This window comes from Adiantum capillus-veneris, chromosome 6 (assembly GCF_014529385.1).
Source record: "Adiantum capillus-veneris isolate H3 chromosome 6, ASM1452938v2, whole genome shotgun sequence".
Taxonomy (NCBI): Eukaryota; Viridiplantae; Streptophyta; class Polypodiopsida; order Polypodiales; family Pteridaceae; genus Adiantum; species Adiantum capillus-veneris.
The window spans coordinates 135835757-135907845 of record NC_140936.1 but is presented as its reverse complement, the minus strand read 5'-3'; the positions used below and the strand labels follow the sequence as shown (position 1 = coordinate 135907845).

Genomic DNA, 72089 nt, shown 5'->3' with positions numbered 1-72089 from the left:
CATCGTATTGAAAAGCAAAAAATACTTGCAAGGTATGTACCTCGTACCTACTTGCTTGAATACTGATGTCTTTGACCATATAGGTTTGTCTAGATCAACGAAAACTCTGGAAAACTTTGCCTAGGAACCATGTCCTAACAAAAATACAAATTGAGAACATGAAAATAGAGAAACCCCTGTCGACTTCTCAAACTGCAACAAGTGGTTGGCCATGCCGAGCAGCTATGGACCCTTTGATGAGCATGTTCTATCAAGGTATTTTGTACTCAAGCCGTTCTTGAGTCTAATCTTCAAACCAATCATCAGCCCTTTGCTAACAATGTAATCAATCAAATTTTGGTGCTAACGGTAACTTTCACAAGGCGTGCTTGTGCTTTAAGTGCCTAAAGTGCACATACATCTATTGCATGCAATAGCTATCAAACACATCCTCAACAAAGAAAAAATCAATTGCGTACATGGTACCTCATGAAGTGATCATGCCGATTTTGCCTTTTCGTCATAATAATCGAACAAATTTCAATCAAAACAAAAACCGTTAAATTCTGCTTTAGGAGCAACATGCCTTGCCTTGTCGATCCCAAACCTCAATTGATCACTGAATGTCAGCAAGTTTTTGGTTCTCGGCTCATAGACGATTTCCAAGAGAGAGATTTGTGATCGATTTGCAATTTGTCTTCCCTACTTTGGGTCAAAGTCTGTAACATTTAATGGCCTAGAAACTTATGTGTAGCGAAAATTAACATGAACATAGTAGGCATTTCATTAGAATAGATTCCTAATGAGAATTACAAGAGTGCTTGGGTGGAGAGAGCAACAAAAAGCATAACACCTAGTTAGATAGCATCAACAATACTTTCAAAAGAGAGAGAAATTAAGCTATTGACAACAGTTGAGGACCGGATTTGCATGGAGCCGGTCCCCCCTCCAAAAGGCTTTGTATTATGGTTTCTCCCATCAAGAGAGACATTGTACAATACAATTCTTTGTGTTCCTTCAAGACTAGCTAGTGCAATGAAGATGAAAGCTTCATGCACTAAGCAAAACACTTAACAAACACAACTTGAATTATCCCCATTCTCAGACCCAAGACCTCACACACCTTCGAAGATGGTGAGAGCTAGCAGGGTATGAGAGTAGATTGAGAGGAAGAAGGAGTATCTTACGAGAAAGATATACATCTCCTCACATAATCACTCATATTAGCATAGCTTAGCTTAGTAATTAGCTTGGTAGAGGAGATGAGCATGCATTGAAGCTTGGCTCTTGGTTGGATTTGCATCCACATGCCAAGAGAGTGTTGATGTAGGCTTCTATCTCACAAGCTTGGAGTAGGTGATGAGTTCTCCATTAAAGCTTGGGAAGAGATAGTCTTCTCTTTCTTCACACATGAGATTGTGTGAGTGTGTGTGTGTGATAATGCCTTGCAAAAATCAGCCCCCTCTCTCTCTTGGGCGAGCCCCCTTGCTAATTGCTCTTGCTCTAGCCTCATTGGCCCTCCCCAAGTCAAGCCAATCACAATTAAGCAGCATAAGTGATAGCCTTTTGGCATGTGTCCCCCTTTCCCCTTTTGTGAGAGCTTTAGGTAATTAAATAATTAAACTAAACTCTCATTGGACCCCTTTGCCTCATGGCCAATAGGAATCAGGCAAGCCATTGGGCTCCTGAATGCTCATTGGACCCGTTGGGAGACTGCCCAATAGTCTTCTAGGAGACTTAATTCTCATTGGTTTCTTTTATTAAATGTTTTTAAATTAATCAAACTAGATTTACTCTAGCTTAATTCTCATTGGTCCACTTCAAGGGTCATCCAATAGGAATTGGGCACACCTTGTGGGCATCTGGGCTAGGGAGCTGACATGTGTCCCTAATTCCCTTTGTGTAAAGGGGCTTGTGTGTGTGTGTGTGTGTGTGTGGCTTTCTCTCTCATCCGCTAGAAGAAGGGCTCACCCCCTCCCATGTAGGGATATGCATTGACTTTGGAGAGCACACAAAGTATCCCCCTAAGCTTTAACCCTTTGGACACAACCTTTGAATTTTGGAACCTTAGCATTTTGGAAGTCTTAATAGGCTGAACCTTAGGGTCTTTTTAGCCCATTGTTGCACATGGCTCTTTTGCAGATGGCCCCCCCCTTTGGATCCCTATTTTCCCTCCTTTGGATCCCTACTGTGGCCGGTCTGCTAGCTTAACCAATATTCTAGCTTTTTCTCCCCTGGCACTTCCCCACATTAAATGATCAGTTTAATATGAGAAAATCATTTAGGAGAATTAGATATTGATTATTATGACATTACCTCTCTCTTGAAATCATAGTCGTCCTCGGGACTATGGTGTAGAGAAGATAAAGCATATTTATGAGTCCTTTTCTTAGTGGGTAGAGGATCCCTATGTTACCCTACGACATCATTCCAGAAAGGATGACTAGTCCATTTGACGCTTGAGAGCCTGAGGCTGCCGCAAGCATGTCTGCACATTAGTCCTATCAGTCTTCCATAGTAGAGTGACAAGCTCTACTTGGTGTTTGGGAGACGTTGTGAGCGGGATGAAAACACACACAGCGCCTCTATAACGACCCGACACACACTCTTGGAAGGATATACATACACTCTATGGGGCACCACTCGGCTTACACAACACACCTGGCTGAGACAGGGAACACACCTCTGGAGTGAGAGGAGAGAGACTATCCACTTGCCCACTCCACACACACACACACACACACACACACCCAAAAAACTCGGCTCAAAAGAGGATAATTTCTGATAATTAGATACAAATGAGCTTGGGCCAACACCAATGGGGCAAACAGCTCACACAATATGGGTAAAATATGCCAGATACAATCACAAATTGGAGCAGAAACTTCGCTCATAGGAGAAACTTACACAGCAAAAACAACAAAAAAAGAGTAAGGAATTTGGCAAAATGGACAGCGCCATCGCGTCCGGAACGGCCCAAAACCCCAGTCTACAATGTCAAAGTGCTCAAATCCGACCTCAGATGAGCAGTTTACGGCCAAAACAGGCTCCAAAAACCCAAAAAACACACCTACGGCTGTTCCTCCTCTCTTCTCCACGTTTTTTCTGGTCTTCTCTCTCTTTTTTCAGTTCCCACACTTAGCTTTATTAGTTGGGCACCCTTGGCCTTTTAGATGACCTCAAACGGACCCCGAACTGGCCAAAAACTGACCTCGCAGTGCATAGTTGTCACCTTTTTGCATCATTCGCACACCTGGCACTCAGCTTTTTTCCAATAATGCATCTCGCCACCACGTGAAGTGGCCCCAAAAAGTGGTCCTAATGATGACCTTTCTGCATAACTCTCACCAGAAAACACCCACGTTGTGTCCGTCCTCATCCGCGTGCAAATATTGACCTCGTTCGCCCTCCTGACGCCACTTGATGCCATCTGACGCACCTGCTGACCTCACGTCGTCGGCCCGCGGATAGCTTCCTCGAGAAGTTTTACGCGCTATAAACTCCTCATTATTGTAGAAAAAACATACTGGTACTGGTGATAGTGAAAATCAATGCACTATGTACACATTGTCCTACCTGTACACATGTGGGCCCCACATAACCACCTGGCTAAGGAAAATGGGCAATCCTTTATTTGATGCAGCATGCATGTATATGTACATATGCGCAATCCCTTGCTCCAAAAAACTCCTGACATAATTTGCCCATCCCCTAGCCTGCTAGATCATTCATGATCAGCAGCAGCAAAGAGAGATATGAGACTCGCCGCATCACAGGTCTCCTCATCCCTCACCAACACTGCTTGATCCACAGACAGCTCATCTTGCTCCACCATCATCAATCTAGCATGATACAATTTAAGACGCAACCCATTTACCCTTGACTTATGTAGAACACCATCCAGGTTAGCCAGCTGATATGTGCCATTTGGAAAACACTCCACTACCTTGAAAGGGCCTTCCCACTTAATTTGAAACTTCTTTTGGAAGGTGTTGTCCAGCTTACTATTGTAGCGCAAAACCAAGTCATGTTTCTTGATACCCTTACTTTTAACCTTTTCATTTATCTTTGCCAAAGCCTTATCCTGCATCTGCCCATAATGCTCCAATGCGCTCATCCTATCCAAGTGGACCTCTTGTAACTGCAAGAGCCTCTCTTTGAATGCATCACTAGGCAGCCCAAGCAACTTCTCTAACATCTTGACCGCAGGCAACTCTACCTCCACAGGCAATAGTGCTTCCTTTCCATACACCAAATGAAATGGAGTAAACCCTGTACCTGTCTTCACCGAAGTACGGTAAGCCCATAATGCACTAGGCAATTCCAAATCCCAATTCTTTCCTTGGTGCTCTGTCATTTTAGAAAGAATTTGTACCAACTCACCATTGAATCTTTCATTTAAGCCATTACACTGTGGGTAATAAGGAGTGGTATGCTGGTGCTTAATCTTCATCTTTGTGCATAAGAAGTCTAGCAGTTTAGCCCTAAATCCTGGCCCCTTATCTAAAAGTAGCTCTAATGGAACCCCAAACTTGCAACATATTTCATCATACACAAATTTTGCCACATCCTTTGCAGTGATCTGTTTTACTGCTATAGCCTCTGCCCATCTAGAAAGATAGTCCACTGCCGTCAAAATATAGCTTTTGCCCCTGCTTGTGATAGGTAACGGGCCTATTGCATCAATCCCCCACTTTTCAAACACATCAAACGCCATAATGGTTTTTCGTAGCTCTGGCTTCAGCACTCTCTTCCCAAATGCTTGACACCTATTGCAAGACCTACACCAATGGTGAACATCCTTGTGCAAACTAGGCCATACATACCCCTCTTGCAAAATCTTATGCAAGGTGATCTTTAGAGCAAAATGGCCACCACATGCACCTTCATGATTCTCTTCCAACACTCTGTAAAGCTCCTCCCGCCAAGGTACACGTCTCAACACGAGATCAGCCCCTTTCATGTATAAGACATCACCAATCAATTTGTACTTGTATGCTCTATGCACAAAGCCATACTTCTTAGACTTCTGAATCTCCTTTGGAATGATTCCTGTTAGCAAAAACTCCTCTTCTTGAGCCAAACTTTCCCGGCCATGATAAAGAGGTAAATTGGTCCTCAACACGAATAGCTCCCCAATCATGCCTTGAGCTGCTTCATGTGCCTCTCCATTTAGAGCACGCTCAATGTGTTTGATGCTCCATGCTTCAAACTTTTTTAACAAGCCTTTAATTCTGAAGCACATTTCCTTCAATGAGGTGTTCTTGCTCTTCCACACACCCAACACTTGCTTCACCACTAACAAGGCATCACCTTTTATGCTCAACCTCCGAACCCCATGCTTCAAACAAATGTGTAATCCGGCTTCCAGAGTAGCATATTCAGCCTCATTGTTACTATGAGCATCCAATTTGAACCCTCTCTTGCATACTAGCTTCCCCTCTGGATCATAAAGTGCTATACCCCCTGAAGCTGCATCGTGGCTCTTTCTGTATGAACCATCAAAGAACAACACATGTGCATTGCTGATCTGTGGCACTTCTTCAACTACCTTTCTCACCACCTCTTCCTTAACAATAAGGGGATTCTCCTTGTAGGTCAACAAATCAGCTAGGGTAGCCCTTGTACTATCTTCCACTAGAAAAGAGAACTCAAACTCTTGCAGCTCAATTACCAATTTCTTCACCACATTTGACATGTTAGTACCATTAATTAACTGTGGCAAAAAGGCATAACTCGTCAAGAAAACAAAAGACCGTGGTAGCAAGTAATGACGAAATCGTCGACAAGCAAATATTACATTGGCCATCACTAGCTCTACTTCCGATAACTTTCTCTCCGCTACCAACTTCACTCGGCTTGCACAATACACTGGCCTCATATATTGGCTGCCCTTCCCCTTTTGCAATAGCATAGCTCCAATGGCATCATCCCCTACTGATGGATTTACATAAAAAACTTTCTCCCAATCAGGAGCCTGCATGGCTGACAACCCCCCTAACACCTCTTTCACCTCTTGAAACACTTCTTCACACTTGTCATCCCATTGCAATGGATCATTCTTTGCCACTTGCTGTAATGGATAAAGAAGCTGCGAAGACAATGGAATAAACCGTGCTATGTACTTCACTTTGTGTATAAAGGTTGCCAATTGCTTCGTACTCATAGGTGATGGAAGAAGAATAATAGACTTCACCTTATCTGGATCAGCCTCAATGCCATTTTCTGACACCATATGGCCCAATAACTTCACCCTTGGCTGTGCTAGATGACATTTCTTTGGATTTAGTTGTCCTCCACATTCATCATATCGAGCCAATACCATCTGCAGCTTCTCATGGTGTTCAGCCCTACTACTATAGACACAGAAGTCATCCATAAAAGCTTTAACACAACTACCAATGAATGGTTCCAACACCCAATTTGCTCTCTCTTGATAGAAGGAAGGTCCATTTGACAACCCAAATGGCAATACTGTGTAGCAATAGCAGCCCCATGGCGTAATAAAAGTGGTCTTTGTGCGGTCTTTAAGAGAAATCTTCAATTGAAAATAGCCTGAAAAACCATCACACACACTGTACCTCTCATAACCTGCCACTGAATCCAAGATCTGATCGATGAATGGAAGAGGATATGGGTTCTTCTTAGTGGATGCGTTTAAGGGTTTAAAATCCACACAAGTTCTCCACTTCCCATCCTTCTTTGGACTGACTACAACTGAACTCACCCATTTTGTGGTCTCCACTGGAACTATGAACCCTGCCTTCAATAACTTGTCCACCTCTACCCGCAAGGCTTCCATTTTATCTTGACCCATCCTTCTTAGCCTTTGCCGCACTGGCTTAGCACCTTCTTTCAGCTCTATATGCATCTCTTTGCCCTTGAACCCTCTGATCTCTTCATATGAAGTAATGAACAAATCAGGAAAACTAGCCAGTATGTGCAAATATATATCCTTCTCCATAGCTGAGAGGTCTCCACTGATCATTTGTGTCATCAATTCTGCTTCTTTGACAACTCAACCTTGGTTTGCATCAGCCCTTCAATCACTTCATAAGGCCCTTCACTTTCATCTTCAACCTCATTCGCAAATGCAACTAAACCAATCTCCTGGATTTCTTTGTCCATCAAAAGAAATGCAACATCAGCATCCTCATCACTGCTAGTAGTGCTATCACTGTCCTCATCTGTCACCGTGGAAGAGTCTTCATCACTAGACTCATCCTCATCTTCATAAAGCTCCTCTAATCGTTTCCTTGTGTCCATATTATAAAGCTTCTTGGTACCTGTCTTTCCATAGAGGCTAATCGTACCATGTCGCCAATCTTGAACAGCTCCCACTGCACATAACCATGGTCTGCCCAGTATAATAGGATATGCTCCCAACCCTGCTGGCATCACATGAAAATCAACCACTGCCTTTGCTTCATATGCCTCCACTTCTAAGCTCTTTACAACACCCAAGCATTTTACTTTTTGATGGTTTGCCAATCTGATCCGAAAACCTGACACCCCAGCCACTGTGAGACCCATCTTCTCAACACATGAGTGTGTTATGACGCATATTTGGGCTCCGCCATCCACATAACCTTGTCCCAAATTTTTCCTTTTATGCCACACATCTACTATTGGACAAATGTCTGGTAGCTCGTCCATTGCGAACACCTTCACTGAACCTCTCTCTGGCTCTTTCTCCATTGGGTTAACCATCCTCTTCCACTGTCGCTTTAGCTTAGGCACCATCTCTATAAGCTGCCCAAAAGTAACATCTGCCTTCCTGCTCGTCAGATCCTCCCTCAAGTCATAGCTTAATTGCCCATCCCCTAGTGGAAAATCTGAAACATGAAACTTTCGACGAGCTCTCCTTTTCCTCTTGGCCTTGACATCCTCGCCTTCATGGCTCTTTCCTTTCTTCTTACTAGGACCTGGGGCACTTCTTCCTTCCTTTTCCTCTGTGGTCCTCTTCCCAATAGGCATCACTAATGTATCCTCTAGCTTTGATGCCTTCTCCAAGGTGACTACACTTAGCACTTTTGTCTTTCCTTTTTCCTCCGGGGTCAGTCCACTGGTTCCTTCATCTCCCTTAATTTCGATGCCATAATCATTTGACCTAGTTAGCACCTGTCTTGGCAATGGATACATGTCTCCCCCCATCCTTGGTGGCTTATCACATTGCGGGCTGATGTGACCCAACTCTCCATAATTATAACATGTGGGCGTCTGCCTCCAAAACCTACCATTGCTTTGTCCAACACCCTTCCTAGGCCTTTCTTCACCTCCTGGCTGATTTGCAAACCGCCCTCGACCTCGATTATTTCCCACTTGACCTAGCATGTTTAGGCTGAGATTCTTCATCAAATCAACCACTTGCCTCATGTCTTGCCTTAGGCCATCATCTTGCACTGCTGTAGTGACCACTGCTGACATAACCTGAGTAGTAACAGGAACCACTGGTTCATGATGAACCCCTGACATACGACCTTGTAAAGAGTCCATAGGCTGAAATTCAGACCTCATGGGCAAAGACTCCACCCCTAACTGGCTCATTTTCCTCAGCTTCCACTCTTTGTTCCTTGCTACCTCTAGTGCATCTTCATATGTCCTAGGCTTCTTTAGCTCCACTCTCCAACGTATATTCTCCCAAAGACCAGCTAAGAACCTGTCCTTCTTCATCATGTCAGGCGGGGGTACCTGTGGTGCTAAAGCCTTGCACATTCGCTCCCATGCCAATGAAAACTTACGTATGTACGCATCTACTGGCTCACCTTCCTTTTGCACCAAAGCCTGTACTTCTTGCCACACCTTGTCAGGATCTTCTATCTTCACAAACTCCACTTCCAACCCATGTCGTAGATTGTCCCAACTCAACCTTACAGGTGGATCAGCCACACGCAACTCCTCTTCAAATGCTTTAGACCAAACTCGTGCATCACTCTTCAAACAAATTTGGAGAAGGCGTAACATCTGCGCAGGGTCATGAATCTGGTTGCTAATGCAGGCAACCTCCATCTTTTCCAAAAATTCTTCCACATCTTCATCACTTCTTCCATGAAACTCCGGATAAGAGAAAGCCATGGCTACCCAAGTTACAATGCTTTGAGAACCCCTTTGAACACACGTGCAAGAACCCAAAACTTTTGACTACCCAATCCCCAGAAACTTCAATGGAGCTCAACTTTAGATAAGGACAAACACATGCACATCAAATGAGTTTTCATAGTTGATCATCGGAATTACAACAGGCAAAGGACATTCCAAGATCTCTCGTAATCTTCTTGGCCCAAACATAAAGACTATGCGCTGCTGGAAAAAGATCTTCCTGGACACATGAACATTAATCTGAATTCTTTGAGTTAAATGAAAAGGAGTGAACTGAGGGCCATTTTGATCATCCATTAAAGCCAACCATGAAGCTCCCAAGAAGGCACACCTGACTCAACCTCTGATTTTGCCAAAATTTCAGCAGCATAACAGCATAAATGGCTCAAAATACCAAAAAACCAGCCATCATAACTTGGGAAAATTTCGACAGAGTTTCCCCAGAAGTAGAGCAGTAGGAATCCAAAATATAGACTGTCTATGTATGCATAAACTGTCCACAATAGAACCCGAGCATCAAGTAGGACTCACTAGTACATAGCCTATGGCGAGGTCACAAAAAGGGTGCTCCAGCTACCTGTATCACCGAAAGGATCTCCACATTTGAGAATCCCCCAGCTCAATAAAAACCTCACGCTATCGACCCTCACACGAAGGCTAATGCAAATCGCATATAGTCAAGTCTCAGAAATGACTATCTTCCAGACCAAGTCTCAGAGATGGCTGGGACTGCCAAATACAACCAAGTATGGCTCCACAAATGCGTACAATGGCAGTTTCCACAAGTAACGTACAATCTAGCAGACAATGCGCTCAAATAGGCGCCAAGTGATGCATTCCCACAACAACTGCAAGTGACATCACTGCTAGTATATCACTGTACTCCAGCTACCTATACCTGTGTGAATCACCTGTACTTGTACCTGTCCCGGTACTCGAAGAAGATCCTCCGTGGGGGCGCCAAAAGAATGTGAGCGGGATGAAAACACACACAGCGCCTCTATAACGACCCGACACACACTCTTGGAAGGATATACATACACTCTATGGGGCACCACTCGGCTTACACAACACACCTGGCTGAGACAGGGAACACACCTCTGGAGTGAGAGGAGAGAGACTATCCACTTGCCCACTCCACACACACACACACACACACCCAAAAAACTCGGCTCAAAAGAGGATAATTTCTGATAATTAGATACAAATGAGCTTGGGCCAACACCAATGGGGCAAACAGCTCACACAATATGGGTAAAATATGCCAAATACAATCACAAATTGGAGCAGAAACTTCGCTCATAGGAGAAACTTACACAGCAAAAACAGCAGAAAAAGAGTAAGGAATTTGGCAAAATGGACAGCGCCATCGCGTCCGGAACGGCCCAAAATCCCAGTCTACAATGTCAAAGTGCTCAAATCCGACTTCGGATGAGCAGTTTACGGCCAAAACAGGCTCCAAAAACCCAAAAAACACACCTGCGGTTGTTCCTCCTCTCTTCTCCACGTTTTTTCTGGTCTTCTCTCTCTTTTTTCAGTTCCCACACTTAGCTTTATTAGTTGGGCACCCTTGGCCTTTTAGATGACCTCAAACGGACCCCGAACTGGCCAAAAACTGACCTCGCAGTGCATAGTTGTCACCTTTTTGCATCATTCGCACACCTGGCACTCAGCTTTTTTCCAATAATGCATCTCGCCACCACGTGAAGTGGCCCCAAAAAGTGGTCCTAATGATGACCTTTCTGCATAACTCTCACCAGAAAACACCCACGTTGTGTCCGTCCTCATCCGCGTGCAAATATTGACCTCGTTCGCCCTCCTGATGCCACTTGATGCCATCTGACGCACCTGCTGACCTCACGTCGTCGGCCCGCGGATAGCTTCCTCGAGAAGTTTTACGCGCTATAAACTCCTCATTATTGTAGAAAAAACATACTGGTACTGGTGATAGTGAAAATCGATGCACTATGTACACACTGTCCTACCTGTACACATGTGGGCCCCACATAACCACCTGGCTAAGGAAAATGGGCAATCCTTTATTTGATGCAGCATGCATGTATATGTACATATGCACAATCCCTTGCTCCCAAAAACTCCTGACAACGTCGTCTCCGCAAACTTGATCTAAGCATGCATACTACTTCTTTTTTGTGCACAAATAAAGAAAAAGAGGGTCTTATAAGACAAAAACTTTGTTCATTTCTAACATTTTGTACATTTGCTTACTCTTAAGAAGCATTGTAAGCATTGACAAGGTTTAGGTTATTCTTTAATTGTATGCCTTGCATCCATCTAGCATCTTCAAAAGGATAATTCTTAAACTTAATAAGATATCGTCGGATAGTCTTACCGCCTCTTAGTACCTTGTCTTCATGTCGGAGAATGGATTCGGGCTGCAGCACCTCCTCTTGGTCCTCGATCTCCGGTGGGTCTTCAATAGTTGGTTCTTGAGGTGGCTCTCCTTTGTAAGGCTTTAATAGGCTCACATGGAAAGCATTGTGTATGAGCCAATGATTGGGCAACTTGAGTTGATAGGCCATCTCATTGATTGGCCTAAGAATCTGGAAGGGACCATAGTACCTTTTTGCTAGTTTAGCATAGTACTTTTGGTGGCCCGTAGGAGTCTTGCCCGTCGTGTGCCTTAATCGAGCCTTGGGAAACTTTAATAAGACCCAATTGTTTTCTTTAAAGGCTTGGGCTCTTCTGTGCTTGTCAGCAGCAGCCTTTTGCCTTTGCTGTGAGATAGAGATAGCATCCTTAATCTTTTGAAAAGATTCTTGTAGGTCTCGGCTATACTCATCTGCAGCGAAGATCTTCCCATGTACCTTAAGTAGCAAGGGACTTTTTTATCTTCCCTCAATTACCTCAAAAGGTGCTTTTCCCGTGGAAGTATGTACAGTGTTATTGTAAGCATACTCCACTAAGGGTAAGTACTTCTCCCATTGGGATCTTTGATCTACTTCCGTTACATAGGCTTTTAGTAGATCGAGAATTGTTAGGTTAGCTATTTCACTTTGGCCATCCGTTTGTGGATGATAGGCCGAAGAGAAGTTTAGACTTGTCCCTAAATTCTCAAAGAGACCCTTCCAGAAATTACTGGTCATTCTAGGATCTGTATCCGACACTATGGACATTGGCAAGCCATGGTACTTGAAAATTTGTGAAATGAAGAGAGTTGCCATTTGATGGGCTTTGATAGTCTTTTTGACAGGTATAAATGAGCTTGTTTACTGAATCTGTCTACTATCGTCCATATTCCTGTATTCCCATGGATAGACTTAGGCAATCCAAAGATAAAATCCATGGATATGCTCTCCCATGGTGAATTAGGGATTGGCAAGGGTTGAAGCAATCCAAGTTGCTTCCCTCTATCAAATTTTGTCTTTTGGCAGACCACACATTTGGAAACATACTCTAGTATGTTCACTTTCATGGTAGGCCAATAGAAATATGTTTCAATTCCCTTTAAGGTAGATTGAATCCTCTATGCCCCGCATACGATGGAGCATGAGATTCATATATTACTTTCTCACGTAGTGAGTTAGTAACACATAGTCTATTGCCATAGAGAAAACCATCTTGTAAAGTAAATGGTTCTTCTTTCTTCCCTAATGCAAGGGCTGAAATCACATCTCTATAGTCGGGATCAATAGCGTACTCATCTATCATTGAAGATAGATCATTGTGAGTTGCTATGGAAACCGCATTCACTCTCGGCCGTCTTGAGAGTGCATCAGCTACTTGATTATGCTTGCCAGCAATGTGAGCAATATGAAAATGAAATTGCGAAAGGAAATTTGCCCACCTCATTTGTTTGTCGGAGAGCTTGGTCTGCGTCATGAAGTACTTAAGACTTTGGTGATCCGTTCACAGAATGAAAGGAGTCCCCAATAAATAGTGCTTCCATGAGTCTAAGGCATGTAGAACTGCAAGGAGTTTCTTTTCGTATATGCCTAGAGCTTGCTCAACAGGGTCGAGCCTTCGACTCTCATAGCCTATGGCGTGCCCTTCTTGGAGCAAAACAGCTCCAAGGCAATCACCACAAGCATCACATTGGACCTCAAATGGTTTTGAGAGATCCGGTAGTGTAAGCACACGTTGAGAGATAAGCTTTTCGAAAGCAGTGTTCTCCTTAGCAGACCATGTATACCTAACGATTTTCTTTGTTAGGTCATGTAATGGTCCCGCAATTTGTGAGAACTTTTCTATGAAGCGTCTATAGTATGCACACATACCTATAAAGCTTCTTAGTTCATGAAGATTCCTTGCTTTAGGCCATTCTTTTATTACCTCTAACTTAAATGGATCCATTTGGATGCCATCTTGAGAGATAATATGACTTAAATATTGAATCTCTTGTAAGAAAAATTCACTTTTCTTTCGATTAACATAAAGTTTATTCTCTCTTAAAACTTGAAATATTACCTGGAGGTGTTGTTTGTGTTCCTCCAATGAATTAGAGTAGATGATAATATCATCAAAGAACACTCCAGTGAAGGTTCGATGAGGCCTGAACAGCTTCTCCATCAAGCGGTTGAATGTGGCTAGTGCATTGGTCAAGCCAAAAGGCATGACAATGTATTCGTAAAGACCAAATGTGATGCGAAAGGCGGTCTTTACAATGTCTTGATCAACTATCCTTATTTGATGATAGCCACTTTTTAGGTCAATCCTACTGAAGTAGGTCGATCCTTGTAGCTTGTCAAATAGGTCTTCTACCCGTGGAACGGGAAACCTATTCTTGATAGTGATCCTATTTAGTGCTCTATAGTCGACACACATACGATATGTGCCGTCTTTCTTTTGCACTAATAGCACATGTGAGCAAAATGGAGATGAGCTAGGCGTAACCATGCCCTTCTCAACTAACTCATGCACTTGCCGCATAATCTCCTCTTGTTGAGCTTGAGAAACTCTATAAGGAGGTTTGTTAGGCGGTGAACTTCCTGGAAGAAGTTCAATTGCATGGTCATCATTACCTCGTTTAGGAGGTAGCTCACAAGGGATGTCGTCAATAAAAACATCTTTAAACCCCTTGAGAAAATTGGATAACTCTAATTCCTTTTGGTTGCTTTTATTTTCTTTTGTTAAAGCATTAGGTTCATTTTGAGAATCTTTAACAAAAATCATGTACACGGAAATAGAGCTCTTTATTGACTTGTTGAAAGCTGGTGTATGTACAATGGGAATAGTGTTACCCATTTCCTTAGCATCTATATACATGTCTTTTTCCCTGAACTTAAAGGAGATTCTCCTTTCAGGAAATTTAACATCGGCAGCAAGGCGGTCAAACCATGGTGCCCCTAGGATTACATCCTCATGCTTCAGAGGAGAGATAAAGAAGTCCTCTTTGTCCACATAGCCTTGGACATGAAGCCTCAATTTCCCGATTAAGGGAGTGACTGAAGCTTCTTGCCCCTTGAAGGCACTGTTTGCGAGTAGGACATCTCCCATCTCGTAGGATTGTATGCCTAGCTTGGTGGCTAACTCTATAGATATAAAATTGTGAGTAGAGCCAGGGTCAAAGAGAATAAAAGCATCATGTTCTCTTACCTTTCTCCAAGCATGGCATAGAGGAGATCCTTTGTGAGTTTGGTGAGTCTCCTCCTCTTGAATTTCAACCAAGGAAGCTCTAGAGGATCTTGGCGGTTGTTCTTTTGGGGACAAGCGCGGTACGCATGCCCTTGTTCGCCGCACTTGAAACACCAGTTATCTTTGCGATAACGCTCAAGCTCTTCAGGAGAGAGTTTGTTATTACCTTTATAAACTCCCTTCTCTTTAGCTTTGTTGGAGTTGCCCTTAGGAGACTTTTGGACATTTAGGCTCGTTGGAACCCTTGTTTTTCGGGGGCTTATTATTTCTTTTAACCCCCGTTTGAAAATTGATTCGAGAGGCCACCATAGTATGGTGTATTACCGCCAATATGGTACGTGGCCTTTGGGAGTTGACATACTCCGCCATTTCTTCGGTTAAGCCCGCACAAAACTGTTGCTTTTGCTCTCCAAAATCCAACTTTTTGAAGACAGTGGCTTTGAGTTGTAAGTCCCAAAACTTGTCTACATATTTGTGGATGGATTCATTGGGAGAGAGCTTTAAGCTTCGCCATTCGGTGAGTACTTTGTCTTTGGCATCGGTGGCCAAAAACTGCTTCATAATGGAAGCTCTTAAAGCTTTCCATGTTCGTGGAGCTTCACCGTTGGATCGTAGGCTAGACCACCATTGTCTGGCGGACTTTTGAAAGTGCATAGCTACATGGTGTAGCTTAGAGGACTCCGTGAAGCCCTCATCTCCAAACGCCGCATCGAATTGCTGGATAAAGGCCAAGACTTTGTCCGTAGCACCAAAGGTGCCATCATAGGTAAGGAAAGAGATACTCTTCCCTCCCTCTTTGAATTTCTTCAGCTTGGACGACCTCTTCCATGCGGCATAGGATTTCCTATGGCCTCTTCTTTTTTATGGTTCAAAGGTTGCACCATCACTTTCTTCAGAAGGTGAAGAATTTGAAGAAGGTGGAGAAGAGGGTGACCTCTTTCTCGCCTTTTTCTTGTCTTGATCTTTGTCGTCTTCACCATCACTTTCATAAGAGGAAGAGGATGAAGAAGATGGAGAAGAGGGTGTCCTCTTTCTCGCCTTTTTCTTCTCTTGCTTTTTATCATCCCTCTTTGAATTGTGGTGAGGAGAAGAATACGATGGTCTTCTCCGCTTTGGTGGTGATGGAGAGCGTTTAGCCCGCCGTCTTCGTGGAGCCATCTCCGTCGAGGTGGCGGGAGACTCGCTTCTTTCTCGTTCCTTCGGTGGAGGCTCTTGAGTTCTCCTTTGGGAAGGAGATGCATCATCAAGAAGTAAATTCTTGAGCCCTTCATAAGGATTCTCTTCTTCTTCCCGAATCGGAGAGAGACCTCTTTTGGGAGTCTCACAAGGAGGCTTCCTAGGTGTTCTCTCGTCATGGTGATGAGCTTGGATAATCCCGTGAGCACGGAGCTGCCGTTGCACTTCACTTTGGAGAGATGGATTGCCTTGTTGAAGCCTAGAAATAAGATAGTTAACAAGCATCGAAGCATCATTAGTAGCTTGCTCATGAGAAAAATCAAAGTTATCAACATTAATTTCACTCTCTTTACTATTGTCAGCCATTCTAACAACTTTTAAATGTAAACTTTTTAGGTGTACTTTGGCACTTCAAGCCCTAGTTGCTACTCCTCTTTACCCCTTTAGAAAAAGCACTCAAGCTACTGTACCCGCGGCTCGAATACCATTAATTGCAAGGAATAGAAGAGAGGGTCTTTCAACACCAAAACAGCACCGGCTCCTGTCAAGCTTCTAATAGCTCAATAGTGGTTAAGCCGTAGGCAAGCCCCGTAGGACTCCACTATTAAGACCATAGCTCTCGACGGTGATGCCCCGTTAACTACACAAAGGCAGGCGCACTGCAAAGCTGAAAAATCCCTATTCTACTTACTCACAGGCAATTAATAATACCAACCATTTATAGCTAGCTTGAGGACCTCCCTTCTTGAGCAAGAAAAGAGAAACCTTGTGCTCTGATACCAATGTAACATTTAATGGCCTAGAAACTTATGTGTAGCGAAAATTAACATGAACATAGTGGGCATTTTATTAGAATAGATTCCTAATGAGAATTACAAGAGTGCTTGGGTGGAGAGAGCAACAAAAAGCATAACACCTAGTTAGATAGCATCAACAATACTTTCAAAAGAGAGAGAAATTAAGCTATTGACAACATTTGAGGACCGGATTTGCATGGAGCCGGTCCCCCCTCCAAAAGGCTTTGTATTATGGTTTCTCCCATCAAGAGAGACATTGTACAATACAATTCTTTGTGTTCCTTCAAGACTAGCTAGTGCAATGAAGATGAAAGCTTCATGCACTAAGCAAAACACTTAACAAACACAACTTGAATTATCCCCGTTCTCAGACCCAAGACCTCACACACCTTCGAAGATGGTGAGAGCTAGAAGGGTATGAGAGTAGATTGAGAGGAAGAAGGAGTATCTTACGAGAAAGATGTACATCTCCTCACATAATCACTCATATTAGCATAGCTTAGCTTAGTAATTAGCTTGGTAGAGGAGATGAGCATGCATTGAAGCTTGGCTCTTGGTTGGATTTGCATCCACATGCCAAGAGAGCGTTGATGTAGGCTTCTATCTCACAAGCTTGGAGTAGGTGATGAGTTCTCCATAGCTTGGGAAGAGATAGTCTTCTCTTTCTTCACACATGAGATTGTGTGAGTGTGTGTGTGATAATACCTTGCAAAAATCAGCCCCCTCTCTCTCTTGGGCGAGCCCCCTTGCTAATTGCTCTTGCTCCAGCCTCATTGGCCCTCCCCAAGTCAAGCCAATCACAATTAAGCAGCATAAGTGATAGCCTTTTGGCATGTGTACCCCTTTCCCCTTTTGTGAGAGCTTTAGGTAATTAAATAATTAAACTAAACTCTCATTGGACCCCTTTGCCTCCTAGCCAATAGGAATCAGGCAAGCCATTGGGCTCCTGAATGCTCATTGGACCCATTGGGAGACTGCCCAATAGTCTTCTAGGAGACTTAATTGTCATTGGTTTCTTTTATTAAATGTTTTTAAATTAATCAAACTAGATTTACTCTAGCTTAATTCTCATTGGTCCACTTCAAGGGTCATCCAATAGGAATTGGGCACACCTTGTGGGCATGTGGGCTAGGGAGCTGACATGTGTCCCTAATTCCCTTTGTGTAAAGGGGCTTGTGTGTGTGTGTGTGTGTGGATTTCTCTCTCATCCGCTAGAAGAAGGGCTCGCCCCCTCCCATGTAGGGATATGCATTGACTTTGGAGAGCACACAAAGTATCCAATTCCCCCTAAGCTTTAACCCTTTGGACACAACCTTTGAATTTTGGAACCTTAGCATTTTGGAAGTCTTAATGGGCTGAACCTTAGGGTCTTTTTAGCCCATTGTTGCACATGGCTCTTTTGCAGATGCCCCCCCCCTTTGGATCCCTATTTTCCCTCCTTTGGATCCCTACTGTGGCCGGTCTGCTAGCTTAACCAATATTCTAGCTTTTTCTCCCTTGGCACTTCTCCACATTAAATGATCAGTTTAATATGAGAAAATCATTTAGGAGAATTAGATATTGATTATTATGACAAAGTCGGTACAAGACTCTCGGACCCAAGTTTGAATCTAAATTTCTATATTGTACTGCTCGCATGCCTTGCATGCCAGTGCACGTGACCTTGCTTGAACCCGCTTGAAAAAATCTCCAACTATTGTCATTGCCGTCTTCTTCCTTTCTGCGCGGCCATTGCATGCTGCCCTATCGAGTTTTCATAGCCCTCCCATGGCCCTTTGCTTTGGCCGATCTTGGCCCTCTTGGTGCCCATCCCGGGTGGGAACGACGCTTGGCCAATGTAAGGAGCCACTTAGGGCTTCTAATGTGAAATCATTAGAACAAGGCTATGGCAAGCAGCAGATGACATTGAAGATCTATGCAGGGGAGGCTATGGCGCTCGAAGCTGATGCCGAGGGGAGATGCACATGAAACAAAAAATTCTCTCCAAGGCAGTGTGCACCTACCAAGCCCACTTGTATGCGGTTTTGTTGTGGTTCTATCGTTCCTTGCAAGAGGCCGATCACAGAGATGTTCTCCATTCCACCATCAAGCCCCACCCAAGGGTGGATTCTCGCCAGCACAACAGCGTGGGGGGGGGGGGAGAGAGAGAGAGAGAGAGAGAGAGAGAGAGAGAGAGAGAGAGAGAGAGAGAGAGAGAGAGAGAGATGAAATAAAGAGAGTCCATCCTCACTTGCTTTCCCCCTCCTCCATAGCTGCCCCCTCTCCCCTGAGCTCTAATACCAATCTAAGACCAGAGGGACTGTACCATGCAACTCTCCACCCAACCATGCCATATATAGGCTCTTAAACGTTTAAATATAGAACCCCTTGACCGCATGTCCGTCATGGCCCTTGGCCTGACATTGTGGATATACATTTTGTGAGACAACTCCAGTATTCTATGCTTTCTATCCCTCTCGATACACATACCAAGAAAGCGACTTGTCTCTCTCAAATATTCCATAGCAAACTGCGTGCTAAGTGACTTCTTCAAGATGGCAATCTCGTCTTTAGACTTCCAAACAATGAGCATATCATCAACATAAAGTATTTGAATGATAAGTGAGCCATCATTCAACTTCCTGGTATACAAACAATGATCTTTCTGGCTCCTTACACAACCTTGGGACCGCATGTACTTGTCAAACTTCATGTACCATTGCCTTGAGCCTTGCTTTAATACATACAATGCCTTATGCAATCTACACACCACTTCTGCCCTTATAGACTTTTCAGGTTTGACTTCAAAAGCCTTACACTCCTCATCAAAATCCCCATGAAGGAAAGACATCTTCACGTCCATTAGGACAAGTTCCATGTCCTCGGTGGCTACCAATCCAAGCACAAGATGAAATGTAGTCATATTGACTACTGAAGAGAAAATCTCATCGAAGTTCATGCCTTTTTTTTGCTTGAAACCCTTAGCAACCAATCTAGCCTTATACTTAAGCTCAAGATTATATGTCATGTACTTCCTCTTAAACACCCATTTGCAAGGCAAGGCTTGAGTGCTCTCTGGAAACTCTGTCAATTTCCAAGTTTCATTAACCATAACCAAATTATACTCAAATTGCATTGCCTGGTCCCACTTCACACTATCTTCCATCTCAATAGCCTCTTGGTAGCAGGTAGGCGTTGCACAATCAATGACCAACAAGTAGTCTAACCCTGGCTGAAAACGCTCAGAGGCACATATGTAGATATCCTCACTGACTGCCAGATTTTACTCTCTCAGGACTCAGGAGCATCACTAGCTCTCTCTGGAGCACTATTGGTGGTAGATACATCGCTAGTAGACTGAGTTGTTTGCATAACTTGACTTGGGGCTACATTCTCAAATCTAACTTTGCGATACTCAACCTCTTCCACACGTTGTCTATGCATCTTTGATTCATTAAAAATCACTTGTGAGCTACAAATAACTCTCCAAGATTTTGGGTGCCAAAGACAATAACCCATCTCTCCATCTGTAGCATAGCCAATGAAGATGCATTTGCATGGCTTAGGTCTAGTTTTTTTCTTAGCTCTTTAGACATTTGTGAGAATGCTTCATATCCAAACACATGTAATCTGTCAAATTGGGCTTCTTGCCTATCCACATCTCCTGCGAATCTTGAAGTTCAATGGTGTACTAGGTGACCTATTGATTATATGCATCGTTGCCAAAACAACCTCTCCCCAAAACTCTTGAGGTAAATTTGCCATAGATAGCATGGAAGTGACCCTCTCCTGAATAGTTTATTCATGCACTTAGCAACTCCATTCTGAGCAGGTGTGTACGACATAGTAAACTCCTCCTAATGCCTCGTTTACTACAGAAGTCTTTAAACTCAGTTGAGACGTACTCTCCCCCGTTGTTAGTGAGCAAAGCCTTCTACTTCTTGCCTGATTGGTTCTCAGCCATAGCTAGGACACTAAAGACTCATCTTTCCACTTTAAGAGGTATACCTACACCTTTCAAGTAGAGTAAACTATTAAGGTCAAGAAATATAATGCCCCCCCTAGCGATTTATGCGTCATAGGCCCGCATAGATCACTACGAACCAAATCTAAAGGATTCCCTAACTTTCTATCCAATGGCATGAGGTAAGCCTAGTCTAAATCCCGTAAATACAGTGCTCACACAAACTAAAATGAGAATATTTCTTTATGTGAGATCCCCTTTCTCTTCTTTGTCGAGAGTGTGTGTATTGAAGGCCCTCAATGCTGAAGTTGAGATAAAGCTATCACTCTCTCTCTCTCTCTCTCTCTCTCTCTCTCTCTCTCTCTCTCAACTCGAATGTACAACCTATCCTAAGAAAATGGAATCTGTGTTTTTGATTTTTGACACACCTGCACTCCGAACCAACTGATGAGTTCCTCTACAAAGTCCTAAAGCTCAAAGCAGTCTCCGTTTTAATAAAAAAGTTTTTGGATCAGAGTTCTGTAGCTGAAGCTATGAGCAAAACAGTAACGTGCTGTCATTCTGTCCTAAACTAAGTAGCCTACCTCTCTCTCTCTCTCTCTCTCTCTCTCTCTCTCTCTCTCTCTCTCTCATCTCACAAAAAGCTCAATCTCTCATCCCTTGTGGCTTGTGGAGTTCAACCCCTAGCCACCTTGATGCGTAAGCTCTATGTGCCGAGCTCACAATGCTTCCATAGCCATGGAAGCTCCAAGCATCGATCCGTTTCCGATGTGAAGCTCACCCGAGAAAGAGAAACGTCGAGAGAGAAGTAGCACTACAACCTTCGGCTATGATACCACTTGAAGAGTATGCGGTGCATGCGAATTGTGAGGGAGAAGAAGAGCAGACATAGAGTGTTGGTGGGAACGATTCACTATTTTTTATTGTTATATATGATCAAAGAATAGATAAAGTTAGCATGGTCAATGTGATGGGTGTCCAGCCAATTGGCCTAAACCCTAACAAGGCTAACTTATCTTTCTATTTGCACACTAATACACTCTCTGTTTTGTACCTTGAGGTTCTTCATCTTCTCCAAGTTGTGTTTACATCCCTATAACCCTAATTTCAAAAATTGGTATTTGAGCAGGTCACGTAATGTCGCTAGCACCCCTTTGCTCACGTTCTTAGACTTTTGTTAGCTTCGCGAGTGTTAGTAGGTCTTTTGGTCTTTGTTTCCACTACAGACAATACTACACATGCAATTTTGTCCTTTTGTGCATAACTTGAGAGAGAGAGAGAGAGAGAGAGAGAGAGAGAGAGAGAGAGAGAGGGGGGGACAAATAACCTTCTGCATAGGGAACTGCAGACATGGAGTGCTATAGCTCCTTAGGCACGAAGTTTGTGTGTGTGTGTGTGTGTGTGTGAGAGAGAGAGAGAGAGAGAGAGAGAGAGAGGAGGGCGATACGAGTGAAATTTGGGATCGGTAAATTTTTTGGGGGGACTTTGGCTTTAAAAAAATAGAAAGTTTTCTTACTCTATTAAATTGAAAGAGAACTCTTCGTTGAGCTGCGAGCAGCCTCTTTGATTCTTCAGGAAATAAATTGATCCATAGTTTAAGCTATTTGCTGATAATCAGAAGCTTAGCAGTCGAGATAAGGACTAACAATTGAGAGGTACAAGCTACCGAGAGTTATGTCGAGTACCGATGAAAAGCGTGTGAACAAGCTCCACGTTATCGAGAGGGGGAGGGGGTACAGATGCAGAAGCTCCCGCCTGGGGACCGTAGGGCTGTTGTGGGACGGAGTGCTGTTGTTGCTGCTCACAACCATAGAAGAAGAGGAGGAAGAGTTGGGCTTTTGAAATTTCGCCCCTGCTCCGAGCTCTCTGGCATCTCCTCGTGTAAGTGCGTGCGTGCCCGCCTTCACGGCGTCGGTGGGTCTCCTTTAAGCTCTCTTATCTACACTGCCAGGGGCCCCCTCTCCCCGCTCCCTTCTACGTGTGCTCCCTCTGCGTGTTCGTGAGCGGTGGTGTCAAGGGTTTTCCAGCTTTTTGTGTCGCCATCCTCTACAGATTGTGTCGGCGAGCTAACATTTGCCCGCCCACCGTCATCCAATTTCTCTTTCGCCCTCTTTGTGCTGAAGCGCGCGTTCGACTCACCTCTTCCGTCGACTGGAATGTAGCATCCTTCCAAAGCTCAAAGCGAACATTCTTTAGCTGGACCCTTCAGAGTAATATGCCCTCTCTCTCTCGCTCACACACACGTTTTCACATAATGTTGAATCACTCGAAACACATCGAAATTCAGCTCCACTCTTGTGTACATTCGACAGAATTGACCTGGGTTGCACTTCTGATATCTTTCTTTGTACCTCAGGATGATTCCAGGGGATTCCTCTGTATCCCTTCAACCCTCATCCTCTAACATGCCAACCGCTATGCCAGCTGAAGGCAGTCAGTTTGCATCAGTTCAAGGAACACCTGAGGGGGAACATGAGCGACTTGCTCCTCCATCATCACTGCAGCAGCAGCAACAACAACAAGCCATTTGTTCACCATTACCACCACCACAACAGCTGAATGGAGTGTACCCCCCTGCCCTTGCTTCTCACGAAGGTGTTGTAGCAGATCGTGACCTCTTTTACGATACGCTGAACAAGTTTCACGCGTCTCTTGGCACACGGCTTTCGTGAGTAACTTCTTCGTCCCCCTGTTTTAGTATGTCTGCATGTGCACTGAAGTGTCAAAATGCTTCAGCTAGCAAGTGTATGAGCTGAGGGTCATGTTTTTGCATTTAAGTCTCAACAGAAGTTTTCTGTCATTATTTTGAATCTCACAGAATCCCCACAATTGGTGGCAAAGAACTCGATTTGCATCTACTTTATGTGGAGGTCTCTTCTCGAGGTGGATTAGAGCAGGTTGGTTTTTGTTTTTAGATTTTCCCAGTGTTGCTTAGGTTGGCTGTGCATTCTTAGCAAATGATGTACCAAGTTTTGTAAGTTTTTTATGCCTTTTAGCTCCATAAGGATGATTCCATTTTGTTTTGTCTTCTATTGGCATGAAACTTGCAGACTTTCTTATTAGTTTCAATACGTGGTAATGGTATACAGGTGATCAGGGAACGGAAGTGGAAAGAGGTTACGGTAGTTTTCCATTTTCCTCCTACGACAACCAGCGCATCATTTGTTCTGCGAAAGTATTATGTTAGCTTGTTACATCATTATGAGCAGGTTTATTTCTTTGGAACACAGGGTCCACTAGTTGCTCCTCTGAGTATGTTCTTACTATTCCATTTGGGACGCTTTCTTATCTTTATGAGTTATGCATATAGAGCCTGTATTTATTAGCAATTACTGCCTTTCTTGTTGATTAGCAAGCTTTTCTGTAATGCTGGACAGTCTCAGCGTCTATTCCAAGCCAAAGCCCTGGGCAACAGTCAGTAGACAATGGATCCATGATTAATGGTGAGGCGGAGAATGGAGAGCTAGTTATCAAGAAAAGGAAGAGGAGGATAGAAGATTCTCCTCAGTTGAATGAAGGTATTTGTTACTGTACTGCCTACTAACCCACTACATGCAGTAAGTGTGGCTGGGAGTAAGCAATTAGAATAAAGCCTACTGAAAGATACTTCTTTTCTCTCGGGGATCTTAATGCTATATTTTTGGTCGTTTCCAGCCGATTTTGCAGTCCCTATTGGCCATGCAGTATCTGGAGTGATTGATGGGAAATTTGAGAGAGGATATCTTGTCACAGTCTCTGTGGGTACTGAAAAGCTGAGGGGTATTCTTTATCACTTACCTCTGGAAAACGTGACCCCTCAGTTTGCTTCAGTTTCAGAGATGGCCAAGGGAGTTGTTATGGATTCTGTCCCAGAAGTTCGAAGAAGGCGGAGAAGACGTCGAAAAGATGAGATGCCAAAGAAGGACCCTAATGCACCTAAACCAAATAGAAGTGGTTATAATTTCTTTTTCCAGGAGCATCGGAAGCGATTAAAAGCATTGCACCCAGACAAGGATAAAGAACTTAGCAAAATGATTGGAGAGCTTTGGAACAAGCAAACTGAAGAAGAGAGGGCTGTAAGTTCTAGAAACAATTCCTTTTTCTTATTTTAGATTTTTGCAATGCTGCTGGTATTTTGCTTTGAAGCTTTTTGTTAACGTGCATATGCACTCGCATATCTGCTATTTGGCCTTTAAACAATCTTCGAGAAACATCCAGTTTAGTATATCTTACTTATATGACATGATTCTGAGTAGGGCAATTTTCGGGGGGGGGGGGGCGGGGGTGGGGGGTTACTTAGGGTTCCCCAAGTAGGTATAAATCCCAGACTTGTATAAGCAATCTAATTCATTGCCTTGGTTGGTTGGTTGGTTTGAGCATCTCTCTTTCTCTCTCTCTCTCTCTCTCTCTCTCTCTCTCTCTCTCTCTCGCATTCTCTCGCTAACCTTGGCGCTTCCGTATCGCGATGGTATCAAGGCCATTGGCTCCTTGATCTTGGGAGAGTGTGCAAAGGAGAGGAGCTTGGCGTTAGTGTTTTGCATCGCTCCAAACTTGGCCTCTTGCGACGGTGTTTTGAGGCAATCCTCGACCAAACCGAGATTCTTGTTACGTACTGAAAGCACTCTATCGTATGGCCTTGCGTTTTAGACCTTCGTTTTGAAATGCTATGGGAGACCACTGCATTTGGAAACGTTGAAACACTTTGGACGACAAGAAGCAAAGGCAAGGAATGGCTTCTTGTTATTGCGTAGAGCCAAGCTCAACTATTGGCTATGGAAAGTGAATGGGCTAGTACTCATTTAGTTGTCTTGACACTCACAAAGTTCTCAAGGGGGTTGTTGTCTCGAGATTGTAAGGCCAAAGACAAATGCAAGAGCTTGCAAAAAGACTAATGTCACGTGCACATCTAACCCTATGTGCATGTGGACAAACTGCTTCTACTTTTAGGGTTTAGGTAGCCTAGGAAGTGTTCTGGCACTTTTGTGAGCCTATACGGAGGATGTGCATGTCCAGGCACTTAGAGTATCTGCATACCCTCTGAGTGCACAACCCATAGCATTAGCGATCCAATACCTAGTTTTGCAGTTTCATGTGAACCACCTCTTATGGCACCATTTAATAATAAGTGACTATTATTTATTGCCAAATCGTGGAGGGCTGATGATAGGCTGCTGGGCCCAGCAACTTGCACCTGTAAAGGGAACCCAGGGGCGCCAGTTGAAGGTAGAAGGCACAAAGAGGAGTAGAACCCAGGTGGTACCAAGCAGTGTCCGCATGAACCAAGCCCTCTAGCATTTTCTCAAGAAGCCGAAGACCAGCGTTTTGAAGATCAGGCCCTTAGCCTCGTTGAACCCGCAAGACCAGTAACAGGCCTTTTCCGTGTAGACCACCAGCACCCTCAGATTAGCTAGCGTTTTCAGATCAGACTGGAACAGCCAGCGTTTTGCAGATCTGGCCATGACTATCAACGTTTTCAGTTTTCAGCCTTAAGGACAGCCAATGTGTTCTGTTTCAGCCCTAAGCAGATAGCGTTTTTGCAGTTCTCAGCCTTGCAGGCCTTGGCGGTAGTAGATCAGCCTTTGCCTCACAGAAGTAGCACATCCACAGCCTCAGCACTGTCACGATTGTGACCTTCTTCACTTGACTCTTTTGCAGATACGAAGATGTATTAGATTAGAGACCCTTGTTCTCGAAAGGATATGTCTCTTCGCCCAAGAGTTGCACCTGTTTGGCGAATAGCCATGCCTTCTCAGCGAATGGCTGCCTCAACGAATGGCTGCACCTTTACGTTGAAAGGTCATGACTATAGCAGAAGGACACGACTATTGGTCTAAAGTCATGTCTCTTGACCTATGGTCATGTCTTTTCATCGTGTCTCTTTGGTTTCTATACACTCTTGTAACAGATTTCAATGAATCAACACACATTCAATCTCTGAGTCTCTTGTCTTCTAGTTTCGTTTTTAGTTCAGTTTATGAATAAACACACATAGTAAGCGTGTTCTTCATAGTGGTATCAGGGCAAATTTTTTTCCCGGACCCAAAGGTTTTGAGCCTCTCATCCTCGCCGCTATTCTTTCTCCCCTCTCGCGGAGTTGCGTGGAAGCAGAAGAAAGGTGGTACATTCAAACATGAATCTTTTTTAGATTCCATTACGTAAATAATGGACAGAAGCATAGATGTGTCTGTCTCGTACTCGGAGAGTTGCGTGGACCCGTTTATTTGGTGACACACCTTTCGCCTAGACTGCTTGCACCCTTTCTTGTGCAAGATCATCGCGATCGGTCGCACCCCTTTGGGCAGTCTCGCATCTGGCGTCACATCTCTTCCCAAGCGGTAGCAAAAGGTAGTGTTCGAAGTTTTATTTTGCTGGTTGTAGACGTTGTCACAAGACGGGCACCACATGCCAATAGAAAAGAACAGATTGAACAGACTTTTAGCACTTCAATAACAACTCGACCGAGAGAGAGACAACACGCGACACGGAGTGGCGGAATTCCACCCCAGAGAGTATTGGCCCCAAACCTTGGCGCCCCTTTTGGTATTTCTTTATATTGCATCAACACAGTATAAGTCGATACTCGAGACTCTGTACCTTCTCCAGGAAGCATGCCAGAGAATAAGCCCTTAGCACATATTTAAAGGCCCTGGGCCCAAAAAGCAGTTTACATGAAAAGCCTTCAAACTCAAAAGCTTCTGGTCCAAAAGCAATGCCAAAAAGTTGCCAGCGTAATTTACGGAAATCCCATAGCTGCCACGTCAGCAGTCAACGCAAAACGCGGAAATCCGTACAGCTTGCCACATCATCAGCCATCATATTTTTCGGAAATCTGCCACGTCATCAGCAGCTACGCAATTTGTGAGTGTGTGGGTCCTGCTTTATTTCCTTTGTCACTTGGGGCCCCATCGGACAGGGTCCCCATAGGTTGGTAGGACTTCTTCTTCTATTACTTGTTCTTCTTAGGGTTTAAGCCCCTCGGCCGACATCTGCAAGTTGGCTTCCTTCGTTAGGGCTTTGACACGTCAACAATCTGTGACAAAATTGTGCTGCAGATAAGGTTTTACGTTGGCTGCACCTTATGATCAAGACTTAATTTTTTAAAGTTGTCCGTCCGTCCCAAATTGGGTGGTCGGCCAAAAGTGGTGACTTGACATTAATCAAACCCAAAGGACAATCAAATCGTGGAAGCCAACGACATCCCTCTATGCTGTCGTTGACAGCGAATCCTCTAGGGCTGGCATTGTTGCTCACACAACCTTGCACTCCTCACGGACGATGAAGCCTATAATGTGAAAGTTCCGTACTTGTCTTACGTAGACGAACTGCTTGAAGACATCTTGCCCGAAAATCCCAGAACCTACACCTGTTCGAGTTCCCTTTGAGTTGTAACCATGCCGACATGTGAGGACGGAGAAGGTCAATCAGAGGATGTCCTTGCTCTTATCAAGGAGCAGATGGCAACACTTTCCACAAGCCTCGCATCACTTTAGACTCGTTTGGATTAGATGCAGACGCAAAACACTCTCGAAGTCGTCCTACTACTTCTTGAACTACAAATGCTGCTTCTCCACCATCTTCTTCCAAAGCTTTAGTGGCCGACCAGGAAGAACCACTCAAACCAAAGGTTTCGTAGCCTAAATTTTCTCACCCAAAGCATGGTTTCTCAAAGACAGCTAGACACAAAGTGTCTTCGTGCGAGCAACAAAAGTCTCAACAAAATGTCGGTTTTCGTCGTAGATTTGTGGTTTCTCCTCCTCAAAGGATGTGATTTGATTTTTGGTATCAGGTGATTTAAAGGTTATAATCGATGCATTGATTGGAAAGAAAACACTCTCTCTCTCAGAGTTGAAGGAGCACCTCTCGTGGTTCTTGGCTGTGACAAGAACATTCCGTCTTTGCCACTAGTCTCTCACTCTCATGTTTCGAAAGAGGATAAAACACGAAGTATTATAGTCTCTCTAAGTACACAGTCCCACTGTCTAGAAAAGCTTGAGTCATTGCATGAAAAGAACTCTCTTGCTGTCTTGTCTTCTTCAAAGTACGACATACATTTTTTGCATGATAGAATTGTGATTGTTCGTAAAGATCATCAAGTTTTCAAGTTACTCCAGCTTGTACGGAGTATACCTTGGGTGACCATCAAGCTAGATGGTTTCAATCTTGTGAGCAATTTGGTGGTTTGGATGATGATTTTTCTAGTAAAGCTAACCTCATTGCAGATACGATCAGTCACGCATGATTGATCTTGGCTCTCGAGTCGAGGTCCAAAGAACACATTCAAGAAGTATCTCTTGATCACATGATTAGTCAATACGCATTGTTCGAGTTTCTCGTTCGTGACAATCTCTTGTATTTCCGTCACCGTCTTTATGTGTTCCCTTTTCATAGACATGCCGTATTGTACGATGCACATGATTTACTCACGGATGAGCACGCATGTATGCAGATCACTCTAGGAAAGATAAGGAGTTTGCATTCAAGAAATTCACAATGTCTCACGTTTGTCTGTTTTGTCAGTCGCTTTTGCATGTTCATTCCTTGGCATGACACAACCACAGAAAAGGCACGAGCATGATTGTCCATCAAGCATTGGCATTTCTGTTGTGATTTGCCACAGTTGATAGCTTTAGGTTGAAAAGTCAAGTTTCGATCTCACTTTTGACATGTATTTGGTGAACGGTTGGAGTATCGCGGGACCCACGTAGCAGAGTAGGCTGGCGAAGAGTTCTTCGTAGACTCCCATGAGTTGTTGGCGGACAATATGGAAGCCATATAGCTCGGTAGCAGTACCTCACCTTGAAAAGGGGGGGTTGCCACGTTCATATCTAACCCTATGTGCATGTGGACAAGCTGTTTCTACTTCTAGGGTTTAGGTAGCCTAGGAATTGTTTTGGCGCTTTTGTGAGCTTGTGCGCAAGACGTGCATGTCTAGGCATTGAGAGTAGCTGCAGAGCCTCTGATTGCACATTATAGCATTAGCATCATGATCCAGTACCCAGTTTTGCAGTTGCTTGTGAACCCTCTTATGGCACCATGTAATAATAAGTGACTATATTTATTGTCAAATTGTGGAGGGCTGATGATAGGTTGCTCGACCCAGCAACTGTCACGATTGTGACTATGTTGCAGTATTACATCTACTCCTAGTTGCAGATACGCAAAGTGCCATGCCAAGGAGAACCCCTACGCTTGGATGGTCACGACTCTTCGCTCAAGAGACATGCCTCTTCGCCAAAAGCCACATTCCTTCGACGACAGGTGTTATGTCCCACTCGTAGGAGAGGGGATCTAGCCCAGACGTTGTCGGGATGGGCATCCAACGTCCGAGGACGTAGGCGTGCACCTGTAAGATCGAGCGTCCTACACCACCCGGCCTCACCTCCTCGAGGTGACCTCGCGCACTCCTAGCCTCATGGGCTAACCACTGGCACTCTGCCAGTGGGGGTCGATAACTGTCAATGAGGCCTTGGCCTCCCTTTTATAATAATGGCTGGCCACATTGGCCGTGTTCACACTACGTCCGTCCGAACATTGGATGCCCATCCCGATAAGTCTGGGTTAGATCCCCTCTCCTAAGAGCGGGATAGAGAGGAATCGTCTGAATCCTCCGTTCATCATACTCTCCATGGAGGTCAAAATACGTGGTCCACTGATGCAACCAATTATTTACAGCCAATTCCGTACATTCTTTCTCCTCCTCTGGGAAATTTGTAGTTTTGTACGGAATCGTGGCACTTGGACCACCCTGTGAACGCCCAAAAGCAACAATCCGCGTCTGCAGTTGCTGGAGATGGGTTTCACCCTCGGAAATACGCGCAGTCGTCGATTGAGCCGTATTTTCTAGAGCGATAAGTCGGGAATTAAGCCCTTGCACGACCCCTTCAAGAGAGGCCAAGCGAATGTTCGTTTGAACGTTCACGTTTTCCAGAGCGGTAACACGCTGGTCGAAGCTCTGGAAAGTATTTGTAATCCATGTGTAGAGAGCAGGCGTGAATGGAATTTGAACATTACCTGGCGCGTCGTCACGCTGCACATTCGAGCTGGAGGAATCCATGGCGAAGTCCGTGAAAATTGAAGGTTTCACGCGAAACTGGGACCTTTCTGCACTTTTCGATCGCGAAAAGTTGAACTTTGAAGAGTGCTACGCGTCGATGTACACGTTCGGAGACGAGCAGGTGATGGCGGGAGCACGGGAGCGCGAGTAGATGGAGAGAGGAGCGTAGGGAGGAGAGCAGAGGGCTCGAAAAATGAGTTCTCTGTATGTTTTTGCAGTCTCTGTAAGGGAGTTTGTAAGTAGGTTTCATACTTATTGAAAAAAAACTGAAGTGTCCTGGCCACTTTATATTAAAAAGGCCACTTAATAGAGTAAAAAAAGACAAGGCAGTGTGTTTTATAACAGCGCAAGGCTACCAGCGTTTAAAAAAATATCCAACGAGCTGCCAGCACTGTTGAACTTGTGGAGAGAGAGAAATTGGGTGCTCGAGCGTGTGTTCGCTCGTGACCAGCACACGAAAGGGGCGCCAGTTTGGAGCCAGCGTTGCAAAATCTTTTCCACGCCAACAGCCAGCGCTCACTTTGCACTCGCTCCCTCTCTGAGCATGCAAGAAAGCTCTCCCCACACAGTAGACGGAGAGAGGTAACTCTCTCTCTCTCTCTCTCTATGTGTGTCTCGCACAGAGAGAAGGTGATAGAGAGAATAAAAAAATACAGTATGCTGAATTTTCAGTCCAAAATCAGCAGATGAATGAATAAGTGACTGATTTTCATCAAAAATCAGCAAAATTGACAAAAATCCTCTGATTTTCAGCACTTGCACCTGCTAGATCGCTGAATTTTATCAAAATCAGCAAAAAGCACATTACACTTTACTTGCAAACATGCTCATGAGAAGAAAATAATCGATTAAACATTTATATCGTCAAAAATTATATAAAACAGTGATTATCCGACTCCAACCAACTCGTAGGTGTGCACATAGTCCTTCGTGCAGCCAAGCCGGCTCTAATACCATGAAACGAACAAAGAGAGTGGATCTCCCAGCTACATGGACCGCCTACAGACATGCGTTGGACGAACCACCCGACCATAGCCACCATCCAACAGCTCCATCGTGCTGGGCCAGCGTCCAAGGATGCAGGCGTGCACTTGTAAGACCGAGCTTCCCATACCACCCGGCCTCACCTCCTCGAGGTGACCTCGCGCACTCCTAGCCTCACGGGCTAACCACGGGCACTTTGCGAGTGGGGGTCGATAACTGTCAATGAGGCCTTGGCCTCCCTTTTATAATAATGGCCGGCCACATTGGCCGTGTTCACACTACGTCCGTCCGGACACTGGATGCCCATCCCGATTGTGTCTGGGCTAGATCCCCTCCCCTAAGAGCGGGGCATAACAACAGGTCACACCCCTTCGCTCTATGGGTGCGACTCTTCACCCAATGGTTGCAGCTCTTCGCCAAAAGGATGTGTCTTTACGTCTAAAGTCGCGTCTCTTCACCATGAGACGTGTCTTTTCATTTGTGTCTCTTCGTCTCCTATATAAGGAGCCTATTGTACTCAGTTTTAAAGCATTCATTCAGGCAATCAAACACACATTTAGTCTCTTGAGTTTGAGTTTGATCTTAAGTATGAAGTTTAAGTCTTAATTATAGGATTAGCACCACTAATCTTGACAGTGGTATCATAGCAATTTTTTTTCCGGGACCCGAGGGTTGTGAGCCTCTCACCCTCATCGCTACCCTCTCCCCCCCTTCCCGGAGTTGCATCGAAGCAGAAGAAAGGTGGTGCACATACGCGTATTGCACATACGCATACGCGTATAAGGTAACATGAATCCTTCTGTTTCAATCACGTAAATAACGGATTTACTACAAATGTGAGTGTGCGACGTACTCGGAGAAGCCTTGCACCCTTTCATTGGGTTGCACCCTTTCGCGTTTCAATGCTCGTACCCATTCATGTGAAAGGGCACTACCTGGCAGCCACACCTTCTCTCCCTTGCTCGCACCCTCCCCAAGGAGATGTGCCCCTTAGCACACTCTTCGCCGGTGCTTGCAATCATTTCCCTTAGAGCTGAATCATTGGGCTGAAAAAACCCTTCGCTGGTTGCCTTTCTTCTTTCGCTGGCTGCCCTTGCCTTCTTTAACGATCTCAGCCAGCAGATTGTACGTTAGTGAGTGCTCTCAATTTCAATAATTTACAATGGCCGACCAGCCCCTAAATTAAACCCCATGTGAAACCACACTAAAACAAATATATTAAAAGAGACTTACATTAAAACAAATAAGGCCCAACCAGAGTTTTCAGCCATCAAGCAGCTTGTCCTCGGTATTGAGATTCTTGGAGGTTTCTTCTCACGCCCATGCTCCTCCCCTTCGCGCTGGCACTCGCACACGCACACCCCCCGCGTGCTCTATGGTTGATGGACGCCACAGACAGGTTCCTACCCCTTGTACAAGAACAAAATTCTCGAAGAGGTCATTTTCCAGGATACTCCAGAGCCGGAACTCGTTCCGAACATAGTTTCTCGCTCCGTAAGTACTTGTTCAGAACTTGCTCATGCACCTGTTCCAGTTCCTATTCTCCTCGTTATTCTCTTTGAGGAGCAACCATGCCGACATCTCAGGACAAAGAATGTCAATGCGAGGACCTGATAGCAGTTCTCAAAAAGTAGATGGCAGCAAATTCAACAAGCCTCGCATCGATTCACACTCGCTTGGAGCAGATGCAGATGCAAACCTCTTCTCGGAGTTATCCAATTGCCTCTCGGACTACACAAGCTACTTCTCTGCCATCTTCTTCTGACGCTTCAGTGGTTGACCAGGTAGAACCACTCAAACAAAAGCATTCGGAACTGAAATTTTCTCACCCAAAGTATGGTTTCTCAGAGACAACTAGACAAAGTACCTTCATGTGAGCAGCAAAAGTCTCAGCATGAATATTCTTGGAAATGCTACAGTTCTAAGCAACCAACTTCTTATTGGAATCATCAACAACTAAAGTAGCAACATGAAGCTTCCAAAGGATCTCATCTTAGAAAGAAATAGCCATATCAAGATGGGCTTACTTAGTGGCACATATATCCGACCCTAGTCGAGTACTTGGTCGTGAATGCCGCGACGCTGGACAAGTTGCCCCTCGTGAGCCATGCCCTACATTTAAGTTTTTCTTATTTGATGGCGGTTAAGTATCGATCCTTTCCTTGTGTAAGAGGATCCTTCAGAGGTCTAAGAGGCAACAACTCCCTCGACCTCCCCCTTCTCAATTGGAAGCCTTAATACCCGTTGAAACAACTGAAGATTTAGAAGATTCCGGTCCTTGTGTGACAATGGACAAGCACAAAACCCCTTCTTTGGCCGTGATCCATGAAGAAAAACTCGCTTCGTCACTGCCCCAGAATAAAGTCTCTGTCTTGAACACATACCAAATACTATGGTGAATGATAATTCTTCTAACTTGAAGATACCAGTCCTCACCTTCAACGATACAAAGGATAAATCAGATGCAGACTCTTGCAGCACGACTTTAGTCACTGCAATTGAATCTTTGGACACAACTTGTTCCACATATAAACCTTTTCAGATGTATATACCTCCAAACACTACACTACTTTGTCTCAGTCTACGACATCGCTTCAGGAGGATTTTATTGTTCCAGGCAAACCAATGGAATACCTTGCAGATTTCCAACCAGTGGTCTTTACTCAACAGAAAACTCAAGTCAGTTTACCAATAGTTTTACTTGAAGTTGATAAAGATTCAATCTTTTCTTGGACAAAGCTCGAAGTTACAAATGACTTTGACAAAAGCACTAATCAAGTTGCAGATGTGAAACTGATACTTTTGAAAAGGACGAGACAAGTTGCAGATATGATCAGTTTTCAGTTTGGCAAGATAGTTATGGTCAATAACAGTGCCATGACGTGGGACTTAACAAAAAGAGCTTTGGATGCAAAAGCACTACAATAATACATTTCCTTCTCCGGGAGTTTTCTTCAACTACCCTGAGTTTTATTTTAAATGGGAGGGAATGTCACGATTGTGACTATGTTGCAGAATTACATCTACTCCTAGTTGTAGATACGCAAAGTGCCATGCCAAGGAGAACCCCTACGCTTGGATGGTCACGACTCTTCGCTCAGGAGATATGCCTCTTCGCCAAAAGCCACACTTCTTCGACCACTGGTCACACCCCTTCGCTCTACGGGTGCGACTCTTCGCCCAATGGTTGCAGCTTTTCGTTGAAAGGATGTGTCTTTACGTCTAAAGTCGCGTCTCTTCACCATGAGACGTGTCTTTTTATTTGTCTCTCTTCGTCTCCTATATAAGGAGCCTATTGTACTCAGTTTTAAAGCATTCATTCAAGCAATCCAACACACATTCAGTCTCTTGAGTCTCAGTTTGATCTTAAGTATGAAGTTTAATTCTTAATCATAGGATTAGCACCACTAATTCTCACAGCAACTTGCACCTATAAAGGGAACCCAGAGGCGCCAGTTGAAGGTAGAAGGCACAGAGAGGAGCAGAACCCAGGTGGTACCAAGCAGTGCCTGCATGAACCAAGCCCTCTAGCGTTTTCTCAAGAAGCCAAAGACCAGCGTTTGTTGCAGAAGAAGCCGAAGACCAGCGTTTTGAAGATCAGCCCTTAGCCTCGTCGAACCTGCAGGACCAATAGCAGATCTTCTCTGTGTAGACCACCAACACCCTTAGATTAGCTAGCGTTTTCAGATCAGTCTGGAACAACTAGCGTTTTGCAGATCTGGCCATGACTATCAGCGTTTTCAGTTTTCAGCCTTAAGGACAGCCAAAGTTTTCTGTTTTCAGCCCTAAAGCAGATAGCGTATTTGCAGTTCTCAGCCTTGTAGGCCTTGGCGGTAGCAGATCAGCCTTTGCCTCGTAGAAGTAGCAGATCCACAGGTTCAACACCTAGCGTTTTCAGATTTCAGCCATTAGCATCGCAGATTTGACCTCGACAGCAACACCATCGTTGTCATCGTCACATTCACCATTGTCGTCGTCGTCAAGTACCACAGCATCTAGAAGCATTGTACCAGACCTTTGTGCAATCTAAAGCAAATACCTCTCTAGCAATAGAGAGGGGGGCCCTTGGAGGGGGGTTTGGGACCCCATCTGGTGTCGTCTCTTTTCTCTCTGTCTTTCTCTCTCTCTCTCTCTCTCTCTCTCTCTCTCTCTCTCGCACTCCCATGCACTCACTCACAGTTTGCATTCCGCTCGTTGTTTTGGTCATTGCACATTTCTCATTATGTCAAGGAAGGGTCTCCCTTCTCGTCAGTAAAAGGAACCTTGAGCACTCACTGATCACTCATCTTGAGCCATGCACCATCATTCACTTCCGTTGCACATTACAACTAAGGTAAAGGCAAGCTTGATGAGGACGATAGTGACAGTGATTGCACTAAGGACAATGACGTTGCTCATGTGGTGGCGACCGTAATGGCCTTGGTTCCAGCTTCCTAGCTCGATGGTTGCTGCAACATGCTTTAGAGAGAGAGAGAGAGAGAGAGAGAGAGAGAGAGAGAGAGAGAGAGAGAGAGAGAGGCATGTGTGTAACAGACTTGGACACTCCAAGTCAAGAATCAATCACGACAACAAATAACCACTTCAAAACAGTTCACAGTTCACAACAGATTTGCACTGGCTCGACGGAGTTCTGTGCCTAGAGATATTGGCCCCAAAGACTGGCGCCCCTTTCGGTACTTCTTTATGTATTAATCAGTTCAAAGTACAAGAGAGTGGTTAGGGTTTCACTCTCAGACTTTGCGTCCAGATGATCTGCAGGGTGTGAGCCCTCACCACCTATTTAAATTACAAGGGATGCCAAAAGCAGAGCCCCAAAAGCTTCAAAATCAAAAGCAAAAATTTTCTCTCACACAAGAGAGCTTTAGTAATTAAAAGCAATGGAATCTTCTCTCTCTCTCTCTCTCTCTCTCTCTCTCTCTCTCTCTCTCTCTCTCTCTCTCTCTCTCCCCCCCCCCCCCTTGCACTTGCGTAGAGAAAAACCAGTTCTCTGGCTCATCCGTACGGTGCCACGTCATCATGCTCCCCACAATTTTGGGAATTCCCCCTGCTGCCTTAGGGTTAGGGTTTCTGCTGCTTTTAGGGTTTTGGCAGATTTTAGGGTTAGGGTTTCCAGAAATTAGGGTTTCAGCAATTAGGGTTTTTGGCAGAAATTAGGGTTAGGGTTTTTGCTCTTGGGTAGCCACGTCATCACTTTGTGACAATGTGAGCTGGAAAGAGGGGCAAGATGAGCTCCTCATGCTTGATTTGGACCCTTGTGCAGGATTTAAAGTCATCGGTGTTTGAACTTGTGTGTCGTAGTTCAAAGCACATAGCATTTGGTAAGGAACCAATATGATGTATACACAAAACACTGTGGATGTGCTGTAAACAAATCATTGTTGGCAAGATTGTGGATAGGGTGTATTCCCAAGTTAATTATCTTGTAAATCTTGGACATCATTTGTTCGCAATTCACAAATGGCAAGAGCCTTCTGAATAGGTACCGGATTAGCTAATTGCTAATCCCCCATTCCATCGCAAAGAAATTGCGAAAACGGAAAGTTTTCTCGCGATAAAACTCGTTCAAATCATAGGGGGACTCTCCCATTGCGTGCCTGAGCCCTTGGGACACGCGTCGACGTGTTCTCTCCGCTAAAAACGATCCAAAACAGAGAATTATAGCATGTTGTGTTTTTCTGCAGGTTTAGGGTTTGCACCTAAACTGCAAGAGAACACCAATGGAGCCTCGGGAGGCCTTGGGATGCTTAGACAAGGCTTTGGGCACTTGGCAGTGACAAAACAGGGATTTACAGCATGCTGAAATTCTGTTTCAGCTCACCGAAAAGCTTCTAAAATGTGAGGGAATCCGTCCTAGAGGTGTACTTTTCACTCACGGGGTTTTTGGCGTTGTCATGTTGCCAAGATTGGGTCAAAAACCTGCAATTTCAGCCCTCGCTAGATTTGAACAGCACTTTGATCTACGTGGTTGGATCGACTGCTCTCACTTGAATAAAGAAATACCGAAAGGGGTACCAGTCTTTGGGGCCTACAGGGGGTCAGTCTTCATGTGGGCAGTGACATTCTAGTTGCTAGACGCATCTATGTTCTCTTTTCTTCTCAGTGGTTTGTGTAAAGTTAATAGGTAATTGAAATGGTACCGTCCTCTACTGTGTACAGGCCGGTTATATGGGTTGCCTATATAGGGCAATTGGTAAATTGCCCTCACTAAAAGTGACCTATTAATATTTAGTAGCGGAACTGCAGAGAATTGGAGATTTTGACCCCGTGAAACCTTAGGAACGGGGGTCCCGCCTCATGCCAGTCTACCGGCCGTATCTGAGGTAGACATACCTCTCTCGGCAATGCACTCCACGGTGTTGCTAACCCGGGCACAAGCACAAAACAATCGTCACTCCCTAAACTGCTCTTGGGAGATACTGGAGCCACCACCGGGCAAGAATGTGAACTCTTAACACAGAGGTGGCAACCTGTAGTTGATAAACAATTGGAAGTTCTGCAGAATAGCTAGGTTCTATTGAGGATGCTTTGAGAGTATTTCACGGAGTTCATTGAGGAGGAATTGCAAATACTCGGTGGAATCAAGGAGTGCCATCTTTCACCTTATCCAAGGGTTTTGGATGGTTATGTATAAGCACTACAATTGAGGACAACTGTTTACAAGCCAGAGGGATGTTGCTACGCGAATGGTTGAGTTAGAAATGTCGATCTACAAGAATATGTTATATGATGGGCGACATAGAGCACCAAGGAGTTGTTCCATATGTTTGGTGGATAGGAGATTGAATAATGGAAATTGTCGATGCGTCACATGGTGGGTGTCACAAACTGGTGACATGTCAAGCCACTGAAGGACGGAGCCAACCTTCAGATCACCGAGGGCCCTAAACCCTAAGAAGAACAAGCAACATAAGAAGAAGAAGTCCTACCAACTTATGGGACCCCGTCCGATGGGGCTTAAGTGACATAAAGGCATATAAATAAAACAGGACCCACACGCATACACAAAGCCCGGATTTTCCGTTGACTGTTGACGTGGCAGATTGTACGGATTTTCGCAAAACACGTTGACAGTACTGATGTGGCAGTTGTGTAAGATACAAGGAAGATATGTTCTGAGTAGCTTTGAAGAAATGCAGTTGTTTTTTGGGAAAGCGAGTTGTTTTTTTAGTGCTTTTTGGAAAGCAGATGCTTTCTCATAAAGATGTCTATGTCGGCATTGCATCTTTGCATGAGATTGCATTTAGGGACGCATGGCTTGTGTATGTATAAGCATAATTTTCAGATTATGAGTTTTTAACGAGTCTGGCCGCCCAAATATTAAGTGTGCAGCCATTTTATTAAAAATTTGACCAAAACCTGAGTGCCTCCTACTACTGGTGCAATGGGAATCTACCCCTCTTTTTATCTGCATAACGTAGGTCGGCCTCTATTTTGGCGTCCAAAAAGGTAGGCCCCCCAAATCAGCTCCCTATTCTGGCCAAACATCAGCGACTTGGCAAGGAGAAGGCAGTGATTTGTCAATAAACACATGGACAAATCTGAATAAATTTAACACTTGAACGTGAAACAAATTGAAGTCGCGACACGAAGTGGCGGAGTTCCACTTTGAGATGCACTAGCCCAAAGTTTGGTGCCACTTCCTGTTGCTAAATGGACTATTTTCTTGTTTCTTTGCGTAATTTCTATTAAGTGAAATTAGGATATTTAAATGTGTACACTTGAAGTGGGAAGGTTAGGAACTATAGATTTATTGGAATTGACAAAAGCCATCAACAATGAATAACTTTGATGTGTCATATGATGGGTGACATTAAGCATCGCAAAGGAGTTGTACCGTCAGTTCGGTGGGAGAGGCGGGGAAGTGGACATTCGTGGTGTGTCACATGATGGGTGGGGGGAGCATCAAAAAGGGAACATTCCATTGGTTTGGGAGGAACAAGGAATACGCGCAAAGATGCAGGCACAAGAATAAAGATGGGTTCTGAGAAGCTTTTATGAACAGGCGGAGTGTTTTTAAGTGTTTTCCGAGAAGAGCAGATACTTTCTCGCAAGGAATCTGTGTTTGCATTGCGTCTGTGCGTGAGAACTGCATTCCTGGATGCCTGGGAAATGTTGTATAGCATCAATTTTCAGCTCACTAAGTTTGTTGAGTTTTAAACAGGCTCACACATTTTTAAAGGACGACCAACCCTCCATTAATAATTGGACAACCAATTATGAAAATACAGCAAGGCTTCTTATTAAAAAAACCGAGCGCTACCTCTTGGGCTGAAACTATAACGTGCGATCTCTCTCTCTCTCTCTCTCTCTCTCTCTCTCTCTCTCTCTCTCTCTCTCTCTCTCTCTCTCTCTCTCTTGCCTCGCCAAATCTGCCACCTGCTCTTCCTCTCCTCTAGTGCCCCCTCTATTGCTATTATTACCGGCCCCGCACTGGCTATTCTTGTTGGTCCCAGGTGCCTAAAAATTCAGCCAGCAGCCCCTTCTCTACTCCCAGTTCTACTAGCGCTAGCAGCAAGGAGCACCACCGCCAAGAATCTGCAAGTAGTCGTGCGAAGGTTAGTTTCCACACTTGGAGCGTCAGGTACTGATTGTTAATACGCTCTATGAGTAGTTGTTTTTGTGTTTGTGCTTTTTGTAGGTGCTCCATCACGGAGGAGGAGCGAGGAATTAGCAATGGTCTATGGAGTTTCACACTCCGTGTGGAGACGGAATTGAGAGCTCGCCTCTCGAAATTTCTCGCATGGGAACATCGAGTCTGAGATTTAGAACGGAGGGGTTACTGTGGTTTTTGTGCTTGTAAAAAGATTCTTCCATCTTTAAGAGGGGGGGGGGGGGACCAACCCATCTTCTGGTCCCCAATACTGTGTCGATCTTCTCCCTGTCTCTTTTGGTTGGAAGTTTATATATTTTCAGCTTGTTGATTATTTGTGTGCGCTCCCGTTTGTGATACTTCCGGTACTTCTCTTTGTATTAATCATAGCATACAACTGCCAGGGAGTATACGTTGCAAATGTGCAACCATGCACTGATTTGCCAGAGTAGACCCCCAAGGCACTTATTTATCAGCCTTTATACAAAAGCAATTGAGCGCAAAAACCATAGAGCCCAAAAGCTAGGCGCCCACAAAAAGGCTCTGCTAGCTAAAAATTGATGCCCCCAAAAGCTAATTAGTGAATTGCTTTCGTAACTGAGCCGAAAAGAGGCCACGGCATCAGCTTACGGACGCCTACGGACCACGGCTCGAATCACCATGTGATTCTTGCCGCATTTTGGTACCGTGCCAGGCTTTGTTCTCGTTCGGTTGGCCTGGCACGTCATCATTTTGTAACAGCAATGTTTCCAAGCAGGTCATATTTTGCAAATTGACGAACTACCCCCCTTTGGGTACAGTTTAGGTTGCCCTAATCTTGGACTTGGCGAGTAGGGTTGAACTCAATAATTAGAGCAGACTGTGAGGGAGCAAGAGAGAGAGCCCACTTGCTACTCTATGCAATGAGAGTGAAGGAGAAGAGGAGAGTGGCGCAGAAGAAGCACACGCAGAGAAAATACGTGATAGAGAGAGAGAACTCGTAGAAGTTTTGGGAAAAGTCACGATAGTTTCATTTTGGGCTTGACCTTTGAGTATATGAGTAAGTGACTAGGGGGCCATTCACACTTAGGCCCCCTCACTTATAAGTCTTTTAACTTATAAGTTAATAAGTACAAGGCACTTAGGCCTTTATTCCCTAACAACCTCCCACCTAAAGGCAATGTACCTTGGGAGATCAAAGAATCAGCTAACTATGATACATCAGCTGATCATGCACTTACTCATCCAACACCCATCATCTGACGGCAATATGCAAACCGCTCTGCTGGAAGACTCTTGGTCAAAAGATCTGCAGGATTGTCATCTGTGTGCACCTTGACAAGTGTAATGCTCTTGTCATCAAGCACACTCCTGATAAAATGATACTTCACCTCTATGTGCTTTGTCTTGGCATGAAAAACAGGATTCCTTGCAAGCATAATAGCACTCTGACTATCACAGTGTAGCGGAGGAACCGGTGACTTAATGCCAAGCTCTTCTACCAAACGCATGAGCCACAAAGCTTCTTTGCATGCCTCAGTGGCAGCCACATACTCAGCCTCAGTGGTAGACAAAGCAACACATTTTTGCAGTCTAGAAATCCAAGAAACTGCACCTCCTGTGAATGTAAACACATATCCAGAGGTAGACTTCCTGCAATCTGGATGTCCAGCAAAATCTGCATCTGTAAAGCCATGCACAGTTGTCTCACTCTTCCCAAAACAAATGCACAAGTCTTTAGTGCCTTTCAAGTATCTCAAGATACACTTCACTGCTTCCCAATGCTTTTTGCCAGGATTGCTCATGTACCTGCTTACCACTCCCACCGCAAATGCAATGTCCGGACGTGTAGCAACCATAGCATACATCAAACTGCCAACGGCTGATGCATAAGGAATCTTGGCCATTTCAGCCCGCATATCATCTGTGTTTGGGCAGTCATGTGCAGTCAGTTTTACATATGGAGGCAGCGGAGTACCAAGTGCCTTTCCCCCATCCATATGAAAACGATGTAGCACCTTATTAACATAATCTCGTTGAGATAGATACAGACGCCTGTTGGGTCTATCTCGAGAGATACGCATGCCCAAAATATGATTAGCATCACCAAGATCCTTCATGTCAAAGCGATTCTTTAAGCTTTGCTGTAATGCATCCAACTCCGTGACATTTTTACCCGCAATAAGCATGTCATCAACATACAAAATCAGCAATAGAAGAGATCCATTACTTGCCGTTTTGATATACAAACAGTGATCAGAATTACTTCTTTTGTATCCTTGAGACCTCATGAATGTATCAAACTTGTGATACCATGCACGGGGAGACTGTTTCAAACCATACAAGCTCTTCAAGAGTCTACATACTTTCTTCTCTTGTCCCTTTGACACAAAACCTTCTGGCTGCATCATATAGATCATCTCAAGCAAATCGCTATGCAAAAACGCTGTTTTGACATCCATTTGCTTTAACTCCATATCTTCAGAAGCAACCAGGCCTAAAACAAGATGTAATGTGGCAAGCTTTACAACAGGAGAAAAAATCTCATCAAAATCAACACCATGCTTTTGCTTGTACCCTTTAGCAACCAAACGTGCCTTGTACTTAAAAGAAGCATCAGATGTGACCTTGGTCTTGTAAACCCATTTACATGGCAGAGCCTTATGCCCTTTAGGCAAATCAACCAAGTCCCATGTATGGTTTTTCTCCAAAGACTGCATTTCCGAAACCATTGCTTTGAACCATTTCTTACTGTCTTCCCCGTTGCATAGCCTCTTTATAGCAAGACGGCTCACCACAATCAGTAAGCATGACATAGTCCAAAGACGGTTCATATCTATCGGGGGGCCTTGTCACCCGAGTAGACCTACGCACCCAATGATCCATAACAGGTGGATTTTCAGCCTGTAAACCATCAAAAACAGCAGGCTGTTCAGCCGGTTGCATCGCAACAACGGGCGGTCTAGGAGCATCAACCTGTTCCCCTACCTGTGGTGCATCAATGGCAACTTGTTGGGGCTGATTTTCAGCACCATTTTCAGCATGTAAAGGCTGCTGAACATTGGGCCTTCTTGGCTGTCCATATGTAACATCTTCACGAAAAACAACCCGGCGCACTTCCTCGACCTTTGTGGGCTGTTTGTGCATGCAATTCTCATTGAAGATGACATCATTGCTGCGTATGATTTTCCGTAATGCGGGATCCCATAATCTATACCCCATTTCACCATCCTCACCATATCCTAGGAAAATGCATTTATGAGACTTTGGTTCTAGTTTGGTGCGCAGTTCACTCCGGATGTGAACATAGGCCTCACAACCAAACACTCTTAAATGTGCATATGAGGGTGGCTTGCCAGACCACACCTCCTCAGGCACTTTTCCACCCAAAGCCTTGCTAGGTGAGCGATTAATCAAGTGAATAGCTGTTTGCACAGCTTCTGCCCAAAAACCATGAGGTAATGCAGCATGTGACAGCATACTCCGAACTTTCTCTTGGATAGTCCGGTTCAACCTCTCTGCAACTCCATTCTGAGAGGGATTAAAAGGAGCCGTGAGCTCTCTTTTAATACCTTTAGTAGCACAAAAGTCAATAAATGCTTTTGATACATACTCTCCCCCATTGTCTGAGCGCAAAGACCTAAGCTTCTTGTCTGTTTGATTCTCAACAAACACAAGAAACTTCTTAAAAGTATCCAAAACATCGCTTTTAGCACGTATTGGATACACCCACACCTTACGTGTAGCATCATCGATAAACGAGACAAAATATTTCTTTCCCCCTAAGGACAACTGTGGCATTTCACATACATCGGAATGCACTAAGTCTAACCTGTCAGACTTGAAAGAAAGAGACCTTTTGTGCGGTGTTTGACTGTGCTTACCATAAATACAGTGCTCACAATGAGAAAAATCAGCATACCTCAAACACGGCAAATAACCACAACGAGACAGAGTTTCCATTCCTCTTTTACTCATGTGTCCCAACCGGCCATGCCACAAAGAAACTCTTGGCTGCTCGGTTACGGCGACAACATGGTCACGCACACTAGATACATGCAAAGGATACAAAGTGTCCGATTTACAACCCTTGGCTACAATCCGGGCCCCTTTACAAATTTTCCACTTGCTATCACCAAAAGTGGTGTGATAGCCTGCATTATCTAGCTGCCCTGTACTAATCAAACTCTTCTTGAGTTGTGGCACATGGCGCACTTTGTGCAAAACAAAAGTCATACCATCAGCAAAGGAAAACTGGACACTGCCAATACCTGCAATGTCACATGTATAGTTGTCTCCCAAATAAACAGTGCCTTGCACCTCACCTGAGTACTGTGTAAACCAATCCCTATGAGGTGTTACATGAAAGGAGGCACCTGAATCAAGAATCCAAGTATGCATGTCCACATCAGAACCCATAGCAAGGGTATGTGCATCCACAGAAGAGGCATTGAGTACATCAGTGCTGCTGTCACTGTCACAACTACTAGCAACATTGATTTCCTCAATCAACACAGTGCTCTTCTTGGCATTTCCCTTGTCCTTTGCATCAGTTTCAGCACCCTTGTTCTTCTCTTTCTTCCACTCATAGCATTCCCGTTTATAATGCCCTTTCTTTCCACAATGATGACACACATCTTTCCTACGAGATTTGCTGCGTGCCCTGTCCTTACTGTCAGATTTCTCCCTCTGTTGAGACCTGCCTCTCAAGTGCAATGCATTAGAAGACCCACCTGTGGTGTTCTTCCTGTTCATCTCTTCCATCAAGAGAGAACTCTCTACATTTGCATACTTAAGTGACGCACTTGAGTTACTAAGAGCTGTCCGGAATACATCCCAACTCTCGGGCAATGTGCATAGCAGAAAAGTAGCTTTGAATTCCTCATCAATCGTGAATTTCAGCTCTGTCAGTTGGCTGAAAATAGAATTGAATTCATTGAGATGCACTGACATGTGTGCCCTCCTTCATGCGGAGATCCATAAGCTTCTTAAGCCAATACACTTTACTGGCAGCACTCTGCTGTGCATACAACTCGTCTAAACGCTTCCACATGCCCCATGCTGTCTGCTCATTCTCTACATTGAAGAGTAAATTGTCAGACACCGAAAGCATGATCGTGGAGCGAGCCAACTCGTCCACTTCTTCCCATTCTTCAACCTCCATATCATCCGGTTTCACACCCTGTAACTTAATAGGTTTCGTCTGTTTCTTTTGCAACATCACATTATAACATTGCTTCTTCTATATAGCAAAGTTATGGGCCCCTTCAAGCTTGCGAATGTGCAACAAATTGCCACTTTCACCGCTAGAAGCCATTTTGAGTGATTGCAAACACTGAAACCCTGTTTTGCCGACTTAAACACGCCCAAATGTGCGCAATCAGGCAAAAAACAGCTTGCTGTTACAGAAAAACAGCGAGCAAATTTCACGCGAAATCACCCCAAAACGGCGTGCATTCACTGCCAAACCCTTACCAAAGGTTTCCACAAGGTGTATACATCATTTGCTTGCTGAAATTCCCTGTTTTAGGGCAAAAATCAGACCTGTAAACACCTGTTTTGCTGAATTTTCAGAACCTCGTTGGTGGAAACACCTGTAAGATTGACCTGTGAGACTTGCCCTAATGAAATTGCATCAAATTGACCCCGAAATTGGTCAATTTCAGCAGAAATAGGTTGTTGTTCGCCAGTTTTTGAAACCCTAATTTTGGGGAAACTGTCACCGGAGGTCGATTCTACACGGTGAGAGGATCCCTTCGCGACAGAGTTGATCGAAAACGGTTGAATATCCTTCCCGCAGCGAGCAAGAACAGAATTCTGATCTGTGTTGCGAAAATGGCTCTCTTGGAAACCCTAAAGCTCTGATACCATGTGTGAGGGAGCAGGAGAGAGAGCCCACTTGCTACTCTATGCAATGAGAGTGAAGGAGAAGAGGAGAGTGGCGCAGAAGAAGCACACGCAGAGAAAATACGTGAGAGAGAGAGAGAACTCGTAGAAGTTTTGGGAAAAGTCACGATAGTTTCATTTTGGGCTTGACCTTTGAGTATATGAGTAAGTGACTAGGGAGCCATTCACACTTGGGCCCCCTCACTTATAAGTCTTTTAACTTATAAGTTAATAAGTACAAGGCACTTAGGCCTTTATTCCCTAACACAGATTTTTTGGGAAGAGATAAAGGGAGGACTCAGATTAGGCCCCCCCTTTTCCCAGGATTGCACACTTCACATTTCCATAATTGTCTTAATCATCCAATCTAGTTATATGGATACCCGCACTATCACATGGACCACACACAAGTAATGGTCATATTAGTACCTCATCACATCAGCAGAGGATGGAGACATGCAGATGAGAGGGTATAGAGGCAGAAGATTGCTTATGCCAGATTTGTGAGTGGGAGCCAGAGGTAAGGGAGCATTACATTTTACAGAGCCCGACTACTCACTTCTTCAATGTCACACACTGAGTGAGTACATTTGGTAACACCTTGCCAGCCTCTGAGATCAGCAGGAATATATCACTGGGGAGTTTCATTGTCATTAGGTGTCACCCTGGATAGAGGTGGTGCTCAGCCAAGGGAGGCCCCCACACCCAGCTGGAAGGAGACCAAGACACCCTCACCATAGACATATTAGAGCTATTACTGAGTACCACAGGAGCAAGATGCAAAGGCATCTCAATCATGCAGAGATGTGCTCCAGCGATATCGTGTATTTTTGGGACTATGAATGTTGGCAGTTATTATCATGTAGCTTTAGGCTTGTTTTATTTCTTTTAGATGAGAAACACACCTTATCGTCTGTACCATAAGCCAGTTCTACCTTTTAGAGGCACTATCAAACTCTTGCTTTATTCCTTTCTTTCTGCCTTTTGCTGTGCACCCTCACAAATAGACTCATGTGGCCATACTGCTAGGTGGAGCACTACCAGACCTGTGCATACCGCCACCCAACAACAAACCCCCCCCCCCCCCCCCCCCCCCCCCCCCCCCGGCGGGGCGGTTTTGTGCAGCCATCCAGCTCCTTTTAAAAAAAGAAAAGAGAAAATCCGAACTCCAAAACACAACCCTCAAGCTAGCCTGCTCAATGACTGATTCAGTGCTTTTGGAGTACCTTCATTGAGTGACGATCCTGATGTATGTTCAGACTCTAGCTTAACTGCAACAAGCTTTGAATATGTTTTTGTGACAATCTCTCGCAACCTTTACTTTGGTTGGTTGGGTCTCACTAAATTCTGTCCTTGATGGAGTAGAAGTTTTTGAAATAATGGCTTGGTATGGTTGCACAAGGAAGTTCACGGTCTGTAAACATGTGGGTGTTCGTGACTTCGACTGCAGGTTTACCAGGAACGAGGGATCAAGGACAAAGAGAGGTATAAAAAAGAAATGGAAACCTATCGCGGGAGCCTCAAAGTGCAAAGTTGTGTAAATAATGGGGCCAGAGAAGCTCATATTGATGGTGGGGGAATTGTGCTACCTACAAGTGATGCTACTAGGAGACCAGAGCACTCCATGTCAAGTCTATCAGAGACAGATTCTCTCCATAGGGTGGAAGAAGAGAAGCCCAAAAGTGATGTGGGGACATTATAGTAAGAGCTGTTCACTAATTAGCAGGAACACCCTAGCTCTGATCATTCTAATTACAGATGCGCTTTTCTTTTTGGTAATGGAAGCCTTTAGGTTTGGTTCGCCTCTTTGTGCTCTGAAGCATGATGTCTATTGTTGTGGGAAGAATCGTCCCCTGTTTCTACAAGGTAAAGTTTAACATTGTTAGCCTCACCCGATAACGTTGAAGATGGCATCATTTCCCCAGTGCCGTTTGTCAAGTAGCCCAACTCTAGACCAACTTCTCTGTTTCTTTTAAATAGATAGAGGTGAGAACTTACATGATACCGTGGTCCAAATATAGAATCAAGGATCTGGTGAATTAAAGCAGTGCTTATATTTGTAGAAGATGTCTTCACTTGTCTATGGATTTAAGCAGTGCTTAGTGACTCTGCTTATGCTGATGGCCATTTATCACTTCAGTTTTTGACTATGAGCTCATATTAAAGCTCTTAAGCAGATCATTGAAACCATGAAAGCACTTGACTGTCATGGCGTGCAAAGGTCAGTATCGCAAGGCTGGTAGTTTTCTGCTAGCTAGATTTGGACAAAGGCTGCCTCGGCCGTATCTTGTGTCATCTCATAAAGAAGCTCGTAAGAGCTTTCGTATATTGCAGGTTGTTTTCACATTGTTGCATTGTGTCGATATTTCAACTGTGCAACGTTGTTGCTACTCCTGTCTACTCCAACCTTGCATCTAACCGTGCAGAACTGCTTTAGATTCTTTGGCTTTGCCATTCTCGTCATCCTGATGTCAGTGTTAGTTCCATATCTCGGTTAGATGTATGGCTCGTGTTTGAATTAGAAATTTGCCTCATGCTGGCAGCCAGAGAGGGGATTTTGAAACTGATACCTTAAGTAGTCTCATTCCTGGGGCCTGTGACAATATTATGGAGCTGGTTGACTTGAGACATCCTGTTTTTTGTAATCCAACATTTGGGTATGATGTGATGGGACGCAAGATTGGGTTTTTTTTAATAGCTTTTTCCTTTTCTTCTTTTGCAAGGCAAGTTTGGCTAATGCTATGATGACAAATGTGATGTGTTCTTCAATTCAAGGAAATTTATGATCCTCTCATGTTAATAAGGATGTTTAAGAAGTGTGAAGATACCTTGATCAACAACTTTGTTGTCTTGTCGTGAGTGGTTTTGTAAGTGGCTTACATGAAATATTGGATGAACTCTAGAGTGATGAAGAAACGATAGGCCATTTGTCTTACTTGCTTGAGTATTTTGAATGGATCACAATATCTTACGTGATAGCCTAGTCTTCAAACCTTTGGAGTGGTCTGGAACCCTAAAAAATACTCCCATCTCTCTTGAAAGTAGCATGCTTATTATAGCAACATCGTGCTAGTCGATACTTTTGATGTGCAATTCACAACAGCAAACCCCAATGTAAGTGGTGACATTGATTGAAAACCGTACAATAATGCGAATGGGCATGGGACCTCGTAGTTAAATGCTTAGTATCATGTAGGTAAATTATGAGATGGGAAGCTAATATTTTTAATGTGTTTGCTCTTCCTTATGGTTGCTCTTAGCATGTCCTTGATCACTTGGTTGACCCATCCAATTTGACAATTTGTCTCTAGATTACCAAAGCATGCCCAATGTGTTTTACGCAAACCTTCAAAAGTGGCAAATAAATCTTGGATCCACTTGCCACATTACTAGGCAAACCATAAAGCTTGCTAGTATGTTAATATACTCCATGAATAACCATGCTAGCTGGAGTGTCTCAATTTTGATTATTATTCTACTGTTTGTTTGGTTCCTCCACCTCCTTCATGACTTGTACCACATCCTTCCTCTTTTGTTGAAAAGGACATGCAAAATTGTTCATGACTAGTGGAGTGTCTCCATAGTGGACTTTGTAGGTATGGGAGGGCTCATAGTCTTTCTACCTTGAGGTCTTGCTCTCTGACGTTTTTGAGAATGCAAGACATAGTATTGTGTATGTTGATGGAATCTTGCTAGTAGAAGTGTCGTCTCTCAAGCGCCTAAGTCTTCCTTATGGCTAGGTGCCTTATGGAATCCATAAGAAATTTGGCATGGAATATCTGTGACCGTTGCATTTTCCCCTTGTGGAGAGAGTATCTATCTACCTTGAATAACAAAAACTCTTCCATTAATTTAGTTTTATCACTCGATAGAGGCGAATCGTGTGTGGAGGTACTTGATGTACTAATGAAATTGGAGAGAGGTTTCCTCTTAAAACATTGCGCAACACCTTGGAATATTCCTCATCATGCTAACATTTGTCCTGAAGCAACTATAAAATCTAACTTTTAAAGTTTCGTTAATAATAGAGAGTTGAGAGTATTTTCTAGATCATTATACTGATCCTTGCGATACCATAGCCGAACATTGTACTGTTGAAGAATCTTTGCCCACTTTGTGGTTCGACCCTTGAAGTTAGTTTGATGTGTAAACCACTTACTACTTTTGGAATTAGACGCAATTTCAAACTCGCTCCATAGAAATAGTTTCTCTAGTTCTTCAAAGCATATAGTATAATATAGAGTTCTTGCTCAAAAGCATTAGAATTCTAGGCTTGATCAAGTTTCTTGCCCTCAAAATCCATTGGTTTAAACATCTTGAATTTGAACTGCACCAATAATTCTATAACTAGTATTAGTTTCTAGAAGGAATGTTTTAAGTGGATCAACTATAGCTTGTATAGGTGTTGATGCTAAAACTAGATTGAGCTTTTCAAAACTTCGCCTTGAATGATCTTCCCAAACATTTCTCTTTTAGTCGGTCCCTCATAGGAACAACGATTTTTTCATATCCTTTAATGAACTTTGAGTAAAAACTTGCCATTTCTAAGAAAAGGTTGAGCTCTTCCAAATTGTTAGGATGATGCCATTCAAGGATAGTTTCCACTTTGGAATATTCCATGGAAATTCCATGCGCAAAATTTATATGCCTATATGAATGAGGTATTGAGCCTTTGTCTTGAGAAATTCACATCCTCCCTTCTTGGCATAAAGCTTGTGGATGTGAAGCAAAGGACTACATATAAGTATATCATCTAAGAATACGACGATAACAAACTTTCTCAAAGGTGTGTTAGTGTAGGTGATTAGGGAGAATAGATTAGTGTAGCATTCATGGCTTAAGAATGGTAAAAGGAGATTAGACTAGAGTTTAATTAGGACTCAATACACAAGAGAGTAATGCTACAAAGTAGCTTAAGTATGCACCTCAGTGTGCTCTTAAGTTGAGCCAAGAAGAAGAAGAAAATGAGAAGAGAAGGTTTTAACATCGTAGGAACACTCCCTATTGACATGCAATATCTATCCAACAGGGCTTGAACTTGAGAGAGAGAATAGAGATGTCACATTCTCACAACATCTTAGGTGTTGCATTCTTAGCTTTCCACCACTTAGGCTAACTAGACTTTTTTCACATCACATTTATAACGCGGCTTGACACCACATATCTATATGGAGAGGGTGTTCGCACACATGAGTATAACAATTCCCCTCCTACCCTCCCCTTGTTAGCTTTGTTGAAAATTTGTTGCACATAGTAGTCACACATATTCCTCCCTTCAAAGCACGCAAAGGGTGGCGTACACTCAAGTTCTCCTAGCATAAATGGTGTAGACACAAGATTAAGCAAGCAAATCTTACCGAAAAAGGAAGAATGAGATAAGGGTGACAAACCACTATACACATTTCAATAGATTAAGCTCATCAAGATTCTTTATTTTTACAAGAGATGGGGGTTTATAAATAGAAGGTTGAGGGCTATCAACCTTAGGCGTACAATGGGAAGATTAAGAAGATGATGGAGGGATTTTTTCATACAAAGTGGAGGAATTAAGACTGTAAACATAGGAATTTTTGGTACAAAGTGCAAATTTGGGGGGGGGGGGGGGGGGGGGGCAGCAATAAGTTAAGAGAAGTTTATAGAGAGGGAAGACAAGGTACAAAATTCGATATTGACTCATTAAGAGGTTGTTGAAAATATCTTTTTAAAGAGTGCAAAAAAGGGAACCAAAAAATGGAGTGGGGGAGGGGGTTTGTAATGCCATGGAGGGGTGCAAAATCTAGAGGTTAGAATATTTTCAATGTTGGTCACATTGAATCAATAAACAAAGGGTTTGCATAGGTGGGATAATTCAGTGCGGTGAAAAGAAATTGCTTAAACCTAAATGGGTTGTAGATCTAGTGTATGTCTTTTGCAATATGCGAATAATGCGCAAGCTGGCAAGGATAGCTATAGGAGCTACATCGCAAAACTTTGAATGTTTTCAGACCCACGAAGCAATTGCAGATGAATCTCACTCTGATGATGAACTTGAGTGGGATCTTGTAGATGTGGATCCAAATTGTTCAAATGAGGAAGTGGATGATTTGGTGCCTGTGATTGAAGCTCCAAATGATGTATAAGCAACATACATAATCAAGCAAAGCCCCTGAGTGTCAGACATCTCTCTCTCTCTCTCTTTCTCTCTCTCTCTCTCTCTCTCTCTCTCTCTCACAGACATAAAGTAATCTCAATAATCTGGTTATTATAAAAGTGTGGGCTTTTACAAAAAGGGCAATTATAAAAAGGAGCGGATGTGCATAGAGAAGATCTAGCTTAGATCTTGGGTGTACTCTCCCATGATCTCTGACAAGAAAAACTCATTTGTTCCCATGGATTCGCTTCCCTACTTGCAAAATCTTCTTCCGAGGGGCCAAACTTTGCTTTGTACCTTGCTAGTTTCTGCTTGAATCCAGCATTCTTGGCTTCTAGTGCTTCGGATCGAGCGCACAATGATTGTGCATCTCTCCTTGGATGGCGAGTTCTATGCCTTGGGTAGCCAATTGCTCAAGGATTGCTATCTCTTCGAGAACATACGTGAAGACCTTCTTGCGTGGAGTCTCTCCTTCATTTTTCTCTTGAACGTAAACTCGTTTTGATGGCCGTTCCCTGCCAACTCCTCCCATGCTAGGTCGATCGTTCCAGTCCACTTTGCATCCCAAAACATAATAACAAGAGCATTGCTACACAAAGTAGATGGCTATTTGGTTGTTGTTTGGATTTTGTTTGTTCACCTGTAAGAATTTGGTGTGCATGTGATGTGCCAATATCGTGTGTTGCAGATTTGAAATCTTTAAAGGAGGGGACCCCTTTGCACTACCAGAGGATCTGAAAAGTGTCTGCCGTGAAAATTATTTGGGCACAATTTCTTGCATTCCTTGTAGCTCAACGGCTCTCGATCTTTGTCAGACTTGTCGTGTTGGAACCTTGCCAAAGCACATTGATTGCCTTTAGCTACACAAATCTCCTATTCCTTGTAGATTTGTTGCACTAGTTCATGGTTCATGCAGGGATCTTCATTTGCATTTTGATCACACTGCGGTGGCACATCATCTTACTCAAAAGGAATATTATCATGTTGGGGTGGTACGCCAACGTGTTGAGGTACGTTTTTCATGTGCGGATAACAAGAAGCACACGTTAGTGTGCATGACCCTAAACCTGTAAATTTGCTTTAGAAACATTTTTTCAGTTGAACTTCAAAGAATTTATGGGTGTTTTTAAGAGAAGACTTAAATTAAAACAACATTGCACACTTTAAACAATGGTAAAAAACTTAGGATTCATTGATCATTTAATCATCAACTGACCGTAGACCAGAGTAAGTTACAATGTTATAGCAAGCATTGTGGGCTCCATTCATACAAAGTGATAAATCCATGTCTTTGGCCTATCTAAAGGGTTCCTCTCTTCCCTTGGGTGATATGTTGTAATAAATTGTGCAAAAAAGCTTGCTTTTCATGCTCAAGAGGTTGTGGAATACACAAAATCAAGTGTCTAAGAATCCAATATAAGTTAGATACACCAAAGGCTTTAGTGAAATGAGGGGGATTTGTGCTAATTTTTTTAGGAGCTTTCCATAGATAATCCCTTTCTTGTTGTGCTCTTGCTTCTAGGCGTAGCTGCATCAAGCAACGAAATGTCTCTTTGGTGTTTGTGACAGTGCTTGATCCCCAATTAGCAATGCCAACATACACAACCTTAGCGCCGAAGTTAATCATTATGTCATGAGCATACAGATCATTGTGTAGAAAGTCTTGGCTATGCAAAAATTTCAATGTCTGTAAGAGTGTATTTGTGATTGGTAAGATGTTCTCAATAAACAGCTCCAAAGATCCAGAGGTATATTGGAACTCTCTTATAGCTAATTCGCTCACATCATGGTGGCATGCTTGTATCCACTTCTCTATGTGACCACCATCCCACATTCTAAAGATAAGCATTGGCTTAACACTAGTTTCGTATCAAAACAAAACACTTCAGTGTCCTTTTTTTACAAATTTAGATTAAATGCTACCTATATTAGATGGTGTTTCTAAGAAAACCCTCTTGATATGCTTAAGTATGTTAGCTAGAGACTCTTTTAAAAATAAAACCTTGCATTTTAGAAGTTTTCATGATCAAGAACTATACTCATCAAAGTTGACCCCCGTAAGACTGCGATTGATGCTTTGAATAAATCGACTTTATAAGATCAAGGGAAAATGGAGAGAACTTGTAGAAAATCGTACTTGACTTTTCCACAATTGTTCTATCATGATAATTGCAAGTTTCATGTGCAAAAAAAATTACTTGAGAGTATATAAAATAACGTGAAGTTCCATGTGTTTGATATGGCCATTTCAAGCATATCATTGTATACAAAGAAAAATATGTTTTTCATGTATTTGTGCATTTTAGAAAGTGATCCATTGCTTACCCTCTCCATTGAGGAATCAAGGTGGCAAGTATCTGCTTTGGTAAACAAAAACTATTGGATCATTTCAAATACTCAAAACTGTGCATGAGAAAACTTTGATATTTTAGTTCTTGAGACATAAGCACTCAAAACCTCAAATAATTTCAAATTTTCTATGTACATCAACTAAATGTGTAAAAGTACGTCATACAAACACAATTGGGACACCTAAAACCTTGATTTCAATGTTATTGTGGAAGATTTGAGTTTTTTAAAGAGATTTTGCAGAATAAAATAATCAAGATAGGGTTCAAGCAACCAAAATTTAATTTAGGGAGCTGAAAAGTATGTAGTTTCTTGGTTTCAACATATAAATTCATTTGTAGTTGTCAAAATGTACTGTGGAAGAGCCCCAATTTCATGAGAGGACCTTAGAAGGCAAAAATTATGATCTTAGTCTGCATGTACTTAAGAATGTGATTATGTATATAACTTGCAAGCGACTTAGAAACTAGTCTTGGAAGGGCATTCATTGTTTTGTAACACGAAGTATTAAAACTTAACATAAAAAAGGTCATCTCTACAAAAAGATATAAGCATTTCATGATTGTTTTTGCAAAACACATTGAAATTTTTCTAAAACTTTATGACTTAAATGTTACCATAACTCTCTCGTTTAAGTAAATGTGTGTACGTAAATATGGTAGATGTGACGATAGTGCAACTCTCTTATTTCTTATTGAGTTTGTAATGCTCTATACTGAACAAGTGATCAATTAGTTCATTGCAGAAGTGTAAGATGTTTTACACCATCTCTAAAGTGTGACGCGGTGGTCTACATAGCTAGAGACAGAGTGATTATTGAATCCTAAACCCTTTCTATAGTGTGATACGATGCTCTACACAGCTAGAGATGTGGAATCTAACCCTCTTTTGTACTCTTCCTACAATGTGACGTGACGATCTGCATAGTTAGGAACAAAGCGTGTTGTTTTCTAACCCTCCTGTAGAGTGACGCGAAGGTTTACACAACCAAGAAAAGGTACCTAAGCTAAACCGTCCATGCAATGTGACGCTTTGGTCTACACAATCAGGGACAAAGTACTAATCTACATACTCACCTCAAAGTGTGAGACTATGCTCTACAACAAAAGGATCAACAAAAAAACTAAAAGTTAATTATAAATAAAAACAATTAGGAAAAGTGTAATGATCACCTCAAGGGCTCTCCAAGAGCTCTCTAAGGGCTTTGACTAGTCAACAAGAGGAGAAATATCGCAGTTTGTTTAAATTGTCAGCACTAATTTTGTTTTTATATAAAACAACAGTTCGATCAAAATATAGTTTGATCGAACTATACTTTATACGGGTAAACGCGTGTAATATGGGAATATAACATTTAATTACGTTTTATATGTATAAAAAACATTATACGAACATATAAATGCAACTTAGTTCATGAGTCACTGCATAGTTGGCCTGCATCAAATTGAACAAGGCCATTATGTGCTTCTGGGATTCAGTGGTACGAGACTCGAGCCTCTTTTGCTTGTTGCTTTTCTTTTCAAAAGAATATAGACCTAGGATACCTTTTGCAGTTTCTTTCAACTACTCATGTAAGCTCGATGACTTCAGCTTCCTCCAACAACAGGAATACCACAAAAGAATATAGATCCAGGATACCTTTTGCAGTTTCTTTCAAACTACTCATGTAAGCTCGATGTCTTCAGCTTCCCCTAACAACAATACGATATCATCGTCTGCCAAAGCTAGAGCAAGTGAAAAGCAGTGCTGTTGTTGCTATTTCAACACTTTTCAAGTTCGACGTCATTTATTACACAAGAAGATTTAGAAATTTTCTCATGTAGGAAAACGGAGTGTTTTTCATACAATGCATAACTCTTCTGCTCGAGAGGCACCACACCTAGCTAGGTACGATTGGGGCAAAGGACCGCCGGCCCCCCCATCGGGCCGACTATGCCCTGCCCCCCATCGTACCCAGCTAGGTAGGCGGTGGTGTGGGGGACCGACGGTCCCCTGCCCAGCTAGGTATGTGGTGCCTCCCTCACAGAAGCTCATGATGTTGAGGTAAGTCACAATGTGGGAATTATTGTGAGAATTTGTCCTAAACTTCTCTGGCTTGAATCATCCACTTCCAGGCTCTACAAACCAGAAAACCTCATTAGGCTCACCAAGTAAAGAGAGCTCCGAGCTCCAATTTCCAAGGGAAGAGATTGACTCAGAATCGCAGAATAGAAAGCTAAATCAACTCTCAAATTCTTTATTTACAGACTGGAGCTGAAAAATTCTCTTGAGATTAATTTGTTATTTTAGTTGTCATGCAAACCTCCAATGAGCAATGTTTTCAGACAATATGAAGGCGTCGGAAGCACACAGTTAGGGCATCAATTGAAAGCACAGATAGTAGTAGTGCATGTTTCATAGCTTTAGGCAGCTCTGCAAGGTTGTTGGACCCTGCGGCTATGGAATATGGACCTCAAAACAAGGTGTTTACAAAGTGCACATACATGAGTCTTTTCCATATCTCAAAATCCACATTTTGGTGGGTCTTCAAACAATGGGGTGCCTTTGTTTTGAGCCACTTCCTGCAGCTCAAGTCGACTCTGTCTTTGTATGTGAAAATTAGGTAAATTAATTTGATTGGGGTGCACAATTATTGGGACCCACAGCCCAGGTGCCCTAGGAACACCCAAAGATGGGTGAGGAACTCACCACCCACAGTGAGCTGCTGCAGCTGTTCCGCAGGCTTGTTGCAAGCAGCAGCACACACGAGGATGTCCACCCACACAGAGCCTATCAACCTCCATTGCTCGGCCGGAGCCAAGGTTTGCAGGAGGCTCCCTGCCCTCATTCCATCCCTCAAATTAAACGGCAGACTGTTGTCCTCCCGTTCTATATCCTGCTGCTGCAACAGAGATGTAATGGACTCCACATCCCATATAGGTTCAATATGTTGTCGAAGGTCTCGTTGTGTGTCAGCTGCCAGCTGCCGGGTGATGTCGGCATGGCAAGGCAGCAGCTCTGCCTTGTGCACCATCAAATACATCAAGTATCTGGAGAGGAGCTTGCTTACACGCATATCCTCTTCCTGAGCTATGTTGTGAATAGAGATACAGCTTCCAACGGGCGATGTTGCAAGGAGCTCTGTCACGCATGTTGCCACATGCCAGTTCACCACCATATGCTCAAAGTCGAAGTAGCCAGCCCTGCCAAAAACATCTTGCAAGATAGATCGATGCCTGTGCTCATAGCGGGGGAGAAACCACATCGGGTCAACCACTTTCACCCCCATGCCAATGTCTCTGCAAGCAGCTACCACCTTCGACAATATGTACCTTTTGAACTCATTCACAGCCTGCTCCCTCTGCTCATATTCCGGTAGCAACTGTCGAAAATCGCGGTGGAGCAAGCAGGCCAGCTTGGCATTCATGGTCTCATGCACCGAGGCACATGACTTGCCTGACTCAATCATCGGATATTGTCCGATTCGATTACTCCAGTACTTGTGCCTTCCTAAGCTGCTAGAAATCTTCAATACTTTCAGTATCAAAGAAGCCAGGCAGAAGCCATAGCTCAGGCAGAAGAAGCTTCCTGCCGAGGATTTCTTCTTCCGCAGCTTCTCACCCACAACTATGTATTTACATGCTAACCATACTCTGAACCAATCAGACAATACCAGCCTGGCAAGCTGGTAGACTTCTATTACAAGTGCTGCTGATATAAGACAAAAAGTAACATCTCTGGCTTGCTCTAAAGCCTGGTCATGGAGATCCAATTTTCCGCCAAGTATAAACGTTGCTGATACCACCAGCAGGATGGTGGTAACAATTCTGAAGGTTACCCCTGTTTTCGAGAAGGCGGTGTCTGCTGCCTTGGTGTAAAGGCAATCAAATAAGAACCGCAGCTCCACGTCCAACACAAACATGAGCTTCTCAATGTCCTCAAACACAAGATTTCCCAAAAAGAGCTCACGTGTCTTCTCTGCCCTCCACTCATACATGAAGAGACTGCAAAGTCTTCTCTTGTAGAGCTTGAAGAAAGCAAACCCCACACACACAGAGACTATGGAAGGCGTCTGGCTGGTCAAGTTGGTAGAAGCGAGGATGTCCTGGAGAGTAACAAGTCCCGGTGTCGCTTCGGCAGCATCACTGAAGTTATGGACATAGCCAGTTTCACCCTTTCGCAGAAAATTGTGAAGCCATTGCTCCTCTCCATGGATAATATAGTAGTAGGTAGACCTACTCTCAGAATGAGGTGCTGATTGGCTGGAAGGGGGTAAGATAACTGCTCCTTTGACCTGCAAATGAATGTCTGCCTCAGCTAGCATGTACTTGTAAATTGGGAGAGCTGATGTCGTTATGTCGCCCCGCGATGCGTGCTTCAGTGCTAAAGTCCGTTCAGCATACTTGATACCACCAAGGAATGTAAGGCATACACTCAGCAGCACAAATGTCCAGCCGCGTGCACAATTGGCCACCACATACACAGCGATTGCGATCTGTAGCAGCATGGTCAGGCCATGGCGCTGCCATAGCTCTGCATCTGCAATTGCATAAGCCGAAATATTATCTGGTGCTCCCAAGTGCAGCAGCAGTATGGGTGCCCAAAGTGCATAAACTTCCTTCTGCATACAATTCCGCAGGTTAAGAGCGAGAGGATCGAAAGGAAAAGGAACAGAAATGCTATATATAAGCGATGGCTGAAATTGTAGTACCTTGTTAGGATCATCTCCAACAGCTGCTTGAGCCAAGCCCCCCAAGGCGGTGGTGGCGACATAGTCAGACCAGTTATACGCATTCCAGGCGAGAAAGCGGCAGGCACTATTCCACTTGCGGGTGCCACCGGTGAGAAGTAGCAAGAGTTGCAAAAGCAGGCTCAACATGACGGCCGCCGAGATAAACCATTTGTTCAGCGCAGCAACCACCTCTTGCTGGTCCAGCCGAACGCTGAGCAGCATTCTCTCCTCTCCCCTCCCTCTCTCTCTCTCTCTCTCTCTCTCTCTCTGCCTGCTCTGCTGTTTGCGGCTTTCTTGCTCACATCCTGGGATGGAGGTGAACAGAACTGCTTATTACTTGAAAGTTGAGGGCCGTTCTCTCTCCCGACTCCCGAGAGAACGGGTCAAAACTCTCCGTACACTTACATGATTCATCTGCCAATAATTGTTCGCCGTGTGTTATAGCAGATTCGCACGGGCCATGCAGTTGTGTCACATTCGCACGCAGTGTAATTGGGCAGCGTTGACGGTTGAATGACGACAGCCTTGACTCCACTCTACCAAAAAAACAAGTGATAAGAGCTGGGTCGCGCCCAGGGGGAGGAGTAGGGTGAGGATGTTTACCATTTTGAGAAAATCCGAAAAGAAAGGCACGAAACTTGAAAGGTGCCAGTAACCCTACTACCACTTTGGAAAAGGGGGGGGGGGGGGGGGGGGGGGGCGGGGGGGCTAAGCGAAGGATACGAAAAATCAGCTTCCTTCTTCATCGTAGGGTTGCACGAGCCAATGAGAGCAAGGCAGGTGCGGTCGCCTTTTTTGCGTTTCTCTTCTCTGCGCTGAAACTAAAGTGGGTGCGACCCTGTGCATCCCCCTCCCCCCACTCCCCCCACTGGCACGGGCGCAACTCGGCTCTAAAATACGAGGCCTGCAAGGAAAGGAAAAGAGCACCATTGCAGTCTTTTAAAAAAACAGATGAAATAACATTATAGAAGGCATGCAATAACAATGACTTGATTATCAATTTTGGGGTATTTAAATCTTAAAAATGTTTGGACGCAATTTTATGGAGAGCTTTTTTTGACGAGCGTTTTTTTGAAATCCGACGAACAGATTCCAAGGAGATTCTTTCTCCCTTTTCAACTTTATTCTCTCTCTCTCTCTCTCTCTCTCTCTCTCTCTCTCTCACAGCCTTCAGGTGTGTGTGCTTTGCCGATGGTTGTACGTATGTTAAAAAAACATGGTAAATGGTTCTATCACTATACCACCCAAGTTTTCTTCTTCTCCATCATCATCTGCTTCTCTCTCTCTCTCTCTCTCTCTCTCTCTCTCTCTCTCTCTCTCTTTCTCTCTCTCTCAATCAAACATTCATGATTTATAAATCTCTCTCTCACACTATCCTCTCACTCATACATGGAACTTGTCTTCTCAAATGTTGTGATATATGTTGGGCAACAAGATTAACCACCAAAGCGATACGTGTCCTTCTATTTTGTCACACTTGTGAGCACTCGTACACATGCACATTTATATACAAACATGTAAAACATACCCATAGCAGAGCACACACACTCTTTTCAAACATCATGCCATCAATCGGACAATGATACATGCACACAAAATCGTCGCAACAAATCAATTTCAACGGTTCACACTCCATAATGATGAAATTCGATTTTGAACAACATTTAAACACTACAACAAAAAAGGAGGACTTCGACGTAGGTTTCGACGCACCCCGTCGAAAAAAACGTTGAAATACGCATCCCTACAAAAACGTCGCTATATGCGTTGATATACGAGTCGAAAGGTACTGTTATCGACGGCTATTTCGACGCGCCTAGCGACGCATATTACGATGACTATAACAGAAATTTTTTTTCTTGGGCAGAGGACAGGCAGCCTGGCCTCTGTCCAGTGAAAAGATGGACACAGCCATAGACAGACTACCTGTCCTCTGCCCAAGAAAGCGAGCAACACCAAAATCAACCGTGCTCCCACATAAATTTCGGCAGAGTTCCCTTCGTTTTAACATAAACTTTTCAAAAAAAACTATATGTATACGCCTCCTACATGCTATCCATGTAGGATCTCACATGAGATTTAAGGCCAATGAAAGAAATGAAATGAACTTTGTGCAAAACCATAACCAACTTAAAACCATAACCATAATGAACTTTGTGCAAAACCATAACCAAATTAAAACCATAACCGGCCATAACCATATTGATCAAAACCATAATGCACATAACCATAACCATAAGCATAACCAGAAAGTTAAACATAACCATAAACAAGACAATAACCATAACCATGTCTATACAAGAATAGGAGAAATAACCATGTCTATACAATGACAATAACCATAACCATAAGGAAAACAATAACCATAACCATATATGTATACAAAAAAGAGACACAAAAGCGTGTCTGTGTCTCACAAAGCATATATATGAAATCCACTGATGACTAAGCGTCACAACCTGCACATAGGACAAGTCACAAAATTAGTATTGATATTACTTCACATATACTTATTTAATTAAATCAACTCACACATATTAACGTCTCACCTCAATCGATCAGCGAGACTCTAAGGCCTCCCAGTCTACAGGCTCTCCTGAAGTATCAAGATCATTTGATACTTCATAGATACCTCTGCGATATCCATCTGTCTCCTCCTGGCGTGTCGGGGCTCGATGCATCGCAAGATTCTGCGTTTATACAAAAATCAAAGTAATAAGAATACATGATTCATCACGTTTAAAAAAACGCCATAGCTAGGATTGGATTGGAAACTCACAAACTCATAGCTAAAGGTGTCGAAGCCTCCGCTGCCAAGATGAGATGTCCCCTTGGTCATCTGTCGTATCTGCGTGGCTTGATGCTGCTGTCTGAACTGCGTGTTCGCTGTCTGCTCATCCTCCCTGATCTGCTGCCATGTCTCGTGTGGGATGCGCGAAGGCTTCGACGAGCCGGTCCTGAAAGCCTGCCGAGCTGCATCTCGTTGATGTTTCACGGTGTCCCGTGCAACAGCCTTGATCCACCTCCTCGGAACATCCTTTGAACCCGAAGCAGGCTGGTACTCTCTCAAGATGGTCTCCACTATATAACTGATTTTGTCGCGATCCTGGTCAGGCCAAGGCGTCAGAATGCTGGTCGAAAACTGCAACTCCGCGAGCTGGCGAATCTGCTGTCTCATCTCAGTCCCGACTCTATCCATGTCAACAGAACCATCTGCCCGTACACTATAGAGCTTGGAGGCACTAGGATCGTGTGTTCCCCAACGTGTCCGAGGTGTGCCAAGAGGTGTGCCTGGGTAGGGCAGGGGTCGTGAGCGAGGAGGGGTCGAAGCATTTATGGACCCTTCTCCACATCAACCACCACCTCCACTTGACGATCGCCGAGATCGACGAGTGCGCCGAAACTGCGGAGATGAGGACGTACCCGTCTCTGCCGCACCCCTAGGTGTCGAAGCGGTCGTGATGGGAGACCTTGCAGGCATCGTACCCATAGGCGTCCCCCCCCCCCATAGACGTCCCTCCCCCCATAAGCGTCCCCCCATAGGTGTCCCCCCCATAGGCGTCGGACCCTTGGGTGTGAAGCCTGGAGGATTAGTACCCATGTCTCTGGCTACCCAGTACTGAGACGCCTCTGCGACACCCAGTCACCCGTGTGACGAAGCCCATAAATGCATCTGCACTCATAGAAGCGGGATCTGAGGAGCGAGATAGTCTGGCAAGGTAAGCCTCTAGTCGTTCGGCTTTGCCTGAAATTGTGTCGCTCCCTATTGCGTATCTCTTTCTCTTCTTCGTACCTTTCAAGCCATTTTTGCATCGGCTCTGAATTTAGTATACAGAACTTCATGATCTTTTCTTGCATGGCGTCATTCATTTTCTTCGGCACCCCTTGCCCTTGCGGCTCCTCTCCCGCCAGTCTTGCAGCGCTCTTGGAAGATTTGTTTGTCCAGCTGCATTGGTGAAAGGCCACAGCTCTGGCATCTTTCCAACTGACTGCAAATCATCTTGTGAAGCTCGATTGTCTTTCATTCCTATGATTGTCTTCCAGAGGAGCTCTCCCACATTCTTGAATATATGCATTGGATCCAGCAAATGGTTAATTAGTAAATCACCCAGTATGGCAACGTATGGAGAATGGACAAACGTTTCATTCTTGGAACATGTTGCCCCTCATGTTGCTCCCATCAGCGACGCCACTCTTGTACATGCATAGGACGACATTCGACGCGACCAAGCTGACCTTCGCGCAAGTGATGGCCATCTGGAAGATAACGGTGGTGGCTTTGATAAATTGTCTTTCTAAGAGAGGCAGAATAGCGCACATCCAAAGACGGCCCGCAAATTGGGCATGCATTGTATCCCGAAGTTGTTAGCCCTGCATATATTAAAGCATGATTCAGGCCAAGGCAAAGTGCTTATGAATAGCGAGAATTTTGTAAATCAAGAACCATTACCAGAAGCTTCTTCGTATCCTAGCCAATCATGCATAGTCCACATAAGAAGTCCATGGATCCTTGCATGCTGTTGTCCTACTGGTTCAACCGCATCTGCTATGTCGATCCCATGCCATAACTCCTGGAGCTCGGCAACTAGTGGAGCTAGATAAACATCCATGTTTTTTGCCTTGAACTTACCAGGTACAATCAAGATTAATATCAAATGACCCTTCTTGATGGCAAGCCACAACGGGAGGTTGTAATTGATAAGGCACACATGCCAAGTGCTCTAAGACGAGCTTCTGAAGCCAAATGGATTGACTCCATCCATTGCCATGCCCAAACGCAAATTGTAGGTTCACTCTTAAAATGTGGCCAGGTATCTTCAATGTGCCTCCAAACCTTTGAATCAGCGGGCACCCTAAATGTTGCGTCAGTGGATCTATTCGTATAATGCCACCGCATCAACTTTGCAATGGAACCACAACGAAACATGCTGTTTATCCTAGGAATAATAGGAAAATGCCGCAACACTTTAGCTGGCACTGTCTTGCCAACCGCATCTTGTTTGTAGCGCATTGCTCAGTACTTAGGACACGACAGACAATCTGCGAATTCATTGCAAAAAAGAATGCAATCATTTGGACATGCATGAATCTTGTTGTAGTCCAAGTCAACTGAGGTCAATAGTTGCTTTGCGTCTGGCCTAGAGGGGGGCATTACATTGTCAGCCAGGAGAAGTTGCTCCTGCAACAACCTGTTTAAGCCACATTAAATTAAAAAGCTCCCCAAGCACGTCACCGTTACAATCGGAAAATCTCTTTTGTAAATTACGTACCTAAACAAAGCAGTGACGCTTGCATTTGACCACCCGTACACTGACTGAAGATTCAAAAACGCCAGACAAGTACGAAGCACATATATTTTGGTGCCTTCATAGATTGGTTGACGTGCCAACTTCCTCAACATGTCTTCAGGAGATAGGCGCACGGCTTCTGCTGCTGCTTCGTTAGCGTTCTCCTCGCTTGCGTGGAAGAAGGCATCTAGCATCTCCTCCATGCCGTCGTCTTCTGTCTGTAAGCCCTTTTCTGCTTCCATCCTCGGCTCTATATTGGTCGGACCTTCACGCATAATCCTTTTTCTCTCTCTCTCTTAGATGTAGGTGCTCTGTCGCAAAAATCAATGCCCGTTCCGTAGGAGTCGTAACGTAGATTCTGTACGGTTTCTCTAGCAAACTCTCCGTACTTGTGTACATGCACATTACATATCCTACGCTTGCGCAGGATTTGATACTTGCAGAGCATGCACGAGCATGCAATCTTTTCCTCCATGTTAGTTGATGACGTTGCCATCTACAATGATTATGAATGTTGTTCTAATATATATACTCCTCACAATGTAAACTACCTCGCATTCTCTAGTCTTGCCCAATCTCCGTACACCTCGGTCCAGAGGTGTACGGAAATCAGGACCACTCGGTCAAAATCTCGTCTTTATTGGTCAAATCCTATATGGGTAGACACATACGTGCACTCCCAGATGTACATGGCAATGCATGTAGCGGGCAAAACCCATTTGCCTCTTTTAGTTCCATAGTTTCTTCTAGAGGGAGAGAGAGAGAGAGAGAGAGAGAGATAGAGACAGTTTCTATCCTTTTCACACAATTGGTCAGCCAACGTAACTCTTTCTCTCTCTCTCTTTCTCTATCTACTATCTATCTCTCTCTCTCTACCTCTGTAGCTATCTCTAGTTAATTCTCTCTCTCTCTCTCTCTCTCTCTCTCTCTCTCTCTATATATATATATATATATCACTCTCTCTCTCTCTCTCTCTCTCTCTCTCTCTCTCTCTCTCTCTCTCTCTCTCTCTCTCTCTCTCTGTGTGTCTACGTACCCTATCTCTCGTTCTTTCTCTCTCGATCTCGCTCTCGCTATCTCTCTTTCTCTCTCTATTTCCCTATTTCCCTATCTCTCTCTCTGTCTCGCTCTCCACTTCCCTATCTCTTTCTCTCTCTCTCTCTCTCTCTCTCTCTCTCTCTCTCTCTCTCTCTCTATATATATATATATATATATATCACTCTCTTTCTCTCTATCTCTCTATTCCCTATCTCTCTCTCTCTCTCTCTCTCTCTCTCTCTATATAAATATAAATATAAATATAAATATAAATATAAATATAAATATAAATATAAATATAAATATAAATATAAATATAAATATAAATATAAATATAAATATAAATATAAATATATCAATATAAATATAAATATAAATAAATATATCACTCTTTACTTCTCTCTCTCTCTCTCTCTTTAATTTATACGAACATCTCTCTCTCTCTCTCTCTCCCTCTCTACCACAGCAGAGCTCGTCGTTTTACACCAGAGGCATACTGATCGAACGAGCGACTGAGCTAGGGAGATCTAGATGCCCACGACTGCGGAGGACTACACAACGTCGACAGAGGCTGCATCAGAGGATCCAGGTCACTTTGGCTCGACATGCACAACGCCCGATCAGACTAGACCGATGCTGGATCTCCTATGATCTACCTAGCTAGCTGTTTTAGCTGCTTAGTCCACACCCAGCAGTTTAGGATTCCATAATATTTTATTTTGTCATTTTGTCATCTTGTTGCTCTGACTTTGTATCAGATCCACCACATTGTAACTTTCTGGTCTCATAGGTCACTTTGGCCTTTTGAAGACGTTAATATAACATTTCGTTTCATTTCTCTCTTTAATTTCTCTTTCTTTAATTTTAATTTCCTATGCATACATTAATTCTCTCTCTCTCTCTCTAGTTTTAATTTCCTACGCATACATTTCTCTCTCTCTCTCTCTCTCTCTCTCTCTCTCTCTCTCTCTCTCTCTCTCTTTAATTTCCTACACGCACACACCCATCTCTCTCTCTCTAGCTTTTTAATTTCTTATTTACACACACACATACACACACACACACACATTTCTCTCTCTTTCTCTCTTTGATTTTCTACACACACACACACACATTTCTCTCTCTCTCTCTCTCTTTGATTACCTACACACACATGTACATTTCTCTCTCTCTCTCTCTCTCTCTCTCTCTCTCTCTCTCTCTTTCCTACACACACACACACCGCTCTCTCTCTCTCTCTCTCTCTCTCTCTCTCTCTCTCTCTCTCTCTCTCTCTCTCTCTCTCTCTTCCTACACACACACACACACACACACACGATGTAGAGAGAGAGAGAGAGAGAGAGAGAGAGAGAGAGGGCTTGGGGGGGGGGGGGAGAGTTTCATAATACCTGCGTAGTAGGTTTCGGCCAAGTTCTGAGCGCGTGCGTCGCAGGCTAAAATGGCCCCTACGCGCGGGTTTCCCTTTTTTTCCCCCCAATTATTTTGCGTCAAAATGTGCGTCGATATACTCGTGGTAATATCCGTTGATATATGCGTGGAAAAGTATGCCTTGCCACGCGTATTTCCAAGCGCATATCAACAGATATTTCGATGCATATATCGACGGGATGAAAGTACGTTGATAACCGCGTGGAAAGGTATGGCCGTCGATATATACTGCGTCGATATCTTGATGTTTTGTTGTAGTGAAAGACTGTGATTAAAAAAACACAGGTTGATATTAAAAGGGTTTAAAGTACACAACTTAAAACAACAACTACAATAAGATAGATATGGAGAAGAAAACAGTACAGTATGCTAGTATGGCGTCAAGGCCTTATTTATCCAACATTAGCGAGGAAAGGTGAGATCTAATTGTTGTTTTTGTTGGCTCCATTGGCTATTCCTTGCACACCAATGTATGCCATCCACCTACGCAAGCCTTTACATATCGTTTGAAGGATGCACACTCCTGTGGGGTGTGAAAACCATGTTCTCCTCAAATCATACTTGCATTGTTGGCTAGTGCAGCAACTTGATCGATATCCCCTTCGGTTGGATGTGCATTGAGATCAAGGTTTTGCATGGCATTGAATATTGAGCTTGTGGCCTCGTCGATTGCATGAAGAGCGTCCGTGTAGTTGTGTGCATTCTGTGCTGTGCATACAACATTCATAGCATATACACTATTGAGAATGTAATTGGCGTGCACATTGTTGATGGGGTCAACATGGGGAGGGAGTTGAACATGCTGATCGCGTTGTCCACAATTTTCCCTAGGCATGGTAAATATGTGAAAGAGAGAAAACTAAAGTAATAACTTTAGAAAATATATACTTAACTAGCGTGACTTGCTCATGAATGAATGAATGAAACTAGTGTTCTTCTGGCTATTTATAAGAAACCCCAAGCGTCTTTACTTCAAAGGTCATTCGCACCATGTCCTCCTCAATATACTCACTTAGAATATTACGAAGAAAAAAAATCACTAAAAGATAAACCACCATCAATTGACTTGCCTTCAAAATTTAAACATAGTTACAAAAAAAATAACATAGTGGAAAACACATAGGAGATTGTGCAAAAATTAAAACATAGTATGACCAACCAATAAGTTTAGACGTGCCATTACGTAGAGAATACATTATTATGGAAGTTGGATTTAGGTTCCCGGTGGGGATTGCGGTAATGGGGCATGTGCAGGTGGGGGCCCCATGGACAGTGTGGGAAATAGTGGTCGATAAAGCGGTTGACCATAGCTTCGCCAACCTAGAACTATTGCTGAAGGTCTACTCGAAGGAGGAGCACATGACACAACCAACTCTTGGCGACGTCGTAAAGGAGATAGGGGTGGCTGTGACTGTGCTCTACGTGATACCTTGCCCACATGATGAGTCGTTCCTAGACTAGTAGGAAGCCGTTGCTGCGGTGAATACGTGCCAAAGACAATTTCTTGTCTTGGTCAATCCTGATGTAATGTTGTTGTAGACGCTCACACCCCATTGCCAAGCCACCACAACCTGCAAGACTATCTAAAACTGCATTCCCAACCTTTGTGAAAGTACCCATCAACCACATGTTTACAAAAGCACAAACATTAGCAGATATTTCAATGGCACATTAGCGGACTAGTTCAATGGCCAAAACCAAGCATAAAAGTGCCCTCCTCAACTTACCGAGCAAAGAACTCGCTCTTCTCCACTCCAAGCCGAAACGGTGCTTCAAGGGAATCTAGCGTCCATGGCAAGTCTCGTAGTGGCTCTCGGATCATGTCATAATCAAACTCAAACCCATTGTTGTCAGATGCCACATCTCCTATTTGACGACCATATAGTGGAATCACTGGAAAGCCTTCAATTTTATGTGTGAACATGACCAGCAATAAGGTCGCGACTTGCAATATGGGTATTGTTTCAAACAAAAACACACCAATATCTACTAATCATAAAATTCGTGGAGAAATGGTTGAGAATTTATTGGATCTGTGAAGTCATCTATCACAACATATGTGCGTGACATCATACAAAGAAAAATAGGGTGAAGATGGCAAAAATCATTGAAGCGAGCCTCCTCGGTGATGAGTGCCAAGTGGTCTGCCCAGTACGCCATGACTACTGTGCTATGCAATTGTAAAAACTCTACAGCCAAGGTGAACACACTGGCAACGAGCTCAACACAGAATGCATTCCATCGGGATATTCCACTAATGCCGGAATCAAGTTTGCAATGTGTGGGAAGGTCTGCCCACACAAGTCGCACCCCTCCAAGCCGCTAATCAGGCTCCATTTTGCTGGAGTGTGAGAAAGACCCAATCAAATGTTGGTCCTGCATTTGGATTGGACTTGGTTAATCAAACGCAACAAAGTGGACGTGGAGATCTTCGACCCGCTTGGGTGCAGTTTGATAACAGTCACCGAGTGGTGGATTGGGTGACCATGACATGCCACATTTACAATCCATGGTTTGTCGTCTTAGGAACATATATCAAAAGTTTGGCATATCTTAACAAACAACCAGCAACATGTTTACTAATATGCTTGTCTTATGTTGCAGCATGCAGAATCTCCTCACTATTGCAACTTGTGAGATGAAATAGGAAGACATGGAAGCACAAATTCTTTTCTGTCAGTGCATAAATGAAGTTATTGAGGGTCTTGGATGTGAGAGAGCGGATTTCCATGGATTCATGGTGGACAAAGCTCAAGCCAATTGGAATGCGGTTCGCACTGTGGTCAATGGTGGCAAAGACAATGTTCTACAACAACGAGAGCGATCTTGCCTTTTTCATTGGAAACAAAGCATAGTGGCACACACCATAAAGTACATTGTCTCTTCATCTCAAAAAACTCACAAAGATATGTGCAAAAAGTGGCGTCAAGCCCCCTCTAAAGAGGCAGTTGCAGAGCAGAGTCTCGTCTGCTTCGACAATGGTGGTGAAATGAAAATTGCATGCATAAATACATTCCTTGAATGGGCTCTTGGTTGAATTGGTGGGAGGTGCATATTGCACATTGGGGGAGCATCATGACAGCAATAGTGCCGGGTAAGTGCCCATGAAGCAAACACTCCAAGAACTAGCTTGGCCGAGAGCAAGGATGGTAGCTGGCTTGCAGGCGAAGGGCTCAAAAAAAAAAATCTCATTGTATGAGACATGTACTTCAGATATGAAAAATGCAATACTAGAAAGCACGAAGGCAATTTCTTACTCTCAAGGTAAACATATTGGAAAGGGTCCTTCATTAGAGAGGCTCAAGGAAAGCGTTTCCTCTAGTCCAACACAAGTGATAAGAGTAGTAATTGAGGCTACATTTGGAACACCCATGTATAAGGCTTGCACCCCTCTTGAAGGAGACAAAGAAACCATTTGGAAAAAGAGAGGGCAAGCTCAAAGAGCAAAGTCTGCTCAAATTTTTGATTCGGGCTCATTTTCACCTCCGTTCCACTACAGGTAGTATTGCACAAGCTATTTTGTCATTTTGTGCAAAAAATTTGTTAGTGCCGTTTTTTGTATAACAGGTCCCTTATAGTCTTCTACGGTTTGTGCTATATAGCACGTGTTGTTCTCGCTTTGTTTCTTCTCTTTTCGAACAGTTTTCACATCAGGTGCAGGTATTCATCATGGACGTCAACAACACAGATGTGTTCAAGATGTTTATTGCTAAGGACAGATTGGATGGGGACAATTACCCTATGTGGGCTTATATGATGCATCATGTTCTTGTGTCAAAGGGTGTTTGGAACATTGTGCAGGGCATTGATATACATCTTGGTTCTAAGGATACAAGCGATGTTGAGGATGTTGCAGGTTTTGCTACAAGGACTGCTGTTGCTAGAGTTGTTTTGCCTACGGTACAACAAGCTCGTTGGGATGTAAAGGATGCGCAGGCTCATGCATTGATTGCGTTGTTTGTGACGTGCACCATTACTCCTCACATTTGTTCAACAAAATCTGCAAATCAGTCTTGGGATATTATGACTGGTCTTTATGCAAGCCGCAATGAGGCAAAAATTGCATGCTGCTAAAGAGTTGGAGTCAAAGATTATGCACGAGGAAGATGATATGGAAACTTTCCTTGCTGGTGTCAAGGATATCAATGAGCAACTAATTTCTGTAGGTGAACTCATTTCAGATAGTTCCCTTGTGCAGACTGTTCTTGATTCCTTGCCAGATTCTTACTAGACTTTTGCTAGTACTTGGAGACTTATGACCCAAGGAAAGCCAAAAGTTGTCAAGTTTGATGCATTGTGCACATTGCTGTTGCAAGAGTCATTTTCCATAAAAAATAGGACTAGACAACATGCAATCGAACATAATTTTTTTGCTTCTCAAAGAAAGGGTGGTAACAACAATATATCCACTTCTTATGGTTCTTCTGTGAGTGGAAAATCACTTGTTTCTAATACTTCTGCTGGCATTCATCTGGAAATTCTGGTGATAAGGGCAAAAAGAAGACGCGTTGCCATTATTGTGAAGCTAATGATCACTTGATCAAGTAGTGTCCCAAGTTTAAGGCCAAAGAAGCTAAGAAGAAAGAGGGTGGTTCCACTACTAATGCTGGTTCCACTTGCCTGGAGTAATCATCAACGAAAGTCACGAAGTAAAGGTAATTGCCCAAGGACGGAGTTTGCATGGGCCCACAAACATCACTATGCACAAGCTGCAACCTGCATGTGGCCCTAATTGAACCATCCTTTGGAAACTTTGAACACTGCATCTTATCCAAAATACAACCTTCACAAACATATTTGACAGGTGCTTCAAGAGGTGGCAAAGAAGCAACCATATCACATTTCTGCAAATGTAGCAAACTGGCAAAACTTAGATGTCCAAAACGTGCATGCCAAAGTTTTGCATCTTAAATAGCCTTTGAATCCACAACTGCATTTGCAAAATTTTGCCCACACTTTTCATACAAAGTGATCTTATACAACCAACGACATCAAATGCCAGATGCAACAATATCATCAACGAAACTGAGATCATGTACAATACATCTGTCATCCACAAATTTGACTGCAAGACCAAGTCTAGC

General features: G+C 43.7%; 2 protein-coding genes across 4 annotated transcripts; one reads left to right on the top strand and one right to left on the bottom strand.

Moving 5' to 3' along the window:
* The first annotated feature begins 22143 nt into the window (after positions 1 to 22143).
* LOC147456333 (high mobility group B protein 9-like) lies at positions 22144 to 48188 on the top strand. The gene is made up of 9 exons (XM_086514859.1): positions 22144 to 22470; positions 22642 to 22703; positions 22786 to 22799; positions 22946 to 23257; positions 23408 to 23486; positions 23679 to 23841; positions 23967 to 24107; positions 24244 to 24644; positions 47512 to 48188. The coding sequence occupies exons 1-9, from the start codon at positions 22329 to 22331 to the stop codon at positions 47761 to 47763; spliced, it is 1566 nt and encodes a 521-aa protein (XP_086370985.1). The 5' UTR covers positions 22144 to 22328; the 3' UTR covers positions 47764 to 48188.
* Positions 48189 to 56750: 8562 nt separating this feature from the next.
* Positions 56751 to 59630, bottom strand: LOC147456332 (uncharacterized). 3 transcript variants are annotated; one of them, XM_086514857.1, is made up of 2 exons: positions 59231 to 59630; positions 56751 to 59137 (listed from the first exon to the last, which is right to left on the bottom strand). In XM_086514857.1, exons 1-2 carry the CDS (start codon positions 59471 to 59473, stop codon positions 57170 to 57172), a joined length of 2211 nt encoding a protein of 736 aa, XP_086370983.1. In that variant the 5' UTR covers positions 59474 to 59630; the 3' UTR covers positions 56751 to 57169. The 3 variants fall into 3 exon arrangements, with proteins under 3 accessions (XP_086370983.1, XP_086370982.1, XP_086370984.1); XM_086514856.1 differs by having other exon boundaries at positions 56751 to 59140; positions 59231 to 59629; XM_086514858.1 differs by having other exon boundaries at positions 56751 to 59058; positions 59231 to 59369.
* Between the last annotated feature and the right edge of the window lie 12459 nt (positions 59631 to 72089).

Excerpts from the sequence above, each read along its gene's own strand:
- LOC147456333 (XM_086514859.1), top strand. The coding sequence starts at position 22,329 with ATGCAGAAGCTCCCGCCTGGGGACCGTAGGGCTGTTGTGGGACGGAGT. Across the intron at positions 23,258-23,407 it reads TCTCTTGGCACACGGCTTTC|AATCCCCACAATTGGTGGCA; the intron begins GTGAGTAACTTC and ends TGAATCTCACAG. Across the intron at positions 23,487-23,678 it reads CTCGAGGTGGATTAGAGCAG|GTGATCAGGGAACGGAAGTG; the intron begins GTTGGTTTTTGT and ends AATGGTATACAG.
- LOC147456332 (XM_086514856.1), bottom strand. The coding sequence starts at position 59,473 with ATGCTGCTCAGCGTTCGGCTGGACCAGCAAGAGGTGGTTGCTGCGCTG. Across the intron at positions 59,141-59,230 it reads TTGGAGATGATCCTAACAAG|AAGGAAGTTTATGCACTTTG; the intron begins GTACTACAATTT and ends AATTGTATGCAG.